The following is a 70,963-nucleotide window of genomic DNA, read 5'->3' as shown; positions in this document are numbered from 1 at the left end:
GCGACTTTCTGAGGTGCCAGAAGCAACGCTGTTTTTATAACACAGTCACCTCCTTCCCTCAGTTCAGGGATGCACACTTTTGTTTTTTCTTCACGTTTTCAAGCTGCTGAAGTAGGACACGTGTGCTTGTGGTGAGTGTTGCTCACGAGGACAGACCTGGTCTTTCTTGTTCCCTGTGGTGTCTCCAGCACCTAGGACAGTGCCTGACTCGCAGGAGATGCTGGGGAAATATCTTGGGGATGAGGGATCTGACGTTTGCAGTGCCGTGTGTGTGCATGTGCATGAGTGTGCACGTGTGTGCGTGTGCATGAGTGTGCAATGTATGTTGTGTGAGTGACTGTTGAGGCATCTCAAGAAAGGCTTGACAGTTTCTTGTCAAAAAATGTTCTCCTTGAGGAATGTCTGAAGATCTTGCGCTTTGGCCAAACGGCCTTCCGCATTGGGTTTGGCCCAGTCCCGCCCTGGGGCTGTGAACGCGAATGAAGAAGCTGAAGGTCTCGAAGGCCGAATCATCAGATGTGAGGGGTTCTTCTTGTGGGAAAAGGGGGCAAGACCGGGGCACTGCCCAAATGCCACAGGCGTTGCCCTTGGAGATGCCACCTCGTCTTCCAGCAGTCCCACGCGCCGGGGCAGAGCGGGGCAGCTGGAGTCACTGTGCCAAGCCCTGCCAGGTGTCTTACCACGTCCACGAGAGGCAGGTCCTGCAGCAACCAAGGACCGGCGGTGTTCCCTGCCCCCACTCGGAGGAGCGTGCTGGCTTCGTGGAGTGCGGGAACCACAGGGAGTGGAGTGCCGGCTGTCCCTGAGTGAGTGGGGACGGCCCCTAGGGCAGCTGTCAGAGGGAACAGCCTGGCTGAACTGCAGGGCCCTCCACAAGTTCCCATATGGGGGCTGAGTTTAGGGTGGGACTTTGTCTTCCCGTTCCCTGATCCCCCTCCTCACCCTGTGAATGAAGTAAGAAGTTCTGACTTTCTCTAAGCATCTCGATGTCTTCTTTCTACTCATCCCCCAGTGTGAATCAGTTATGGTTTTGTCTAAATGAAGATGATAGGAAACCCACCTTAAACTGACCTGAGCGAAAGAATGGGTGACTCAGGTCTGCATTCAGCCATGGCTGGGTCCAGGAGCTCAAACAACGTTGCTGGGATCCACTCTCCATCTCTCAGCTCTGTTTTCCTCTGAGTTGGCCTCATTTTCAGACAAGCATTCCCCCGTAAGTCTTTGATAGCTCCACACTTCCCTGGAATCACTCTAGCAGATGGAAGAAAAAGCCTCTATCTCCTTAGTTTCAGCAAACGTCCTAGGATGAAGTCTCATTGGCTTGCCCTGGGTCCTGTGTCTGCTGCTGAACCAATCAGTAGGGCCAGAGTGATGCAATACTCTGATTGGCCACACTGAGGACGCGTGTTCCCTTTGAAGCTGAAGGTTTTAATTATTTAAAAAAAAAGCCATTGCCGAGTTCGGAGCAGAGGAGTGACATGATCACATTTGAGGTTTTAACGGGCGGTCTCTAGCTGCTGGGTGGGAGTCAGGGTACTGCAGTTGTCCAGGCGAGAGAGTATAATCTACAATAGAAAAACCTACTAGAAAAAAAAGAGTTTCACGTCACTGGAAGTGTTCAAAGAGTGGCTGGACGACCTGGCAGGGAGACTACAGACCAGATTCAGGCACTGGCTAGGCAGCTGGACCAAGGGGAAGCCCCAGCCTTCTGCAAGGATCCCCTGCCAGGCAGGTGAGAGATTTTGCAGCAAGTTAGGCAGACGCCACTCTACGCATGTTCTTTCCACGTTGCTGACACCCCCAGAGAACTGTCTCCACGCCTGGTCTAGACCCAGGGTCACAACCTCAGTACCGTTGTGTGATTTTTCATACCTTGCCAGCCTCCTCAACTAGAACGTCATCTCCGTGGAGGCAGGAATTCCCCTGCTGAATTCCAGAACCAAACACAGTGCCTGACATACAGGGACCCAGTAAGTAACAAGTCACTGAATTCTGAACGAGCTCCTGGAGCCATAGCAACAACAAAGGAGATATGACCACAAGTTGGTGTTGCAAAAACATGCCGCCAGATGGCGGTGTTTCTCAAAGCCCATCCCATGTTTTTCTGAGTAAAGGAGAAATTCTAGCTTATCAGTGCAGCTGAAAAAGGAGGTTTTAAGGTTGCTCTTCCAGCCCTAGAGACCCAGATAACATCATGTCAGCTGAGCCTGCTGGAGCCAGACTGAATTTCCCACAGTCCCTTGGATCTCTCTGCCCCATCTCCAACAGACCCAGGCTCATCAGGAAATGTTTTTCTGGACAATTTAAACCCCAGCTTCTTCTCTGAACCTCAATGCCCTGCCTTCTGACCATCCATCCTCCTCACTGTCTACCAAAAAGCTTTTTCTGGAATGCAGTTCTAGCCTGTCACCTGAAATCCTTTAGTGGTTCTCATCTCCTTTTCCCTCGATGCTGCTGCTGCTAAGTCGCTTCAGTCGTCTCTGACTCTGTGTGACCCCATAGACGGCAGCCCGCCAGGCTCCGCCGTCCCTGGGATTCTCCAGGCAAGAACACTGGAGTGGGTTGCCATTTGCTTCTCCCATGCATGAAAGTGAAAGGTGAAAGTGAAGTCGCTCAGTCATATCTGACTCTTAGCAACCCCATGGACTGCAATAGGTTTCACAAAAGGTCTTTTGTGATAGTGAATCACAGAGCCCCCAAGACTAGTGGTTGAAAATCTAAGGGTTCTTGCAATACATCTACAGTCAAGCCCCTGCTTCCTCCTTCTGTTTGATGTCTCAGCACACTTTACTTTGGGGCTTCCCCGGTGGCTCAGATGGTAAAGAATCTACCTGCAATGTGGGAGAGCCAGGTTCCATCACTGGGTTAGGAAGATCCCCTGGAGAAGGGAATGGCAACCCACTTGAATATTCTTGCCTGGAAAATCCCATGACAGAGGAGCCTGGTGGGCTACAGTCCACAGAGTCCCAAAAGTAAAAGTGAGGTTCCTCAGTCGTGTCCGACTCTTTGCGACCCCATGGACTGTAGCCTACCAGGCTCCTCAGTCCATGGAATTTTCCAGGCAAGAGTACTGGAGTGGGTTGTCATTTCCTTCTCCAGGGGATCTTCCCAACCCAGGGATCAAACCCGGGTCTCCTGCATTGCAGGCAGACGCTTTACTGTCTGAGCCACCAGGGAAGCCCCACAGAGTCCCAAAGAGTCAGATACAAGTGAACAATTAACACTTTCACTTTCCCTGAAATGCAGGGGCCCCCACAGCTCAGATGTGCGCAGCTGGCATTGCCCTCCCGGCCCTCCCATCCCCATCTTCTTTTAACGTGACTTTGGCTTCCTTTTTAAGAACCACCCTCCCCACACTCAGTCCACATACTTTGGATAAGGCTGACCTCATATTCCCATTGCTGGGACTGAGTATGTGACCCAGACATGACTGATTGACATCTTCCTTCACCCCAGGCTGTGATTTATTGGATCATGAATCAGCATGCAACCCAAACTGGGCCTATGAGAACCATCCCTGGGGGGGTTGACTGGAATAACTAGGAAAGGGACCTCCCACTCCACTAGGGACGCCAGTTTGGAGTTGCAGAGGACTTTCTTTGTCAACACTTGGGGGACAGTGTGCCTGAGATTCAAGCTAACACAGCAGAGCTAGAAGGGGGAGAGTCCTGCTGACCTTGGAGTCACCTTGGAGTCCCTGGGTCCAGTCTTGCCTGAAGCCAGAACGCACAGGTCGGTTTTCACCAATACTTTCCCTTCTTAGCTGAAGTATATGAGCTGTGTCACAACCCTCAGAGCCCTCAAACTAGTACAATGAAAACATACTGCTAAGTCGCTTCAGTCGTGTCCGACTCTGTGAGACCCCATAGACGGCAGCCCACCAGGCTCCCCCGTCCCTGGGATTCTCCAGGCAAGAACACTGGAGTGGGTTGCCATTTTCTTCTCCAACTCATGAAAGTGAAAAGTGAAAGTGAAGTCGCTCAGTCGAGTCCGACTCTTAGCGACCCCATGGACTGCAGCCTACCATGCTCCGTCCATGGGATTTTCCAGGCACTTATGTTTTCATTCGGAGAAGGCGATGGCACCCCACTCCAGTACTCTTGCCTGGAAAATCCCATGGATGGAGGAGCCTGGTAGGCTGCAGTCCATGGAGTCACTAAGAGTCGGACATGACTGAGTGACTTCACTTTCACTTTTCCCTTGCATGAGTTGGAGAAGGAAATGGCAACCCACTCAGGTGTTCTTGCCTGGAGAATCCCAGGGACAGGGGAGCCTGGTGGCCTGCCATCTATGGGGTCGCATAGAGTCGGACACAACTGAAGCGACTTAGCAGCAAGTGTATAAATGGGGACTTTGAGCCTTCCAGGATTGAAATGAGAATGAAAGAGCCTAAAGTATGTGAAATATTCAGTAGGGAACTTGAAACCCCGCGAGGTCATGGTCTGTCCTCTAAGGCTTCATTAGCCGCTCCAACCCACCCTCTCCCTGCCTCCACCCCATTCTCACCAATCATTTCCAAGCCTCATTTTGCTCTGACTGAAATTGTTTATTTCTTCCACAGCCACCCTGTCTCCCCAGAGGCAGACTATAAGCTTGAGGGGGACCAGAGTCCCATCTTTCCGACCCCCACTGCTCCCAGCTGAGCTGGGCACACAGCAGGTGGCCCGCAATGTAACTGAAGTGAAGGTGGGCGACGCCAAGGGTTCCTGCTTCACCTGCGGGCTCAATTTCCCTCCTGCAGCAGGCTGAAGTCCCTCCCATCCTCACGCTACCATATGGTAGTGTGATCTGGAGTCAGACCGAAAAGGTGAAAAGGAAAGTGTTAGCTACTCAGTCGTGTCCGACTCTTTGCAACCCCGTGAACTGTAGCCTGCCAGGCTCCTCTGCCCATGTTTCCAGGCAAGAATACTGGAGTGGGTAGCCACTCCCTTCTCCAGGGAATCTTTCTGACCCAAGGATCAAACCTGGGTCTCCTGCATTACAGGCAGATTCTTTATCGTCCGAGCCACAAAGACTGCTGGGGTTCAAATCCTAGATCTACTGCTTAATAGCTGAGCAAGTCACAAGTAGGTCACCACCTCTCCACGTCTGTGTGCCTTATCTATAAAATGAGTGTGATAACACTATTCCATCGGGATGTTATGAGGCTTAAAGGAGATAATTTATTTAAAGCATTTAAAATAAAATTTTAAAACAATATTTTTTAAGTACATAAAACAGTATCTTCTGACACGTGATAAGTACTCAGTAAATGTTAGTGGGTTGTTTTTTTTTAGGCCATCCTCAACACCTCTCCTTGCCACAAACAATTCTTGAAGTCAGTCAACTCTACTGCCTAAATCACTCATGAAAAATACAAATCTTACCTCTTAACTGGTCCCCACGTCTCCTTTCTGCCCTTCTCCCCTCCCTCCTCCCAGAGGTGGAAAACTGACTTTTTCTATTCAAAAGACCTCAGCTCCGCCCAGCCTAGACAAAGGGGCAGCTCCTAGACCTATTGCCTTTTTGATGCCTTCCCAGAGGAGCAAAACAAAGAAGTGTGCAAAGCTTTGAGGCTGCTGGGTCCACCAGCCTGAGCTGTTTATACAGCAGCAGCCGCTGGGGAGCTGATAACACAATGTGATTCTGTGAGCTCAGTTCAGACTGTGGGAAAGTGTCACAGATTACCCTGCCTGGTCCCCTTCCTGGGCCCCCACTCCTGCCCTGTGACGGGGGCCCTGTGGGTGCAGCTACACCAAGAACCTCAGCCCCACACTCTGCATGACCCTATGGCTACCAGCACCCTCTGCACCAAAATCAGATGAATACAAAAGCATTCCTAAGACAGTCCTTCTGCAAGTTTAATCTGGGGGAGTCTAATTTGCTCCAAAGTCTCATTGCACAGAATTGATGCCTTCAAACTGTGGTGCTGGAGAAGACTTCTTTTTAAAAAAAAAAAAATTTATTTATTTATTTTAATTGGAGGCTAATTACAATATTGTAGTGGTGTTTGCCATACATGGACATGAATCAGCCATGGGTGTACTGTGTTCCCCATCCTGAACCCCCCACCCATCTCCCTCCCCATCCCATCCCTCAGGGTCAACCCAGTGCACCAGCCCTGAGCACCCTATCTCATGCATAGAACCTAAACTGGCAATCTGTTTCACGTATGGTAATATGCATGTTTCAATGCTATTCTCTCAAATCATCCCACCCTAGCCTTCTCCCACAGAATCCAAAAGACTGTTCTATACATCTGTGTCTCTTTTGCTGTCTCGCATATAGGGTCATCGTTACCATCTTTCTAAATTACATATATATGCATTAGTATATTGTATTGGTGTTTTTCTTTCTGACTTACTTCACTCTGTATAATAGGCTCCAGTTTCATCCATCTCATTAGAACTGTTTCAAATGCATTCTTTTTGATGGCTGAGTAATATTCCATTGTGTATATGTACCACAGCTTTCTCATCCATTTGTCTGCCGATGGACATCTAGGTTGCTTCCATGTCCTGGCTATTGTAAACAGTGCTGCAATGAACATTGGGGTACACATGTCTCTTTCAATTCTGGTTTCCTCGGTGTGTATGCCCAGCAGTGGGATTGCTGGGTGGTATGGCAGTTCTATTTCCAGTTTTTTAAGAGTGGGACAGCCAGGAGATCAAACCAATCCATCTGAAGGGAAATTAACCCTGAATACTCCTTGGAAGGACTGATACTGAAGCTAAAACTCCAGTATTTTGGGCATCTGATGAGAACAGCTGACTCACTGGAAAAGTCCCTGTTGCTGGGAAAGATTGAGGGCAGGAGGAGAAGAGGGTGACAGAGATGAGATGGTTGGATGGCATCACCGATGCAATGGACATGAACTTGGGCAAACTTTGGGAGATGCTGAGGGAGAGAGAGGCCTGGTGTGCTGCAGTCTTGGGGTCTCAAAGGGTTGGACACGACTGGGAGACTGAACAACAACTACTCATTTGCTATGATTTGGGAAGACACCACATCCAAAAATACTTTCTACTCTCTACTACCTGAATTTCCATCATTTACCACTGCACGTTGTGGGGAGCAGCAAGGAGCTAGAAGCAAGCGGATAGCCCAGCTCCAAATCCTGCTGGGTCGCCTTGGCTAGCCAAAGCCCGCACCTGTCTGAGCCATGCTCTTCCCAGAGGCTGAGCAGGGACCTTATTATAGGCCAGAGCTCCAGAATGCCATGAGACAGAAACCAGGTTGGATGAGATACCCAGCTTACAGAGTACGCTGGTGGGCAGTAAATGTTACTGTTTGATGACTCAGTCGTGTTGGTGACCCCATGGACTATAGCCCCCCAGGCTCCTCTGTCCATGGATTTCCCAGGCAAGAATACTGAAGTGGGTTGCCATTTCCTTCTCCAGGGTATCTTCCTGACCCTGGAGGGGATTAAACTCTCATCTCCTACCCTGCAGGCAGATTCTTGACTACCAAGCCAGCAGGGAAATCCCAGTAAATGTCAGGTCCCTTCCACTTTGGATTTTTTAAAGCTGCTCTCTTTGAAACATAAGCTTCTGAAGGAAGCTCCCCTGAGGCTCCAGGTAGAGGGGTCCAATCAGTCACCCTTCTCAGGACTTCGCAGCTGGTCCAGAGGTAAAGAGTCTGCCCTACAAGCAGGAGATGTGGGTTCAATCCCTGGTTGGGGAGCTAACGATCCCGTATGTCCAGCAACAACTAACCACCACACCACAACTAGAGATCCTGGCTCCACCCCACAAGGATCTGCCCACACTGAAATGTCCCACAAGAGACAGGAAGACTCCACCTCCAGCACCTGAGATCTGTATGTGTTCTCAGTCTCTCAGCCATGTCTGACTCTTTGGGACCCCATGGACTGTAACCCACCAGGCTCCTCTGTCCATGGATTTCCCAGGCAAGACTACTGGAGTGGGGTTGCCGTTGCCTTCTCCAGGGAATCTTCCTGCCCCAGGGATTGAACCCACGTCCCTTGCACTGGCTGGCAGATTCTTTACCACTGTGCCACCTGAGACCTGTGGCAGCCCAATAAATTTTTTTAAAAATCACTCTTCTCCCCGACAAAGGAGATTTAGATCATATCCACTTGACAAGGTGACAAAATTTAGATTTTTTTTGTCTCCAGTGGGGGACAACCCTGAATATTAATAATCAACCTTGATATTCATTGGAAGGACTGATGCTGAAGCTGAAGTTCCAATACTTTGGCTGCCTGATGCGAAGAGCCAACACACTGGAAAAGACCCTGATGCTGGGAAAGACTGAGGACGGGAGGAGAAGGGGGCAACAGAGCATGAGATGGTCAGCTGGCATCATTGATTCAATGGACGTGAATTTCAGCGAACTCCGGGAGATAGTGAAGGACAGTGAAGCCTGGCAGGTTACAGTCCAAAAGGTAGTAAAGGGTTAGACACAACTTAGGGACTGAACAATAATTTAAATTGTTAGAATTTAAAAAGGATGGGGAGGGGGGTGTTCCCTGGTGGTCCAGTGGTTAAGAATCCACCTGCCAAGGCAGGGGGCATGGGTTCCATCCCTGCTCAGGGCACCTGAGCCCTTGCACCGCGGCCGCTGAGCCTCCGCTCTCGCGTGCCTGGATGGGCGGCAACGACTGAAGACCCAGCGTCCTGGAGCTTGTGCTCCGCAGCAAGGGAAGCCCTGGCAGTGAGAAGCCTGCAGGCCGCAATGACGACCCAGCGAAGCCAAAAATAAACAAGTAAATCTTTTTAAAATAAAAATGGAGTCCTCCCCACTAAGCTAAGTTGCTTCCGTTGTGTCCGACTCTTTGCGACGCCATGGACTGTCGCTGGGTTCCTCTGTCCATGGAATTCTCTGAGCGAGAATACTGGAGTGGGTTGCCATTCCCTTCTCCAGGGGTTCTTCCCGACCCTCGTATCCAACCTACTTCTCTGATGTCTCACGCACTGGCAGGTGGGTTCTTGATACCATGCTGGCGGGGCAGGGGCGGTGGGGATGGGGGATGGGGGTGTCTCGCTATGAGGTATGCCCTAGACCCTGGTACCCACGGCCACGCCTCCCACTGAGCCCACAGTGGCACTGCCTGCCTACCGTCAGGAACTCCCACCCTCGCAGTCCCCCCTTCGCCCAAGTTTTAGCCTGCCCCCGCCACCCCTCACACCCAGTTCCTCCGCCCCTCCGGGACCACCCTGCCGGTTCCCTCTCTCTGCTCCGTGTCCGTCCACTCCAAGCCCTCTCCAGGCTTCAGCCCTTCCTTCTGCTTCTCAACACCGCCTCCATCTGCCTTCTGAACCGCCCTGCCAGCGACGGTCGCCCGCCCTCCCGCTCCCACCTCGAACCCCTCCAAGCCCCACGCCCTTCCCCCAGCTAGAGCTGCCAGATAAAATTACAGGATGCCCAGTTAGATTTTAATTTCAGAAGAAGAATCGTTTTGGGCCTAGTTTTTAATTTCAGACGAATAATCAATCATTTCTAATATAAGTATTCCAGTTCCAGTTCAGTCGCTCAGTCGTGTCCGACTCTTTGCGAGTATGGCCCGTGCAATATTCAGGACACACGTATACTCAATAAGTACGGGTTATTTATCTGAAATGCGAGTGTAACGGGGCGTCTTGCGTTTTTATCCACTAAACCTGGGGCCCACCCCTCGCCGCCCGCGCCTCCCTCGCGCGCCTCCACACTGCGGGAGCCGCCGACGGCGGCAGCTCGGCTCTCACCTGGTGTGGCCGCGTGCGCCCCTCCTCTCTCGCGCTGTTCCTGCTGGGTGCCCTGCGTCTCGCCCCGGAGTGCCTGGCTCGCGCGCCTCTTCCCCGAGCGCTCCATCCTCGGACCGCCCTCCCAGGCCCCGTGCAAGGTGAGGACTCTTGCGCTTTCTCTTCCCAAACGCTCATCGACTCTCCTCCCATCCGTGTCCATTCGGCTCCCCAACCCACAGACTCGCGCAGCGGGGTCGGGGGCCAGCGCGCCTCTTTCTCCGCGCGCCCCTCCCAGCCCCACTCTTGCCCTGGCGTCCCGCGCGTCCCTCCCCCTTGCTCGTGCGCCCCTCCAAGTCCAGAACCGCACCCCTCCCCACCCTCCACCAGGCTGGCTGTCTTTCTTCCTTGCGATGGCACGCTGGTACCCGGCTCCCCTAGGCCCTGAGAGCTCCGCCCCCGCCCCGTGCTCCGCGGGGAGCACCTCTGCGGACTCGCGTGTAGTTGGGGCCGCAGTCTCCCACATTGCCGCACTCCTCATCGCAGAAGCAGCGCGGGGGCCCGCGGGCGGCGCAGGGCAGGTCACGACCCGAGCAACAGCGGCCCAGCACTGCGCCGCCCTGCCGGGCCCGGAGCGCGCTCGACCTGCCCTGTGCTCAGGGCACCGCGGCCACCGCGGTCAGAGCGAGCGCCAGGGGCAGGATCGGCGCCCCGCCATGTGGGGCGGGAGCCGGGGTCCTGCTGGGAGCCGGAGGCGGGCAGGCACCGACCCTAAGCAGCCGTCCTGGCGCGGCGGAGGCTGCTGGCCTGACCGCTCCCCTACATGTCACGGAGCTATTTTTATTATTCACCCCTATTCATCCAATCCGGGCTTCCCTGGTGGCTCAGTGGTAAAGGATCGGCCTGCAATACAGGAGACGCGGGTTCCATCCCTGGGTCGGGAAAATCCCCTGGAGAAGGCAATGGCAACCCACTCAAGTATTCTTGGAGTGGGAAGAATACTTGGGAAATCCCACGGACAGAGGAGCCTGGAGGGCTGCAGTCCATGGAGTCCTAAAGAGCTGGAAACGACTTAGCAATTAAACAACATTCTAGCCAAATTTTGCACAGCTTATCGGCAGTGAAATATTAAGATAATAATGGTAACAATCACAGGGTTCAACTAGTAACAACAAAGTAACAACAACTATTTCAACAAAATTGTTCAAATAGTACCAACTTTGCAGGGTTCCCTTTGCCCCCAGGTTCCAGGGAGGTACAAGAGATACTGAGGTTCAGCAAAAATATGCATTGTCATAAACAACAGTAGTGTATCGTTACAGCAGTAATAACAGTAATAGCCACTATGCCATACGAATAGTAGCAAGAAGATTAAAAATAGCTGCCATATTATTTAAACAATAATAATAGGCTTAATAATTGCCAGGTAAAGGAGCTTTGGAGCCAGACTGTGTACCAGGCTCTTTGTGTATCATCAGTAATGCCCAAATCTGAGTCCCTTGAATACAGCTTCATTTTTTGCTATACTCCTACCATTTTGACTATCATTTCCTGAACATGTCTCTTTAAATTGACTCATTTTTTAAAATTTTCAGTGATTTCTTTGTTACAAAGCTGTATCACTCAAGAAGATGAGAAGACAAGCCACAGACTGGGAGAAAATATTTGCAAAAGACACATCTGATAATGAACTATTATCCAAAACATACAAAGAACTCTTATAACTCAACAAGAAAACAAACAACTGGATTTAAAAATGAGCCAAAGGCCTAAACAGACACCGCACCAAAGAAGAACTACAGATGGCAAATAGCATATGAAGAGGTACTCCACATTGTGTCATTAAGGAAATGCAAATTAAAACAATGAGCTACCACTACACCTCTGAATATTCATCAGAAGGACTGATACTGAAGCTGAAGCATCAATGCTTTGGCCACCTGATACGAAGAACTGACTCACAGGAAAAGACCCTGATGCTGAGAAAGACTGAGGGCAGGAGAAGGGGGCAACAGAGAATGAAATGGTTGGATGGCATCATCGACTCAATGGACGTAAGTTTGAGCAAACTCCAGGAGATAGTGAAGAACGGGAAACCCCCGCGTGCTGCAGTCCATGGGGTTGCAGAGTCAGACACGACGAGCAATGGAACACCAATAAGACTGTGACCTGCCAGGCTCCTCTGTCCATGGGACCACCCAGGCAAGAATACTGGAGTGGGTTGCTATTTCCTTCTCCAGTGGATCTTCCTGACTCAGGGATAGTACCCTCATCTCCTGCATTGGCAGGCAGATTCTTTACCACTGAGCCACCAGAGAAGCCCGTATGATACTCTACTGATTTCAGGCAAGAATACTTGTGAAAGTGAAAGTCAGTCCGTCGTGTCTGACTCTGCGACTCCATGGACTATACAGTCCGTGGAATTCTCCAGGCCAGATTACTGGAGTAGGTAGACATTCCCTACTCCAGGGGATCTTCCCAACCCAGGGGTCGAACCCAGGTGTCCCACATTGCAGCCAGATTCTTTACCAGCTGAGCCGCCAGGGAAGCCCAAGAATACTGGAGTGGGTCGCATCTCCTCCTCCAGGCAATCTTCAGGACCCAGGGATCAAACCATGTCTCCTGCATTGCAGGTGGATTCTTTACCTCTGAGCCACTGGGGAAGCCCAGGCAGGAGAAGGGAACGACAGAGGATGAGATGGTTGGATGGCATCACTGACTCAACAGACACGAGTTTGGGTAAACTCCAGGAATTGGTGATGGACAGGGAAGCCTGGCGTGCTGCAGTCCATGGGATTGCAAAGAGTCAGACACGACTGAGCGACTGAACTGAACTGATGTGTCATTATACATCCGTCCAAACCCGTAGAACTTAAATACCGAAAGTGAACAGTCATGTAAATCACGGACTTTGGGCGATAACAGTGAGTTGATGTATGTTCCATTACTGTAACTAATGGGCCACTATGGTGGGGAATGTTGCCAGCGGACGGGCTGAGTAGGGGTAGGGGTCAAGGAGTTTATGAGAACTCTCTGTACTTTCTGCTGAATTTTACTGTGAGTCTAAAACTGCTCTAAAAAAACAAAGTCTATTTTAAAAGAGAACATATCACTACCATAAGTGGAAAGCCAGGAATACTCTTTTCATAAATGAAACAAGAAGGAAAGAAGGTTGGAAAGAGAGAAGACATATAAGACAGAGGATACTGTGAGTTCAATCCTCACATATTGGAGCAAAACTCAGTAGATAATGTTTCCAAAGCTGATAAGTCAACAAACGTCCACCTGAATACATGATTTAATGCTATGGAAATAACAATTAGAAGAAATAGCTACAAAGACATAGTTGCCATGCAAAGTGAGGATAGTCAAACCTCCTGATAAGACTGTTCAAATGTAAAAAGTACAAAGATACCATTTCTTACCAATTAGTGAAAATCAGAAAGGTTGATTTTTTTTTTTGAATGGAATTGAGGAGGGTCTGGAGAAAGGCAGGACTTCCCCAGTGGCTCAGCCGTTAAAAGAAAAAAAAAAAACATCTGCCTGCAATGCAGGAGCCTCGGGAGATGTGAGTTCAATCCCTGGGTCAGGAAGATCCCCTGGAGGAGGAAATGGCAACCTGCTCCAGTATTCTTGCCTGGAGAATTCCATGGACAGAACATGGGGTCGCAAAGAGTCAGACACAACTGAGCAGCCAGCACTTTTCACTTTCATATATATGTAACAATATTATATGCATATAAACTTGTTGTTGTTTAGTCCCTCGGTTATGTCTGACTCTTTTTGACCCCATGGACTGTAGCCTGCGAGGCTGCACTGTCCATGGGATTTTTCAGGCAAGAAAACTGGAGTGGGTTGTTATTTCCTTCTCCAGGGAATCTTTCCAACCCAGGGATCAAACCCACATCTCCTGCATTGGCAGGCAGATTTTTTAATGCTGAGCCACCAGGTTACTTATATACATATATACAATATTGACTTGCAAATGTTTTAACTACCAGAAGAAAGAAAGAAGAAAGGAAACAAGGAGCTAGAAACAGAGAGAAGTGGTCCCTATTGATGTAAAGGTCAGGTGGGAGCAGGCACCCACTTGTCCCCAAGGCAAGAACCAGCAGCTTCCTGTAGCTTCTAGCCTCCAAAGAGAAGCTTATTCTCCTCTTCGCAGGGAGGGGCCCGTCAGAATGCCGGAGAACCTTCCAGCTGAGGTGGAGCACCCCTCTCTCCATGGTTCTGGGCTTCAGGGTACTGGGCTTTCGTTGAGGCAGGGAGGCTGATCCTTCGCCCTTCACTGCTCACATCTGTCTCAGTTATTTGCTGCTGCGTAACAAACTACCCCAGAGCTTAGAGGCTTAAAACAACCATTTATTATTATCCATCAGAGTCCTGTGGGTGGGTTGGGTGGTTCGCTTAGGGTCTCTCATGCAGTTGCAGTTAGAAAGCAGCTGCTGCTGGGACTTCCCTGGCGGTCCAGTGGTTAGGACTCTGTGTTTCTACTGCAGAGGGCCCAGGCTCAGTCCCTGGTCAGGGAACTAAGATCCTGCAAGCTGGGAGGGCATGGGGGAACACAGCTGCTCCTGAAGTCATGTCCAGGCTTGATGGGGCCAGACATCCAAAACAGCTTCTCCACTCACCTGTCTGCCACCTCAGTTGAGATGACCAGAAGAATCAGGGACCAGCTGACCATTGTTTCCTCTTCATATTGTCTTGCCACGTGGCTAGCTTGGGCTTCCCCCTATTGTGGCAGTCTCAGAGTCAGATATCTTAAATGGCAACTAATTTATCCCAGAGCATTGTCCCAAAAGGGCTTCCCAGGTGATGCAATGGTAAAGAATCCACGTGCCAATGCAGGAGATGCAAGAGATGCAGGTTCAATCCCTAGGTTAGGAATGTCCCCTGGAGGAGCAGATGGCAACCCACTCCAGTATTCTTGCCTGGCAAATCCCACGGACAGAGGAGCCTGGTGGGCTGCAGGCCAGGGGGTCACAAAGGGTCGGACACGACTGAGCACATGTGCACACAATGTCCCAAATCAAAGGTGGAAGCTACAGGGCTTCTTACAGCTCCCCACAGCATGGCCTCAGAGCTCCATTCTGTTGCTCTCACAGGGCCAGCCCAGAATGAAGGTGGGAGACAAGGGTGTGCAGAACAGAGTGCGCTTCTTGACGGGCCACCTTTGGAGCCCGGCCACTGCTGTGGGCTGCCGTCTATGGGGTCTCACCGAGTCGGACACGACCGAAGCGACTTAGCAGCAGCAGCAGCAGCAGCACTGCTGTGTTGCTGCCATAAGCACTCTCTTCTCTTCCTCTGCCTCTAAACTCACCAGAGCTCCTTAGAGTCTTCAGTGGTTTTTCCTCATCTTCTGGCTTCAGATTACTCTAGTGCCTGCAGACCCAGACCTGGCCTCTCCTCTACATGCCCTCCCTTAGTGATCTCATCCGGCCTCAGGCCTCTAAACAATGATCAGCTGACAACTCCTGAATTTACATTGCCAGCCTGGACCTTTCCTCTGAAGTTTTGCCTCTGGTCTCCAACTGCCCACTTGACATCTGCACGTGGGTATCACACGGGGGCCTCAACGCTAGCCCCTCTAAAAACACTTGCCACCCCCTGCTCCCAGACACATCATAAAAGAGTGTGTGTCAATAGCCAGTAGTCGCACATAAAAAGATGTTCAGTGCCATTAGTCATTAGGGAAATGAAAATAAAATCACAATGAGACACCACTATACATCCATTAGATCGGTCCAGAAGACCGATCATAAGAAGTGTTGGTGAGGACGGGAAGCATATGGAGCTCTCATACGCTGCTGGGGAAATGAAAAATGTGCTAAACCATTTTAGAAAACAGTTGGGTAGTTTCTTGAAAAGTTAAACATGTCCCCACCATAAGATCCCATCCAGCCATTCCACTCCTAGGCGTTTCTCCAAGAGAAACGAAAACATTCGTCTCCACGAAGACTTCTGCTTTAATGTTCAGAGCAACTTAATTTGTAATCACCAAAAGCTGGAAACAATTGAAGAAGTTTGTTAACAGATGAATGAATAAACAAATCATGGAACACCCAAAACAATGGGATACTTCTCAATAGTTAAAAAAAAAAAGAAAGGAATTAATTATTGGTACCTATGACATCTCAAACGGAGGAGGCAATGGCAGCCCACTCCAGTACCCTTGCCTGGAAAATCCCATGGACGGAGGAGCCTGGTGGGCTGCCGTCTATGGGGTCTCTAGGAGTCGGACACAACTGAGCGACTTCACGTTCACTTTTCACTTTCACACACTGGAGAAGGAAATGGCAATCCACTCCAGTGTTCTTGCCTGGAGAATCCCGGGGACGGGGGAGCCTGGTGGGCTGCCATCTATGGGGTCGAACAGAGTCGGACACGACTGAAGCGATTTAGCAGCAGCAGCAGCATGACGTCTCAAAATCATCATACTGAATGAAAGAAGCCGACCTCCACCACATAACAATGAGTACATACTTCATTATTTCACTTATATAAATTCTGGAAAATGCAAACTAATTTACAGTGACAGAAGTCAGTAAGTGGTGGTCGGGGGAGGAAGGGAGGAGGATTGCAAGAGGCCACAAGAATGGATGACAGATTTGGGAGGCGATGGATATGTTCGTTATCTTAACTGTGGTGAAGTTTTCATGGATTTGACCTATAGCAACGCCAATCCAAGTATACACTTTAAATATGTGCCGTGTAGTGTATTTCGATTATACCTCAATAAAGTCGAATCAAAGAAAAAGAAAGACATGGGTTTGGATGAGCATGTGTGCTAAGTTGCTTTAGCCGTGTCTGAATCTTTGAAACCCTACGGACCACAGCCCGCCAGGCTCCTCTGTCCATGGGATTCTCCAGGCAAGAATATTGGAGTGGGTTGCCATGCTGTCCATCCTACAGGGGATCTTTCCGACCGAGGGATCAAACCTGAGTCTCTTATGTCTCTTGCATTGGCAGGAGGGTTCTTTACCACTAGCATCACTTGAGAAGCCCGAGTTTGGATGAATGCACACCAAAAGTTAATCATCGTTACCTCGTGGAAAGGGTGTGGGGCAAGAACTATCACCTGTTACCTTACACGCATGCAGCTTCCTAGTTTAAATTTCCTACGACAAGCACGTATGACATGCATTTAAGAAAAGGAGCAATACGTTTTTTTATCCCAAGTCTCAGCCCAGCGCTCAGGAGGCCTGTGTCACATGCCCCCAGTGGGCCAGGTTGTTCCACTAAACAAAGACACCTCCTGGAGTTCAGCCGAGGGTTTCTGGGCCAAATTCCCAACTAGAGATGACGAAAACTGTGCTCCCTCAGAACAGGGACTTTATTTACACCTTATATCTACATTCTGGACGGAGGCCCATGTGGGATGATTGCCCAGGAAGATAATGGAGTCATTAATCTTTGCCCCAGACCGACTCCCCCAGCCAACTTCCCACTGGGGTAATTAACCCACCTGGCAGCCTGGTGTCCGTCTCCACGGGGTCTGCGGGGCAGAGGGACCAGACCTCTCTGGATGCCACACTTGGCTTCTCCAGAGGGCCAGGTTGCTGGGTGACTTTAGGACAAGCAAGCTGAACCCAGGCTGGGGTCCATGGTCGTGACCTGGCTAAACCCAAGACTCAGGCAGACACAGACTTCTCGGCATGGGAGGGGGTTGGGAACAGCTGTACAAGCGTCTGCTTTTGTGAGGTTGCCCACGTGTGCACTTGCACTCTTCCTAACCTCACACTGGTTCCCTTGATGGGCCCAGGAGTGGGCTAGTCCACCTCTCCCCTGACTTTCTCCCTTCCTCAATAATAGCATCAAGACCTTTCAAAGGAGGACCGCCTCCCCCTGCCCTCAGACCCAGAAGCTACATCCTGATTTGGCGTGGCCCTCACTCTTCAGAACTGGGTCCAGCACCCGCAATCGCCTGGGAGCTTATTGGAAATGCAGAATCTCGGTCTCCACCCCAGACCTACTGACCTCGAATCTTCCTTTGTGAAATATGTACTTATTTGGCGGTGCCAGGTCTTGGTTGCAGCATGTAGGGTCTTTGTTGCAGCGTGTGGCTTCTTTTTAGCTGCAACCTGCAGGATCTTTGGGCTTCCCAGGGGGCGCTAGTGGTAAAGAACTCACTTGCCAATGCAGGGCACAGAAGAGACACGGGTTCGATCCCTGGGTCGGGAAGATCCCTTGGAGAAGGAAATGGCAACCCACTCCTGTATTCTTGCCTGGAGAATCCCATGGACAGAGGGGCCTGGTGGGCTACAGTCAGGGGGTCGCAAAGAGTTGGACACGACTGAAGCGACTTAGCACAAGGGAGATGTTTAGCTGTGGCGTGAAACTCTTGAACCCTGATGCCCTGATGTCCAATATGGTGATCTAGCCACTTCCTCAAGGGGCCTTCCTCTTGCCCTCTGTGTGTGTTTATATCTTAGATAACATATTTTTTTAAGGATAGAGCTAATTCAGTGGACAATGTGTAACTATGTGATTTCCTGTATGGCTAGTCACACCCAGAAAGAAAAGATGGATACCTGATAAAACTAGAGTTTTCCTGTCTGATTTTGGACACCACCCAAGTTAAAATGCATATGGCACCCTCAGCCACCAGGAAAGCATTATCCTCACTATTTCCTGCCAAATGCCTAGCTGGCTCCACTGGTAAATGATGAGGTTCAGGGTGTAGCCAAGTGCATGACCCTCTCTGGATGGATAACTTTCCAGCTCAATTTCCCACTCTGACAGAGAGAGTCTGGGAAACTGGAGGCCCGTGAGTTAGAGATGAAGAGAATTTCTCCAAAGCAAATGAAACATGTCAAGTGTTTTTAAAGAAATGTCTGGCGACCTCCCTGGTGGCCCAGTGGTTAAGAATCTGCCTTTCAAGGCAGGGGACACAGGTTCAATCCCTGGTCCAGAAAGATACCACATGCTGCAGAGCAGCTAAGTCCATGGGCCGCAACAAAAAAAAGCCAACTCAATGAGAGGCCTACCCACTGCAGCTAGAGTAGCCCCCGCTCACTGTGACTAGAGAGAGCTCACAGGCAGCAATGAAGACCCAGTGTCGCCATAGATAAATAATGAATAAATAAAAGAAATATCTGGAGTTTTCCATTTTTACCCCACATTCACATGAGCCCAGGTCTGATAAGGGTTTAACTGGTGTTAGCTCTCTGTGTCTAAGACCCAAGTTCCATCTGCGGACAGGTTTTCAGAAGCTGACGCAGAATGTTCAGCACAATTCTGCTCATTCTCATTGGACAGAATTTGCACTCCCTGTTTCTTTTCCCAGGATGCTTCCTCTTTCAGATTTTCTCCTGCCCAGCTCCTGTTCACCCTTTGGGTCTGTCACCTCCTCAGAGAGACCCTCTCTGAATATCGTAACCAAAGCAACCCTCTATTCATCTTCTCTCCTATCCCCCTATTTTATTTCCTTTATAGCATTTCCCGCTGTCCGACACTATCTTCTCTCTGTGTTTGTTTACCTGCTTATTGACTGTGTCCCCAACTAGAGTGAAAACTTTATGGGATCAGAAACCACATCTTTCTCACTTCCTTGGCAGTCCAGTGGTTAAGTCTCTGCACTTCCACTGCAGGGGGCCCAGGTTCGATCCCTGGTCAGGGAACTAAGATCACACATATCGCACTGTGAGGCAAAAAAAAACAAGTGAGGCAAAAAAAAAACAAGATAAATAAATAAATACCTTAAAACACACACACACATCTTTCCTGGCTCCACCTGCTAAGGGGCCTAGCGGCAAGGAGCATACCTGGTGCCTAAATCAGAGTTCCTTGGCTAAATGACTGTTTCCAGAGCTCAGCAGGTAAAGAATCCGCCTGCAACACAGGAGACACGGGTTTGACCCCTGGGTTGGGAAGATCCCCCGGAGGAGGAAAATGGCAACTGACTCCAGTTTTCTTGTCTGAAAAGTCCCACGGAAAGAGGAACCTGGCAGGCTACAGTTGGTGGGGTCACAAAGAGTCAGACCTGACTGAGCGACTAATGCCGCACAAAATAAGAGCCAGAATAAGGAGCTGCAAATTATCTAGTTAACACCAGCATTTACGGGACAAATTGACATCATGTGCCTCCTGATAGGACTTCCCTGGTGGCTTAGACGGTAAAGCGTCTGCCTACAATGCAGAAGACCTGGGTTCAATCCCTGGGTTGGAAAGATCTCCTGGAGAAGGAAATGGCAACCCACTCCAATATTCTGTATGGAGAAGGGCACAATAATATTTCTGTGTATTCTTGCTCAAAGGTGTAAAACCTGAATTCTTTCATAAGGAAACTCCAAACTACATGGAGGAACATTTTACAAAATAATTGGTCAGTACTCTTTACAAGTGTCAGGATCAGGAAAGACAGAGTGAGGAACTGTTCCAGATGAAAAAGAGTCGAAGAAGAAGAAGAAAAAAAGTCTAAGGAGACAGGACAACTAAAGGCACCATGGGATCCTAGATTAACTCTTGGACCAGAAAAAAAGATATTAGAAACTGGAATAATTTGAATAATAATCAGAATAGACTGGTAGCTCTTAAAATGTTGCTGCTTAGGACACTTTCAGAAGGTCTGCAACGTCTCCTAATGGCAGTGAGATGTTACTCACCTTTTTCAACCTTTCAACCTTAGTGTTGACGGTCACACTAACACTATGAACGCAATGATGGGAAAACCTGCAGTCTCCTCCGCAAGAATCAACGCAGTGGCACCAAACTCTGCTGGAAATCACTGTGCTCTTCACTCCTACACACTCACCATTAAAAAAAAGAAGAAAAAAGAGAAAGCCATTTTCACCTAGGAAGATCCATAACAAGGCAGTAAAAATCACTGATTTCATTAGATTTCAACCTTTGAGTAAATCTTTTTGATTATGTAGAAAAAGCTTAGAAATAAAAATGATAGATTATTTTGTGATCACTTGCTATGTACTAACCATCTTTTTAGTGAGTCACATCCATCAACTGACTTTACACTCACAGTAACTCTGGTCTGTCTAGATCATCAGGCACTGCTACTTAGAGATTCAGGGTGAAAAATCATGTAAATAACCCAGTGCCCCTGTAGGGATGTCTTTTTTCTTTTCCTTCTTTTTTATTATCGATTCTTCTATTTATTTCTTTATTTTTGGTTGCTCTGGGTCTTTGTTGCTGCACCCGGGCTTTTTCTAGTTGCGGTGACCGGGGGCTTCTCTCTCTTGTGGTGTGAGGAATTCTTACCATGGTAGCTTTTCTCACGGCGGAGCACAGGCTGTAGGCACACCGACTTCAGTAGCTGCAACACGCGGCTCAGTAGTTGTGGTGCGAAGGCTCTAGAACTTGGGCTCAGCAGTTATGGTGCACAAGCTTAGTTGCTCCAACGGCATGTAGAGCATTCCCAGGCCAGGGGCTGAACACCCGTCCCCTGCAGGCGGATTCTCACCTGCTGTACCACCAGGGAAGTCCCAGGGATGGATATGACCAGAATCTTATTCGGGGTAAGCGCATCTCACCCAGAATCTGATTGTTCTGCTTCAGGAGCGCTTTTAAGAGCTTAGCATCATGCAGGATTTTGGCATCAAATAAAATTTATTGCTCGGAAAAATAATCTCAAGCTGAGTACTTTTCTCTAACCACCAACCGACCAGCCTCTCCAGTGGTCATCAGCAATTTAGGAGAGTTTTCACTAGAGGGAACACGTCAACCTAGGACTGTATTTGCTTATTTAGGGAGTCAGCATATTGAAAGAGACAATTAAGGGGGAAGGGAGAAAGGAAAAGAAAACCCATGATTGATTTAAGTGGATCTAAAAAAGAGAGAGAGGGAGAGAACTCAATTTTTTTTTACTTTTTCCAGAATAATGCCCTCAAGGGCAACACCCCAAGGTTAAATTCAATAGCACGCCATTAAGTTGCCCGTGCCATTCACTCTCTTATTTTGCTAATATCTTTGGGGTGGGCGTTAAGAGTTTTTCCAGGACTTCCCTGGCAGTGCAATGGATAAGAATCCGCCTGCCAATGCAGAGGACATATGTTGGATCCCTAGTCCAAGAAGATTTCACATTTCCTGCAGCAACAAAGCCCCAGAGACATAACTACTGAGCCCGCATGCTGCAGCTACTGAAGCCCTCATGCCCTAGAGCCTGGGCTGTCAGCAAGAGAAGCCACCGCGAGGAAAAGTCTGAGCACCGCAACCGGAGAAAGCAACACAGCAACAAAGACCCAGTGCAGACAAAATAAATTCAATTCATTGATTTTTAAAAAAGAGTTTGTCCCTTTCACAGATCTTTACTGAGCTCCTTTACTGATTGCACACCAGACATTTTCTATACTTCATTATTGCCCCAACCCAGGGAAGCATCATTATGAGGCCCATTTTACAGGTAAGAAAACTGAGGCAAAGAAAGAGTATGTGATTTTCTAAAGTCTCACAGCTGGGAAGTGATGTATCCCAGGACGACAATCTCTGTGGGATTTGCATACAGAATGGGGGTAGGAGAGGCAAGGATTCAAACACACACAAATATACTTTCCCTTCATAACAAAAGTCTGTCTCCCGTGGGAGCCATGGCATATCCTGTGACTTTTTCTAGCTGGAAAATCTGAATAGAGATGTGCTTTGTATTTTAATATTGTTTTCTTTTCTAAATTTTTAATATTTTTCATAAGAGCCATATATTTTTATATTCAGAAACATTTAATAGTTTTATGTCCTTCGGAGGAGCCTGGTGGGCTACAGTCCATGGGGTCGCTAAGAGTCGGACACGACTGAGTGACTTCACTTTCACTTTTCACTTTCATGCATTGGAGAAGGAAATGGCAACCCACTCCAGTGTTCTTGCCTGGAGAATCCCAGGGATGGGAGCCTGGTGGGTCGCACAGAGTCGGACACGACTGATGTGACTTAGCAGCAGCAGCAGCAGGAGACTGGCTGCAAAAGCATCTTTCTTTTTTTTCTTAAGATGATACAGAAATTTTTATTTACCTCTGACATTTTTCTTTAAAGTCATTTTATCTTAAAATAGAAGCTTCCTTTTTTTTAAATTCACGATGCTCTTTTATTTTTATATTTTAATGAAATTTGTATTGAAGTATAGTTGATTTACAACATTGGGTTAGTTTTTGCTGCACAGCAAAGTGACTCAGCCATACATATGCATACGTTTTTAATATTCTTTCCCATTATGGTTTATCACAGAATATTGAATATAGTTCCCTGTGCTATACAGTAGAATGCTGTTTATCCATTCTATACATAATTTTTTGCATCTTATAACCCTCACCACCCCAGCCCCCTTAGCAACCACAAGTCTGTTCTCCATGCTAGTCAGTTTCTGCTTGGTTGGATAGGTTCGTTTGTGTTACTTTTAGATCCCCATGTAAGTGATACATGGTACCTGCCATTCTCTTTCTGAGTCACTTAGTGACAGTCTCTAAGTCCATCCACGTCACTGCAAGTGGCACTCATTCCTGTTTGTGGCTGCCTAGCACCCCACTGCGTGTGCGCACCCATCTTCTTTGTGCGTCCATCTGTTGAAGGACGTCTAGGTGCGTCCACGTCTGGGCTATTGTGAATCGTTCTGCTGTGAACACAGTCGTGCATGTATCTTTTCGTACCATAGTTTTGTCCAGATATATGGCCAAGAGTGGGAGTGCTGGATCATATGGCAACTCCATTTTTAGTTTTTTGAGGACCCTCCATACTGTTTCCCATAGTGGCTGCATCAACCTACATTCCCACCAACAGTGTGGGAGGGTTCCCCTTTCTTCACACTCTCTCCAGCATTTGTTATTTGTAAACTTTTTAACGATGGCCATTCTGACTGGTGTGAGGTGGTACCTCACTGTAGTTTTGATTTGCATTTTCCTAGAGGATGAGATGGCTGGATGGCATCACTGACTCGATGGACATGAGTCTGAGTGGACTCCGGGAGTTGGTGATGGACAGAAGGCCTGGCGTGCTGTAATTCATGGGGTCGCAAAGAGTCAGACATGACTGAGCGACTGAACTGAACTGAATGATTAGTAATGTTGGACATCTCTTTGTGTACTTTTGGCCACTCGTATATGCGAACCGTGAACTTCCTGATGTTCAAGCTGGTTTTAGAAAAGGAAGAGGAACCAGAGATCAAATTGCCAACATCCGCTGGATCATGGAAAAAGTAAGAGAGTTCGAGAAAAACATCTATTTCTGCTTTATTGACTATGCCAAAGCCTTTGACTATGTGGATCACAATAAACTGTGGAAAATTCTGAAAGAGATGGGAATACCAGACCACCTGATCTGCCTCTTGAGAAATTTGTATGCAGGTCAGGAAGCAACAGTTAGAACTGGACATGGAACAACAGACTGGTTCCAAATAGGAAAAGGAGTACTTTTTTTAAACAGGCTGTATATTGTCACCCTGTTTATTTAACTTATATGCAGAGTACATCATGAGAACCGCTGGACTGGAAGAAACACAAGCTGGAATCAAGATTGCCAGGAGAAATATCAATAACCTCAGATATGTAGATGACACCACCCTTATGGCAGAAAGTGAAGAGGAACTAAAAAGTCTCTTGATGAAAGTGAAAGTGGAGAGTGAAAAAGTTGGCTTAAAGCTCAACATTCAGAAAACGAAGATCATGGCATCCGGTCCCATCACTTCATGGCAAATAGATGGGGAAACAGTGGAAACAGTGTCAGACTTTATTTTTCTGGGCTCCAAAATCACTGCAGATGGTGACTGCAGCCATGAAATTAAAAGACGCTTACTCCTTGGAAGGAAAGTTATGACCAACCTAGATAGCATATTCAAAAGCAGAGACACTACTTTGCCAACAAAGGTTCGTCTAGTCAAGGCTATGGTTTTTCCTGTGGTCATGTATGGATGTGAGAGTTGGACTGTGAAGAAGACTGAGTGCTGAAGAATTGATGCTTTTGAACTGTGGTGTTGGAGAAGACTCTTGAGAGTCCCTTGGACTGCAAGGAGATCCAACCAGTCCATTCTGAAGGAGATCAGCCCTGGGATTTCTTTGGAAGGAATGATGCTAAAGCTGAAACTCCAGTACTTTGGCCACCTCATGCAAAGAGCTGACTCATTGGAAAAGACTCTGATGCTGAGAGGGATTGGGGGCAGGAGGAGAAGGGGACGACAGAGGATGAGATGGCTGGATGGCATCATTGACTCGATGGACATGAGTCTGAGTGAACTCCGGGAGTTGGTGATGGACAGGGAGGCCTGGCGTGCTGCGATTCATGGAGTTGCAAAGAGTCGGATACGACTGAGCGACTGATGTGATTTGATCTGATCTGATATCTTCTTTGAAGAAATGTCTATTCAAGTCCTTTACCTATTTTCAATCAGATTATTTTGTTGTTGTTGAGTTATACGAGTTCTTTATATATTCTGGCTGTTAACCTCTTATCAGATATGTGATTTGCAAATATTTTCTCCTATTCTATAGCTTACCTTTTCTCTCTGTAGGTTGTGTACTTTGAACAGAGTTTTTAACTTTGATGTAGTCCAATTTATCTATTTTTACTTCTGTTGCCTAAGAATCATCTTTTATGCCATCTTTTTAATTATGTAACACAACATTGAAGAAAGAACATACAGAGACATACAGTTGACAAATGGGTTTATTAAGAGATCTTCTACATCACAGGTCATCAGGATATGGAAATTAAAGTAACAATGAGACAGCACTTCATGCCTATTAGAATGGTCAAAATCTGAAATGCTGACATCACCAAATCCCAGCAAGGTGCCGCATACATTGTTGGTGGGCGTGCAGAATGGTAAGGCACTTCGCAAGTTTCTTACAAAACTAAACATACTCTGACCATATGATTATTCTCCCAAAGAGTTGAAGCTTATGTTCACACAAAAAACTGCACAAAGATAGCAATAGAAGTTTTATTCATAATTGCCAAAACTAGGAAGCAACCAAGATGTCTTTCATTAGAAAAATGGATAAATAAAATATGGTACATTCCAACAAGGGAGTACTGTACAGAGCTATAAAGAAATGAACTATCAGGTCATAAAAAGACATGGAGGAGCTTTAAATGTATATTACTATTACCAAGTAGTGAAGGAAGCCAATCTTCTACTACTAGAAAAAGCTACTGTATAATACTAACTGTATGTATGCCACATACTGTGTGATTCTGGCTAGATGATATTCTGGAACAGGTAAAAACATGGAGATAACAAAAAGATCAGTGGTTGCCAGGGGTAGGGAGGGAGATAAACAGGCAAAGCACAGAAGATTTTTAGTGAAAATAATCTTTATTATGTTATATATAATGATTGATATATGTCATTAGGGGCTTTCCTGGTAGCTCAGCTGGTAAAGAATCTGCCTGCAATGCAGGAGATCCCAGTTCGATTCCTGGGTTGGGAAGATCCCCTGGTGAAGGGATAGGCTATCCACTTCAGTATTCTTGGGCTTCCCTGGTGACTCAGATGGTAAAGAATCTGCCTGCAATGTGGGAGACCCTGGTTCAATCCCTGGGTTGGGAAAATCCCCTGGAGAAGGAAATGGCAACCCACTCCAGTATTCTTGCCTGGAGAATCCCGTGAACAGAGCAGCCTGGCAGGCCACAGTCCATGGGGTGGAAAAGAGTTGAACACGACTGAGTGACTGAGCACATTTGCATGCCTGTTGACAATGAGGGAAACTTTACACGTGTAGGGGCAAGGAGATATGTCGGAAAATCTCTGTGCTTTGCTTTCAATTTTGTTGTGGAGCTAAAACTACTTTTAAATAATTGCATTTTAAAAAACAGATTCCTCAAAAATACATATACTATATATAAACACATAGAAAAAGATCTAGAAAGAAATACAATAAGGCTTAACAGTGTAGTCTGATTTATGTGAATATAGTGTTTATTTTTGTTCTATATTTGACTTTTTACAATGTGCTTATTCTGTTCTGGTAACAATGAAATGTTTTAATTTTTTATATTGAAATTTAGACTCATAGGAAGCAGAAACATAATGCACAAACTATCATGTATCCTTCACCCAGCTTCCCTCAAGAATGACATCCTATATAATGTAATACAACATAAAATCCAGGGAATTGACTTTAATGCAATATTATTAACTAGACTGGGGCTTCCCAGATGGCTCAGTGGTAAAGAATCCACCTGCCAGTGCAGAAGATGCCGGCTCCATCCCTGGGTCAGGAAGATCCCCTGGAGAAGGAAATGGCAACCCACTGCAGTATTCTTGCCTGGGAAATCCCATGGACAGAGGAGCCTGGTGGGCTACAGTCCATGGGGTTGAAAAGAGTTGGACACAACTTAGTGACTAAACAACAATTAACTAGATTACCTCTTTCTGTTGTCACCATTTTTTTACACATTTATTTGTGTCTGTATACACAGGCACATATAATTCTATGTCATTTTATCCCATGTATAGATTCATATATTTGTGTAAACACCATCACAATCAAGATACCGAACACAGACATTTTTCTGGCTGTCCAGTGGTTAAGACTCCACCTTACAATGCAGGGGCTGCAGGTTCGATCCCTAGTTGGGGAACCAAGATCCCACATGCCACATGGCTAAATTTAAAAAAGAGAGAAAGATATATACATACAACACAAAGGAATTACCTGACACTGTCCATTTATGTTTGCACGCTTCTCCCCAATCCTTCTACATAGGCAACCACTAATCTATTCTCCTATTCTATAATTTGGTCATTTCAAGAATATCATATCCACGATCGCACATGTGTAATCTTTTGAAATCGACTTTTGTCAGTAAATATAACGCCCTTAAGATGAATCTAGGTTGTTGTATGTTATCAATAGCTCATTCTGCATAGTAAACGTTTTATTTTTAATCAGAATATATTTGAGTGTGTATCCCACCTGAATTTAAAATTTAAATTTAAAAAACATCTGTGTGTCCCTGTTTCCAAATGTGAGGCTAGAGTCTGGAAACCACAGGTAGAGGAGCTTGTTCTCAACCCCCATAAAATTCTAGCCTGAAAAATTAATCAGGTAGTTGGTGGCATGGCTGTGAATTGTTTTAGGGCAGAGACTGAGGGACAGTTATCCTTCTTGTCACTCCTTTAGCCCCACTCAATGCTTTTCCACTCAGGGAATGTTCAGGAAGCACTTCTTAACATGATTCTCATTCAGCACTTAGGGGTAGGCTGAGGGTGAAGGTGCACGTCTTCGCTAAGAACAAGTCACGTCAAGCCAGCGTTGTTTTTGATTTATTTTTAATAGATCCCATACCCTAGCATGTGGTTTCCCAGGCGGTGCTAGTGGTAAAGAACCTGCCTGCCAATACAGAAGACATAAGAGACGTGGGTTTATCCCTGGGTTGGGAAGATCCCCTGGAGGAGGGCATGGCAAGCCTCTCCAGTATTTTTGATTGGAGAATCCCCATGGACAGAGGAGCCTCATGGGCTACAGTCCATAGGGTCGCAAAGAGTCAGACACAACTGAAGTGACTTAGCATGCACTGCCATACACTAACAGGCTTCCCACGTAGCTCAGTGGTAAAGAACCCACCTGCCAATGCAGGAGATGCAACAAAAATCCCTGGGTCGGGAAGGTCTCTTGGAGTAGGAAATGGAAACCCAGTCCAAGACTCTAGCCTGGAAAACCCAAGGACCGAAGAGCCTGGTGGGCTACAGTCCATAGCGCTGCAAAGAGTTGGATGTGACGGAGCACGCATGCGTACAGTAGCAGGCACAGAAAACGCACTTTACAACATCTCCTATAATTGTTGGAGAAAAGGAATAGGAATGAGACTAGGCTGTGATCCAAGCCTGAATGAAAACCCCATGCCTGGTAGGAGCAAGGAGCAAGCAGTTCTAGGAGGCCATGAGCAAAGAGGCTATTTTGGAGTCCTTGGGTTCGGGTTCCAGCTCTGCTGCTCTCCTGGTTCTGGCCCTCTGGAAAGAGAATAACTCTCAGCAGAGTGTAATTCAAGCACACAGTGATGTTCATAGGATATAAGGCAACCACAGAAGCTAGTGCAAAACCTTGGGGCTGGAATAGAGGGGTTCCCGCTACATCTGAGAGGGCCAGGGAAGGTGCATTGGAGCCCAGAGGAAGAGTCAGGTAGAACATCTGGAGAGGTGCCCCGACAGCAGGGAGCCAGGGGAATGCACAACTCAGGTTCACTCTTCAGCCCCATCCCGTCTCCTGCGGAGGACCACAGGGCTCAGAGCTGATGCTGATGAGTCCCTGCTCCAGGTACACTGAGGAAGGTAGACTAGGGTGAGGAGGGGACCTGGATGAGCAAGGTAAGGCACTGGCAGAACCATTTACTAACTGTGTGACTTAGGGAGGTCACTTGCCCTCTCTGAAGCTCGGTTTCCTAATCTGTAGAGTCAGGATAGTAATATTATTGCCTCTATAGAGTTGATGTGAAGAATATATTGGTTTTTTTTTTTTTTTTAAGGAATAAGTTATTTAAAACATGTAAAGGACCTAGCAAGGAGGCTGGTAAGAAATTTCAACAAATGGCATTGCAATTATTGTGCTATTACTATTATGATTCAAGTAGGGAAACATGGGAGACTTCCCTGGTGGCTCAGACAGTAAAGAATCTGCCCGCTATGCAGAGAGAAATGGAGCTTAGAGAGGAAGGTTTGGATTTGACCAAACAGTGGGACAGTGAAATATTTGAGGCAGCCTAGCATGTATGATGATAAATACCACCACACTCAGTAGGTAGCTCCTCTAGTGTAAAAATGGGCAGCGACCAAAGTGATGACAAAATCCCAGGCTGCACATGCCACCATTTTAACACTGGAGAAAGAGAAAAATGCTCTTACCCACCAGGACCACCCCATCCCCAATCCTTCCACCTGCAAACTGTGGCTCCATGGTGCCAGTCTGTTTTAGCAAAAGGACCATTTGTTTAAATGAGCCTGCCAAGTGAGAGGATCCAGATGTCTCCTTTTCTCTCTTTTTGAAAAAGCCACAGATAAAAATAAGCCCAAGATGGCCTGTTTCTGCCATGACTTACAGATAAAAGAAAAGACAGTTGCCTTCTAAACAGACCTGCAATTAATCAACATTGGGACCTTAGGAGAAATGGATCAGGGAATCAGCTCAGGGGATTGTAGGACCTGCCAATTCTACCCATCCAGGCATTGAAGGTAAATTATAAACTATCGGGAGATTCCATAAGCCACCATTTCCCTGCAAATAACTCAGGAGGAAAGTTCAAGTCAGCAGAGATACAAGTTACTCAGAAGGTACAAAGTCCATCCAGGGTTCCTTAAAGAACAGATACATCATCCCAGGCCAGATGCTCTCTACAACAAGGTTGCCAGATTTAGCAAATAAAAATACAGAACACCCAAGTACACTGGAAGTTCAGATAAGTAACAATTTTTTAGTGTGTGTCCCAGGCAATATTTGGGACACTGTTAAAATAATTTGTTACCTGAAATTCAAATGTAACTGGGCATTGTATGTTTTTCTGGCCCAGGAATGACAGGGGTGGTGCTGAAAGGGTCGGTGCTGAAAGCGTCACAGCTCAAATTCCAGAGGTCTCACACTGGTGGCCTCCAGGCTCTATGAGGCTCACGAATGTGAGTTGTTCAGTCTTCACTGTTGATAAAATTGGAATCAGTAGCCAACATTTTAAGGATTTCTGGCTTTCTTTAAAAACTGGAAGCTCCGGCCATGCTGGTAGCAGCTGCCCCATTATAGTAACATAAAGACAACAGAAGGGAATGTGGAAGAGTGAAAATTAATTACCGATAATGTTAGATTGAAAGGATCATGGGCAAATTTGGTTTTGGTTGGTTTGTTACACAATGTGTGGTGGTCACAAGATCAGTAACCCGAGCTTTAGGCCTGGGGAGCTCGATCTTTCTCAGGTTCCCCACAGTGCTGGCTGCAGAATCTGAAAAGCTGGCCCAACCACCATGCTCCTCTGAGCCATCTTCCCTCCTCCTAACCGAGGCTTCACGTTCATGTTGGAGAAATGCGTGCGCACAGCGCCCCCTGCAGACACAGCCTGGAGATGCAAGTTCTAGAAGGAACAAAATCAGTTCAGTTCAGTTCAGTCACTCAGTCGTGTCCGACTCTTGGCGACCCCGTGGACTGCAGGACGCCAGGCCTCCCTGTCCATCACCAACTCCTGGAGCTTGCTCAAACTCATGTCCATCGAGTCGATGATGCCATTCAACCATCTCATCCTCTGTCGTCCCCTTCTCCTCCTGCCTTCAATCGTCCCCAGCATCGGGGTCTTTTCCAGTGAGTTGGTTCTTCACATCAGGTGGCCAAAGTATTGGAGTTTCAGCTTCAGCATTAGTCCGTCCAATGAATATTCAGGGCTGATTTCCTTTAGGATGGACTGGTTGGATCTCCTTGCAGTCCAAGGGACTCTCAAGAGTCTTCTCCAACACCCCAGCTCAAAAGCATCAATTCTTCTGCACTCAGCTTTCTTTATAGTCCCACTCTTACATCCATACATGACTACTGGAAAAACAATAGCTTTGACTAGACGGACCTTTGTTGGCAAAGTGATGTCTCTGCTTTTTTAATATGCTGTTTAGGTTGGTCATAGCTTTTCGTCGAAGGAGCAAGCGTCTTTTAATTTCATGGCTGCAGTCACCATCTGCAGTGATCTTGGAGCCCCCCAAAATAAAGTCAGTCACTGTTTCCATTGTTTCCCCATCTATCTGGCATGAAGTGATGGGACCGGATGCCATGATCTTCATTTTCTGAATGTTGAGCTTTAAGCCAACTTTTTCACTCTCCTCTTTCACTTTCATTAAGAGGTTCTTCAGTTCTTCTTCACTTTCTGCCATAAGGGTGGTGTCATCTGTGTATCTGAGGTTATTGATCTTTCTCCTGGCAATCTTGATTCCAGCTTGTGCTTCATCCAGCCTGGCATTTCACATGATGTACTCTGCATATAAGTTAAATAAGCAGGGTTGGCAATATACAGCCTTAGTGAACTCCTTTCCTGATATGGAACCAGTCTATTGTTCCATGTCCAGTTCTAACTGTTGCTTCTTGACCTGCATACAGATTTCTCAGGAGGCAAGTAAGGTGGTCTGGTATTCCCATCTTAAAGTTCTTAAAGAACTTTCCACAGTTTGTTGTGATCCACATAGCCAAAGACTTTGACATAGTCAATAAAGCAGAAGTAGATGTTTTTCTGGAACTCTCTTGCTTTTCCAATGATCCAACAGATGTTGGCAATTTGATCTCTGGTTCCTCTGCCTTTTCTAAATCCAGCTTGAACATCTGGAAGCTCACAGTTTATGTACTATTGAACCCTGGCTTGGAGAATTTGGGGCATTACTTTGCTAGTGTGTGAGATGAGTGCAGTTGTGCAGTAGCTTGGACATTCTTTGGCATTAATTTTCTTTGGGATTGGAATGAAAACTGACCTTTTCCAGTCCTGTGGCCACTGCTGAGTTTTCCAAATTTGCTGGCATATTGAGTGTAGCACTTTCACAGCATCATCTTTTAGGATTTGAAATAGCTCCACTGGAATTCTATCACCTCCACTAGCTTTGTTTGTAGTGATACTTCCTAAGACCCACTGGACTTCACATTCCAGAATGTCTGACCCTAAGTGTGTGATCACACCATCGTGATTATCTGGGTCATGAAGATCTTTTCTGTACAGTTCTGTGTATTCTTGCCACCTCTTCTTAATATCTTCTGCTTCTGTTAGGTCCATACCACTTCTGTCCTTTATTGTACCCAACTTTGCAAGAAATTTTCCCTTAGTATCTCTGATTTTCTTGAAGAGATCTCTAGTCTTTCCCATTCTATTGTTTTCCTCTATTTCTTTGCATTGATCACTGAGGAAGGCTTTCTTATCTCTCCTTGCTATTCTTTGGAACTCTGCATTCAAATGGGTATACCTCTCCTTTTCTCCTTTGCCTTTAGCTTGTCTTTTCTCAGCTATTCGTAAGGCCTCCTCAGACAACCATTTTGCCTTTTTGCATTTCTTTTTCTTGGGAATGGTCTTGATGCCTGCCTCCTGTACCATGTCGTGAACCTCCGTCTATAGTTCTTCAGGCATTCTGTCTATGAAATCTAATCCCTTGAATCTATTTGTCACTTCCACTGTATAATCATAAGGGATTTGATTTAGGTCATACCTGAATGGTCTAGTGGTTTTCTCTACTTTCTTCAAATTCTAAGTCTGAATTTGGCAACAAGGAGTTCATGATCTGAGCCACAGTCAGCTCCCGGTCTTGTTTTTGCTGACTGTATAGAGCTTCTCCATCTTTGACTGCAAAGAACATAATCAATCTGATTTCGGTGTTGACCATCTGGTGATGTCCATGTGTAGAGTCTTCTCTTGTGTTGTTGGAAGAGGGTATTTGCTATGACCAGTGCGTTCTCTTGGTAAAACACTGTTAGCCTTTGCCCTGCTTCATTCTGTACTCCAAGGCCAAATTTGCCTGTAACTCCAGGTATCTCTTGACTTCCTACTTTTGCATTCCAGTCCCCTATAATGAAAAGGACATCTTTTTTGGGTATTAGTTCTAGAAGGTCTTGTAGGTCTTCATAGAACCTTTCAATTTCAGCTTCTTCAGCATTACTGGTCGGGGCATAGACTTGGATTACTGTGATATTGAATGGTTTGCCTTGGAAATGAACAGAGATCATTCTATTGTTTTTGAGATTGCATCCAAGTACTGCATTTCGGACTCTTTTGTTGACTATGAGGGCTACTTCATTTCTTCTAAGGGATTCTTGCCCACAGTAGTAGAAATAATGGTCATCTGAGTTAAATTCACCCATTCCAGTCCATTTTAGTTCACTGATTCCTAAAATATCGATGTTCACTCTTGCCATCTCCTGTTTGACTACTTCCAATTTGCCATGAACTTTCTGATGTTCAAGCTGGTTTTAGAAAAGGCAGAGGAACCAGAGATCAAATTTCTAACATCCGCTGGATCATGGAAAAAGCAAGAGAGTTCCAGAAAAACATCTATTTCTGCTTTATTGACTATGCCAAAGCCTTTGACTGTATGGATCACAATAAACTGTGGAAAATTCTGAAAGAGATGGGAATACCAGACCACCTGACCTGCCTCTTCAGAAGTCTGTAGGCAGGTCAGGAAGCAATAGTTAAAACTGGACATGGAACAACAGACTGGTTCCAAATAGGAAAAGGAATACGTCAAGGCTGTATATTGTCACCCTGTTTATTTAACTTATATGCAGAGTACATCATGAGAAACACTGGACTGGAAGAAACACAAGCTGGAATCAAGATTGCCGGGAGAAATATCAATAACCTCAGATATGCAGATGACACCACCCTTGTGGCAGAAAGTGAAGAGGAACTAAAAAGCCTCTTGATGAAAGTGAAAGTGGAGAGTGAAAAAGTTGGCTTAAAACTCAACATTCAGAAAACAAAGATCATGGCATCCGGTCCCATCACTTCATGGGAAATAGATGGGGAAACAGTGGAAACAGTGTCAGACTTTATTTTTCTGGGCTCCAAAATCACTGCAGATGGTGACTGCAGCCATGAAATTAAAAGACGCTTACTCCTTGGAAGAAAAGTTATGTCCAACCTAGATAGCATATTCAAAAGCAGAGACATTACTTTGCCAACAAAGTTCCGTCTAGTCAAGGCTATGGTTTTTCCTGTGGTCATGTATGGATGTGAGAGTTGGACTGTGAAGAAGGCTGAGCACCGAAGAATTGATGCCTTTGAACTGTGTTGTTGGAGAAGACTCTTGAGAGTCCCTTGGACTGCAAGGAGATCCAACCAGTCCATTCTGAAGGAGATCAGCCCTGGGATTTCTTTGGAAGGAATGATGCTAAAGCTGAAACTCCAGTACTTTGGCCACCTCATGTGAAGAGTTGACTCATTGGAAAAGACTCTGATGCTGGGAGGGATTGGGGGCAGTAGGAGAAGGGGACGACAGAGGATGAGATGGCTGGATGCCATCACTGACTCGATGGACATGAGTCTGAGTGAACTCCAGGAGTTGGTGATGGACAGGGAGGCCTGGCGTGCTGTGATTCATAGGGTCGCAAAAAGTCGGACACGACTGAGCGACTGAACTGAACTGAATTTGCCTTGATTCATGGACCTAGCATCCAGGTTCCTATGCAGTATTGTTCTTTACAGAGTCGGACTTTACTTCCATCACCAGTCACATCCACAACTGGGCATTGTTTTTGCTTTGGCTCCATCTCTTCATTCTTTCTGGAGTTATTTCTCCACTGATCTCCAGCAGCATATTGGGCACCTACCGACCTGGGGAGTTCATCTTTCATTGTCCTATCTTTCTGCCTTTTCATACTGTTCGTGGGGTTCTCAAGGCAAGAATACTGAAATGGTTTGCCATTCCCTTCTCCAGGGGATCACGTTTTTCCAGAACTCTCTACCATGACCCATCCATCTTGGGTGGCCCTACACGGCATGGCTCATAAGTTCTTTGTTAGACAAGGGTGTGGTCCATGTGATGAGTTTGATTAGTTTTCTGTGATTGTGGTTTGCCTTTTGTCTGCCCTCTGACGGGTAAGAAGAGGCTTATGGAAGTTTCCTGATGGGAGAGACTGACTGTGGGGGAAACTGGGTCTTGTTCTGATGGGTGGGGCCATGCTCAGTATATCTTTAATTTTTTGTTGATGGGCAGGGCTATGTTCCCTCCCTGTTGTCTGACCTGAGGCCAAACTATGGTGGAGGTAATGAAGGTAATGGCGACCTCCTTCAAAAGGTCCCATGCATGTACTGCGGCACTCAGCGCCCCTGACCCTGCAGCAGGCCACCGCAACCCACACCTTCACTGGAGACTCCTGGACATTCCCGGGCAAGTCCGGGTCAGTCTCTTGTGGGGTCACTGCTCCTTTCTCCTGGGTCATGGTGCACACAAGGTGTTGTTTGTGCCCTGCAAGGCTGTTTCCCCAGTCCAGTGTAAGTTCTGGCGGCTCCATGGTGGGTTACTGGCGACCCTCCAAGAAGGCTTATGCCATACCCAGGTCTGCTGCACCCAGGGCCCCTGCCCCTGCGGCAGGCCACTGCTGGCCCACACCTCTGCAGGAGACGCTCAGCACTCAAAGGCGGGTCTGGCTCAGTCTCTGAGGGGTCTCCTGGTGTGCACAAGGTTTTGTTTGAGCCCTCTGAGCATCTCTGGTGGATATGGGGTTTGATTCTAAATGCAATCTCGTCCCCCTGCCATCTTACTGGGGCTTCTCCTTTGTCCTTGGACGTGGGGTATCTTTTTTTGGTGGGATCCAACTTTCTCCTGTGCATGGTTTTCAGCAGCAAGTTGTAATTTTGGAGTTTTTGCAGGAGAAGATGAGTGCACATCCTTCTACTCCGCCACCTTGTAGATGTTTTAGGGATAAAACAGGATGGTAGTAAACAAAGGTGGGGTATGGATTAAAGAGAAAATAATTAACAGTGTGGCACATGGTAAGCGCTCAATGAGCTCACTTCTTCCATCACTCCAACACAGATCTTCTTCCATGTCAATGTGGCAGGAAGATTTTATTCACTAGATATGAATTATGTTTTGGGGCTTCCCTGACAGCTCAGTGGTTAAGGCTTTGCCTTTCCCTGAAGAGAGTATGGGTTTGATCCCTTGTCAGGGAACTACGATCCCAGGTATTTCCAGCCAAAAGGCCAAAACATCAAACAGAAACAATATTGCAACAAATTCAATAAAGATTTTTAAAGTGGTCCACATTGAAAAAAAAAAAAAAAAAGAACAGAGGGGATGTGGGCAACAGCATTAAAAAAAAAAATTGTGTGTCTCTTGTGTGCCAGGCCTGGGCTAAGTGCTTTACAGACCTGATTTTACTGACGCTTACAACTCTCTGAAGCAGGTGTTGTTATGAATCCCATTTCACAGATGAGGAAACTGAGGCTTATAGAAGTAAAGAAGGTGCCTAAGGTCCCTCAGCTAAGAGGACAAAGAAGTAGGATGAGTCTGGAGCATCAAATGTTTAGTGAGACTGAAGCTGGGGAGACAAGATGCGAAAAGTTTGAGCAGCTAAGGCCTAACATTGCCTGCGGAGTTCAAAGAAGCAGTAATATCAAAGGTGAGAGATTCAAGCTGGGTGGAAGCTCTCTAGCGAATGTCCCCAACCCTGGCTGGTAGGCATTCGGGGCCACTTCTGACCTCAGAGGTGTTTCACCAAGGAAGTCAGAAGAATTTGAACTTGTAAGAACTGGAAATTGGCTCCTTCCTATAAGACTGCATTTCCATAAGAGGCTGCCATTAAGTCAAGGGTTATAGACTCAAGAGCCAGACTGACTGGGTTTGAATCCTGGCTCTATTACTTACAGGCTGTGTAACTTTAGACAAGATGTTTTCTCTCTCTGAGACTGATCCTTCAACTGACATATTTAATAATACAATCTACCTCACACAGTTGTTGGAAGAATAATGTTTTATTACATGTGAAGAACTGTAATTAACACACAGTAAGAGCACAATAAATGTTAGCCATTTGCTGTTTAGTTGCTAAATGGTGTCCGACTCTTTTCAATTCCATGGACTGTAGCCTGCCTGACACCCCTGTCTGTGGGATTCCCACATCCCCTTTTACTACAAGGGCAAGTATATTAAAGAGGGAAAAACACCAATGTGGGGAAATAGAAAGCACATGACCTGCCTAAAAACATACACACAAGGACTTCCCTACTTGTTATGACTCCACGCTTCCAATGCAGGGGGCACAGGCTCAATCCCTGCTCCGCGAGATCCCACACGCCCACACGCCATGGGACAATGAAGCCCAGGCACCACAACCACCTGTGCCTGGAACCCGTGCTCCCCAACAAAGAAACCACTGCGGTGAGAATCCTGTGCAGCCCTAGAGAGCAGCCCTGTTCACCTGCACTAGAGAAAAGCCCACTCGCAGCAGCGAACACCCAGCGCAAACCAAAAATAAATAAATGAGCTAAAATAAAAACATACATACACACGTTACTCAGCCACAGCCAATTATAAGGTAAGAAAATGGGCCCACTCTGACCAGATCTTCCAAATTTTCCTTGAGAAGCCACACTGGCCTCCTTTCTAACAAGCAGGTTTTCACCTCAAAGCCTTTGCACTGGTCTCTTCTATCCCACCGATAAACCACTCACTCCCTGATCTTGTTCAGCTCTGTACTCAGATGTGCAACTTTACATTTCTATTCCTTTTCCTCACTTTAGTTTTCTCTATTGCACTTTATTAAATATCATAACTCAGTGCATTATTTTTTACTGTTCCTCCCTCTACTAGCAATGTCATGTCCCACGCAGGCAAGTTATTTTTTCCCAGTACTGTATCTGTAGCACCTAGGAACAGAGCCTGACACATGGTAGATACCTGATAAAGTTACAGAATGGATCACGAGTGCATTTTCTTAAGAAACATTCTGTGGACTCAATATGTCTTCAGGTTTCCCATTTGAGTGATGGTTCAAGGATTCATTTAATCAGTTTTGCCTCACTGAGCACCTAGTATGTGCAAGAAACAGCTTTAGAAACTGTAGGGGATGCAAAGAGCAGAAAATATTTGTTATGGTAAAAGGCAGTAAGTTGTAGACAGAAATGGCGTCAAATTTTAAGTCAGGGTGTGTGACCTGATTCTGTCTCATACAGATTTGGGGAAGCTCTCTGAGCCTCAGTTTCCTCATCTATGCAATTAGACTGGGGACCATGGTAGTTCTCTCCTCACAAGGCTGTTGTAGAGTAACAAGCGTGCAGGTCAAGGGCCTTAGCAGTCCCACAAGGCACTCAGTAACATTTAGAGTGACCTACTTTGGGCCAGGCACTGTCACGTGCCATGGAGGGGCCACAAAGGAGTGAAAGCTGCTTTCTACATGGAGTAATGCAGGTCTCTAATGCAGGGAGATAGATGATACATGTGCTACATAAACATATAATGTATGTATACTGTATATGCATTGGCACCACTTGTTACACAGTGAAAGACAAAGGGGATAGAAAGTGGGGGGGATGATTGTTTACTATAGGTCCCCAGAGAAGGTGGCGTTTACGAACCATGCAGGGGCTAGGGCTGGTCATTCCAGATTGGAGTGAACCTGAAGGACAGTTAAGAGATCTCATATGGCTGAAAGAAGGAAAAGAGATGAGGTCAGAGGTTACAGTGAGGAAGATGGTCCAGGCCATTGACTCCACCTGTTACCAACCATGTAAGGTGGAGAGAGGACAGGTGGGAGAGTATATTCACAGCATACAGAGAATAGATGGTGGATCCAACAGTAAAGAATCTGCCTGCAATGTGGGGAGACCTAGATTATCCCCGGGACAGGAAGTCACCCAGAAGGGAATGACTACCCATGACAGTAACAGTCTAGTCAAAGGTATGGTTTTTTCAGTAGTCATGTATGGATTGAGTTGGACTATGAAGCTGAGCACTGAATTGATGCTTTTGAAATATGGTGTTGGAGAAGACTCTTGAGAGTCCCTTGGACTGCAAGATCAAACCAGTCAATCCTAAAGGAAATCAACCCTGAATATTCATTGGGAACTGATGCTGAAGCAGAAACTCCCAATACTTTAGCTACCTGATGATGCTCATTGGAAAAGACCCTGATGCTGGGAGATTGAAGGCAGAATGGAACAGAGCATGAGATGGTTGGTTGGATGGCATTACCGACTCGATGGACTTGAGTTTGAGCAAGCTCTGGGAGCTGGTGATGGACAGGGAACCTTGGTGTGCTATAGTCTATGGGGTCACAGAGTCCAGACATGACTGAGCAACTGAACTGACAGTATTTCTGCCTGAAGAATTTCATGGACAGAGCCTGGTGGGGGCCGTGGCCAACACTTTCTGTGTGGGATCCACCTTTTAACTCAGTATCATTTGGTTCAAAGTCTTTCTAATGACTCAAGAGAACAGCATTTTCATTTAAAGGATTTTATTTTATTTCTCTAGACAGGAAGGCTACAAAGTAAAATAACCAAAACAGCCACAAGCTTTTTACCTCTACACACTTAGGTTACACAACAACCCAAACCTTCATGCTTCATGCTTCAGAAGTAAATGTACATTTTTCTCAAGAGGCCTTGCATTCTGACTCCACAGTTGAAACTCCTTAAAAAGAAAGACACATCACAATCAGTACTTCATTAGGATGCAAATGGCTACTTGTTTGGGATGTCGGAGTATCTAAACTTCAGGAACTAGGAAGATGTACAGGTAAGTACCAGACCAAGGAGGGAGGCTTCCAACCTGGGGTCTGCCCATCAAAGTCAATATTGTTCCTGATATGCCAAATATTGATTCTACTCAACATTCTGCATGAAATAAATGCAAAAGATACTTTAGGGACAAATGGAGGCATCTGAATGTAAAGTGGATAAGCAGGCATACAAAGCGTTATGTTTAAGAAGGGAGGCAGAAGGTAAAAAACTGTCTCCTTGATCTGCTCACTGTGATGATGCAAGGCAGTAGTTTTAAAATATTTACTTCTATTGATTTGGCTGCACCAGGCCTTAGCTGATGCACATAGGATCTAGTTCTCTGACCAGGGATCAAACCCAGACTTCTTTGCCACTGGACAGAGGAGTCTGTCCGCCATGTTTAAGAGGCCCATGGAGTAATGTACTGAGGTTGGCATCCAACTAACAGTGTTAAGAATTCAATCTTTCATAATGAATTACAAGCCATTTGGAACTCAACTCAAAAGGTAACTTGGAACCCTACTTGCAACTGGTCCCCAAGTCACTCCCAACTGGGCAAACCCAACACTTCTCTACCCGCAACACAATCAGTTATCATTTTACCAAGGGGTTAACACCTAAAGGGACAAAAATTTACAAAAATCTTACCTGTTACAGAACTGAACCAAACTGCAATCAGGCTGCCATCAACCTATGTAGGCCCTGATGTACACAGGGCTCTGGTCCTGTAGGAAAGTAAGAGGAAGCAAAGATAAATGACTTGAATGATGCCGGGGAGGAAATCATAGGGCAGGCCCTATTCCCAGTTTAAAAAAAAAACCACCCACAGAGAAAGTCAGTGGTAAGCAGAAATCAAATAGGAGTTATCTTTGAGGCCAATGCATCAGACAAAACTGGCTAATAGTTCAGTTGGATCAACAGGGTCGATCTGATGGGGAAAAAAGTTAAGTCATCAGCTGCAATGGCCATACAGAAAAGTAGAACATAGGGGGATAACCCCTTCAAAAAAAAAAGCGGTTAAATAGATATGACTTACAAATTCTCTCCCAATCCTGGATCCATCATGGTCCATTCAATGCCTGTTTGCTGCCAACAGTGAGCCTGAGATGCAAACATTGAAACATGACCTGTAAGTCAGCTAGATGCAAAAGCAGTGGGGGGCAGAAGAGCTGCCCAAGTTGGCATATCAGACAGAAACTGGCTTAGAGAAGTTAGATCAACATGGTCGATCTGTCGGGGAAAAAAGTTCAGTCATCATTAATGCCAGCAGGAACCTCTTGGACTCTACAAGGCAAACACCCCAGCTTTCTGTACTTAACATGTGATAGAGACCAGCATGGCTGGCCAAGAGCTGTGGGAAAATGGTTGGCTTTTACTTAAGTGACTGCAGCGTTTTGATCATCACACTTGAATGCAACATGTCATCACTTCTAACACAGCAAGGTCTAAGGAAAACTGTCTCAGAGATCCCAACATTAGGGTGGCATTTTTGACTCAGTTTTAAAAGTTAAACCTTTGAGAATTAAGAGTAACATGGTCAAAAGAAACATTTGGCCTTCCTTAAAAAAGCAATATCATCACTGTATTCACCCACTTGGAAATTTAAGTACAAAAAAGCTGTTTATTACTAAAAAAGGGAAGGAATGGGCATCTGAGTATGTGCCATAAGGAGCATTTTAAAAATTAACACCGATTCACTGATCCTGGCTCGAAATGTGGCTAATACATACGTTTTTGTGAATTATAATAAAATGAATCCAGATTACCTCAAGAAAATCGAGTAACTAAAATATGCTTATTAGTAATCCTTACTCTCTTTTGTTCCCCTGCAAGGCGGCCTAGCAAACCAAGAGGTTCCTCAGAGCACAAATTCCTGCAACAGGTCAAAAACATAAGAAAAACGTGCTTACTCCAGAGGTCAGGAAGCTGAAGGTTGTGCCTGTCGACACGTGGTTCCCTTTGAGCCCCAGCAGGGACCCCTCCGCCAAGATTCATTCTGTAGCGTCTGATCACGCAAATCTGCGAACCAACAAAGAAGGTCGTCAGTCGCCATCTTTCCACAGTCAGAAGAGAACAGGGCACCGCCTTTTGAGGCCGGTGTTATCAGAATTAACTGGCAAGTATTCAAAGACATCAACATGGTCGATCTGATGGGGAAAAAAGTGAGTTCATCATTTACACCGGCCGAGGAATCCTAGGTTTCTTCAGCTCTCATTCATCTCCCCAACGACGCTTATTCAGTCAGAGGAGAGGGGAGCACCGGGAGAGGCGACGGCACAAAGAGGGAAAAGGAAGCGCAGAGATGTAGAAGCGAGGTTTCTACTCACCACATACAGTAGTAAATTCTGATTCCAGGGTTGAGACGACATCGGATGAAGAAAAGACAGCAGACCACAAAGAAGACAAAGCGCCGCAGACGCGAAAGGAAGAACAGCGAGCCAGCCTCCCTTAAGTAGCCACCGGGGACTCTCACGCCTGCGCACTGGCTCCGAGGCGCTTCCTTTTCCCCGCCCCCGCCAAGCCCGCGCCGCGCGAGGCCCTCTGGGAAATGCAGTCTCCGCGCCGCCCAGACGTAAGAGGTCTAATGGTCGTCCAGGCAGCTTTAGCCCCGCCCTTTCTCTGTACCTACTAGGCCTCCGGGTGCCGTCGGCCTTGTCGCCATGTCGCGCTTCACAGGCACCGAGCCTTCCGCCGGGTCCCCGCTCCTTTGGGGGCCGCTGAGGCCTACAACGGCCTTGGGTGCTGTTAACCCGCCCCCCGCAGTCCCCTCCCTTCAGCGGCGCCTGCCCGAGCCCTCTTGCCCAGGCGCCTGGGGTAGCTGAGGCGACGCCCGCGCATCCGCCCGCCCCTGACGGGCCTTAGGGCAGGGGGTGCCGGCTGTGCCAGGGCCTGGCCCCCTCGCTCGGCGTCCTGGGCCACCTCCTCCTCCTCCTCCTCCCCCCGTCTTCCTGCCGGCCGGCCCCTCGCCCCGCCCCGTGTCTGAGGGGCCGGGAAACCGAAAGTGCGCGGTGCCGGGCGGGGCCGCGGACCTGCCTGGGCCCGAGTCCGAGCGCCAGTCGGCGGCGGCGGCGGCGGAGAGAGGACGCGCCGGAGCCTGGTGAGCGACCCCGTGCCCCGCGCCCCTGTCCCACACTTGGTCCCGCCCGCTGCCACTCGGGATCCGTGCCGCCCTTGTCCTGCCTCTGCCGCCGCCCCGCCGCCCCCTCAGCCCCCGCGTCCCCATCACCCGCCTCAGAGCCCCTATCACTCTCTGAGGACCTCCATCACCCATCTCCGCACTCATCACCCCCTCAGCGCCCCCCTCATCCACCTGAGTCCCTGTCCCCTCTTCCCAGCGTCGCTCTTACCCTCCTCAGCGTCTCCATCACCTCCTCCGCCTACATCCTCATCATCTAGTTCTCCTCCGTCCCCCACATCTCGGTCCTCACTTTCTGCCACAGCCCCTCCTTCATCCTCACCTTCCATCACCTCACTCATCCCCTTTCTTCTAGAAGCACCCTCCGCACCTAGACTCCCCATCCTTATTTCTAGGCGCCCCGCTCCCCGCCCTCGGCGCTTCAGCAGGCAGCCCCCAGCTGAGTTCAGTTCCTCCCTCCTGAGAACCCCAAACCTCTTGCTGTCTCCCCAACCTCCCCAGCCGCTCCAGGCTTCAGCCTTGCAGGGCACCTTCTTCGTGGCCCCACCCAGCCCTGGCTGTCCCTTGACCCTATAATAGTTCCATCATGACCTGCTGAGGCCCTGGGTGTCAGGCACTTCTCCGTCCTTTCTTCTACTCTCTCAGGAGCCTGGAAACTTCCTCTAACATCTTTCATTCCACCCTGGTAAATTACATTCTTCTCTGATTTAACTCTTCCTTTGGCTTGAACATCACTGATTTTCTTCTTCCTGTCCTTTGAGGCTTTGATTCCCAAATAAACCCACTCTAGTTTGCTTTTTTGGTAGCATTTCCTGTTCCTCCCTGCTTCTCCCTTTCCTTGCCTTTCTGCTTTCTTTTCTTCTGTTTCTTTTATCCCAGAAATGTGTGAGTTTCTATTTGAGTATTTTTTTTTTCAACAAGAGAAGGAATTGTTCCCTGAGAAGTTTTTATAATTAAACAGAAAAACTCTAAATATTGAACTTGTGCCTTGAGAACTCTTGCCTGGAAAATCCCATGGACCGAGGAGCCTGGTGGGCTGCAGTCCATGGGGTCCGAAGAGTCAGACCCAACTCAGCGCCTTCACTTTCACTTTTTACTTTCATGCATTGGAGAAGGAAATGGCAGCCCACTCCAGTGTTCTTGCCTGGAGAATCCCAGGGACGGGGGAGCCTGGTGGGCTGCCGTCTATGGGATTGCACAAAGTCGGACACGACTGAAGCAACGCAGCAGCAGCAGCAGCCTTGAGAACTGGGTTTGATAAAATGAGAGATGAGATTCAAAAAATATTCCCAGAAAGAAGGAAGGGGACTCCCTACTCCTCATAATGCCAGATCTGTTCACAGTTTCCAAGTATGAATGTGTTAAAACTCAATGAGAGGGACAGTTGGGAAAGGTCCCTTTGCTGTGAACTCTCAATTACCCACTCTTTCCCCAGCCCCAGCCCACATGATGTGTATGAGTAGGATGGAGAAGTTTCCTTTAAAGGGGCTTCCTCTTACTCCTGTAGGACTACCTTTGCAGATCAAGATAGAAGAAAGAAGGAAGGAACCGCACATTTCTATCTATAGTTGGTCCTGAGAAAACAGTATCCAGTAGATGTTAAGGCTCCTGGTTTTTGAAACGTTCTTTCTTTCTCTTGCTGGGGTGGAGGGGAGGGCTTTATCAGTTTGGCTCTGTTCCAAAGAGTAGTATAGTATCTGCTCACTAATTATTTACAAACTATAGAGTACTGCAAGCTATAGAGTATTATAGAAGTGTTGGGCGGAGTGGCCAATACATGATTTTGGGGTTAATAAAAATGTAATTTTTTTCTGTCCTGGCAACAATATTTGTTTGCTTTATAGGAGAGGAAAATGAAACCTAGCAACTGATTAAGTAACTTGGCTAAAGGTATAAACCAAACAGGAGTTTTGAATGGGAAATGATGACACTTCCTTAACCCCAAGAAAATACAAGGATGCAGGGAAGGGGGAATTTGATCCTAAATTGTGAATTTCCTGTTTTGTATCATAATTGGGCATTCACAGAGTTGAACACTTGTGCACATGATTAAAATCTGTGTTTGATTCTTAGTTAATAAAGCATTAAGATATAGAGGCAGAAGGATTAGCTTGATACTATTTGGGTATTTGTTGTTTTTCTTTTTCTGCTAGATGCTGTGTTTCAAAGGCTCTGAAAACTATTAAACCGTGCAGACTTCCAGACAACTGAAATAAAGTGACCGTGGAGGAGATCAGGTGACTCAGACATGGAGGACCGAAGACCTTGTCCAGAGGTGGGACCTAGGAATCCTCATATTAACCACAGAGGTGAGCAAGATTTTCTACTCTCAGATGATCCCAGATTGATGTTGGTTCCACTTATGATTTTTTACTTTACAAGATAGTCTAAAAGCAATAACCATTCAGTAGAAGCTGTGCTTCAGACCTGAATTTTGAACTTTTCCTGGGCTAGCGGTATGTGTGTGGTAAGATGCTCTCTTGTGATGCTGGGCAGTGGCAGTGAGCTTCCGCTCCCAGTCAGCCTTGCTGTCCCAAGAGCAGGCAATTAATACACTTAAAACCACTTGTATCCAGACAACCATCTTATTCTTTCAGTACATTATTCAGTAAATTACATGAAATATTCAACACTTCGTTGTAAAATAGGCATTGTGTTAGATGAGTTTGCCCAACTGTAGGCTATTGTTAATGTTCTGAGCACATTAAAGGTAGGCTTGGCTAAGCTATGATGTTTGATAGATTAGGTGTATTTAGTGCCTTTTTAACTTAATGTTTTGAATTTATGTGGGCTTATCAGAAAATAACCTAAGTCAAAGAAAATCTCTAATGGGAAGGAAATCAAGTTCCTTATGGATGAGCAGGCCCACCAAAATTGACTGCATCTCTCAAGTAAAGAATGGTTTATTCTTGAGAATTCCCTGGAGGTCCAGTGGTTAGGACTTGGTGAAGTGAAGTGAAGTGGCTCAGTCATGTCCAACTCTTTGCAACCCCATGGACTGTAGCCCACCAGGCTCCTCCGTCCATGGGATTCTCCAGGCAAGAATACTGGAGTGGGTTGCCATTTCCTTCTCCAGGACTTGGTACTTTCCTGCAATGGCCCGGGTTAGTCCCTGGTTGGGGAACTAAGATCCTGCAAGCCGAGCAGCAAAGTCAGAAAAACCGAGAATGATTTATTCCTTAGCTACAGCATGAGTGACTTTGAGACTAAACAGCCCTCCCCTTTCCTTAAGAGAGCTTCTGCTGCTGCTGCTGCTGCTAAGTCGCTTCAGTCGTGTCTGACTCTGTGGGACCCCATAGACAGCAGCCCATTCGGCTCTGTCCCTGGGATTCTCCAGGCAAGAATACTGGAGTGGGTTGCCATTTCCTTCTCCAATGCATGAAAGTAAAAAGTGAAAGTGAAGTCGCTCAGTCGTGTCCGACTCTTAGTGACCCCATGGACTGCAGCCTACCAGGCTCCTGCGTCCGTGGATTTTCCAGGCAAGAGTACTGGAGTGGGGTGCCATTGCCTTCTCCGAAGAGAGCTGCTAAATTGGTACAATTCACTTTAGCAAAGGTAGAGATGAGGTATCAGAAATGGCAATAACTGGTTTAGAGCAGCATTATCCAGTAGAAACATAGCAAGCCAAAAACATAATTTTTGATGTTCTAGTAGCATCATTAAAAAAACAGGTGACATGAAATTTAAAAACTTAATACTAAATAATCATTTAATAGAATTTGGTATTTGTCTTATTTAAGCCAATGTATCCAAATAATATCATTTTATTATAATTGAGTATATTTTATTATTATAGTTCTTTTCTTGGAGTTTTTTCCTTCTAGTTTTATTGAAATATAATTGACATACAGCACTGTGTAAGTTTAAGGTATATAGCATAATAATTTGACTTAAATATATATCATGAAATGATTACCAGAATAAGTTTAATGAACATCCATCATCTCGTATACAAACAAAACTAAAGAAATAGAAAAAAAGTTTTTTCCTTGTGATGAAGGAAAAAATTAGGATTTTTAGGGTAAATCTTAAGATTTACTCTCTTAAAAACTTTAATATTTAATATATAGCAGTGTTAACTACATTTATCGTGTTATACATTATTTCTCTACTATTTATTAATCTTATAACTGGGAGTTTGTACCTCTTAATCTGCCTTACCTACTTCTCTTCTTCCCCTACTTCCCTCCCCGCTGGTAATCAACTATTTATTCTTTGTATCTATAATTTTGTTTCTATTTTTTTGTGTTTGTTCACTTCTTTTGTTTTTTTTAAGTTCCACATTTAAGTAAAGTCGTAGAGTATTTGTCTTTCTCTGCCTCATTTCATTTACCATAATACCCTCTAGGTCCACCCATGTTGTTAAAAATTGTAAGATTTAATTCTTTTTATAGCTGAGTTATAGTCCATTGTGTGTGTGTGTGTGTGTGTGTGTGTGTGTACACCCCACATCTTCTTTATTCATTCACTTAGGCTGCTTCCATATCTTGGCTATTGTAAATAATGCTGTGATGAACATGAGAGTACACCTGCCTTTCAGTGTTCATAGTACTTCAGCAATTTCAATTTGTGTTTATTCCCCGCAAGTGTTCAATATTATCATTTTCATATGTTACCAATATAAAAAATTTTAATGAGGTATTTAACTTTTTTTCTGCGAAGGCTTCAAAATTCCATGTGTCATTCTACACATCTTAATTCAGACTAGTCACATTTAAGACGCTTAATAGCTACACATAGCTAGTAGCTATGTGTTCGATGGTATGTGTATAGAGTTCTAGTCACCAAAGCAAAGTTAGTTCCAAAAGCATCACTCTACTGCAATGATTATTCTGTTTGCTCAGAACTGTCTAAAACAAAACTGAATGGAGTCTTGCCTTTTCCTAAGTTTGCAATATATTCTCCGAATTTCGGTTGTGAAACAGATGAGGAAGAACTGTAGAATATTATTTTATGAGCTATGTGAATGTTGAAAGGTTGAGAAATAATACAGTTTTCCATTCTTCCAAAACATTGTCTTCTAATCAGACCAGCATTAAAAGTAGGACTTTTTACCAGTATTAAAAGGACTAAATTTAATGATATCTTGGGAGTTTGAAAAGTAAATGTAAAAACAACAGTTACAAGAAAATACGTACATTAGTAGATTTTTTTGGATCTGACGGCATGAAATGGCCCAGTCATCTTGAATATGGTATTCATTTGAAACTTTTATAACATTTGTTATCATCAAATCATTGCATACAATCTTATTTTATTTGTTTTTAAAATCTCCAAGTCATTTTGCTAAGTTGGGTCAGCTCCAGACTCAGTTTTAGAGGAAAGGAAAGTGAAAGAAAATGGGCTTGGGTAAATTGGCCAAAGTCACTTATGAAATGTGTGGCAGATCAAGAAGAACATGTTCAGCTTCATCCACAGGATGATGTTAGCTTGTGTTTGCTGGGTACATCTGCTCTTCTGCAGACCTCCTTGTCTGAGGATTGGTAATAGAGAAGTACTATGTAGATGAACTCGTGCTGCAGAAAGGAGGAAGAGTTAAGTTTCATTTTTCAGGTTTCTGAATCACAGTTTGAGTTTCACTTTTCAGTTTCCTGAATCAAAGTTTGAGTTTCATTTTTCAGACCTGAAACAGAACTTGAGTTTCATTTTTTGGTTTCCTTCACAATCTATTATTTTGGCTCAAAAACATCTTGGGAAAGGAAGTCCTACCTTCCCTTTTGCCATCTGATGCTGAGCAAAGTTCAAATATATATTTCCCTGTATACTTTTACCCCACTTGATGCCTCTGTTGCCTGTGACCTAATTGTTTAGAGCAGAAAGTCAGATAGTATACTAAGCATCTTATAAACATTTAATCTTTACAGCAACCCAGATAGTGAGGCTTAGAGAAATTATAAAACTTAGCCAAAGTTGTACAGTAGGGAAGTCCCTAGACCAAGATTTGAATCAGGTCTGTTTGGCTATGAAACTCATGCTTTCACTATTGTTTGGTATTGGCAAGAGACTGAGAAAATGAGATGATCTTTTTGAGCCCCTGAAATAATCCCAGCTTATGAAGATTAAATGAGTAATTATTTTCTGTCATGTATGAGGCACTCAACAAATGTTTATTCCCTTTGTTCTTTTTGTACCCTCTGAAAAAACAGTATTTTCCTAATGTATACAGCAACCATAGTAATGTATTTTATATTTATTAACATGAGTTGGTAGGAAACCTTTTATCTCTCGAATAAAACCTAAGCTCCTTAGTTGTTTTGGAAAATACGAGTATGTTCATATTGTTGTACTATTGGATTTTCTTGCATCTTGATTTTTATGTTTGCCCCAAACTCCCGTTGTGTTTAGGACCTATGGATGGAGAATTACCACCAAGAGCTAGAAATCAGGCCAATAACCCACCAGCCAATGCTCTCAGAGGAGGAGCCAGCCAGCCCAGAAGGCATCCCAGGGCCAACAGCCATCCTTTTCCTCATCGGCAAAGAGAAGAGAGGTTTGGGGCCATGGGCGGGAACCCACATCAGGGAAGGAGGAACCAGGAAGGTCACGCCAATGACGAGCCTAGAGGCCAAAGACACGGTCAGGAAAATGACACCAGGAGGAGAAATGGCAACCAGGAGGGAAGGAACCGCAGACCCCCACCACGATCTGATGAAAACTTCCAGCAGTGGCGGACCCCCCACCAAAAGCCTGCAGAACAGCCACAGCAGGTAAAGAAACTGGGCTACAAGTTCCTGGAAAGTCTTCTGCAGAAAGACTCCTCTGAGGTGGTCATCACCCTTGCCACATGTTCAGGACTGCAGGAACTCTTGTCTCATTCTTTTATGAAGTCGGACTTCCTTGAGCTCATCTGCCAGGTTCTTCGGAAGGCTTGCAGTTCCAAAATGGACCGCCACAGTGTTCTCCATATCCTGGGCATATTGAAGAATTCCAAATTCCTCAAAGTCTGCTTGCCAGCTTATGTGGTAGGGATGATCACTGAACCCCTCCCTGAAGTTCGAAACCAGTATCCAAAACACATTAGCAATATCATCTCCCTCCTCCAGGACCTTGTAAGTGTCTTCCCTGCCAGCTCTGTGCAGGAAACTTCCATGCTCATTTCTCTCTTGCCAGCTTCTCTTAATGCTTTGAGGGCCTCTGGTGTTAACATAGAAGAGGAGACAGAGAAGAACCTGGAAAAGGTCCAGACCATCATTGAACATCTGCAGGAAAAGAGACGAGAGGGCACTTTAAAAGTGGATACCTACACTCTTGTGCAGCCCAAGGCAGAAGACCATGTTGAGAGCTACCGGACCATGCCCATTTATCCCACTTACAATGAAGTGCACTTGGATGAAAAGCCATTCCTTCGCCCCAACATTATTTCTGGAAAATATGAGAGCACTGCTGTCTATCTAGATACCCACTTCAGACTCCTACGAGAGGATTTTGTCAGACCCCTACGAGAGGGCATTTTGGAACTTCTCCAAAGCTTTGAAGACCAAGGCCTGAGGAAGAGAAAGTTTGATGACATCCGAATCTACTTTGATACCAGGATTATCACCCCTGTGTGTTCATCGACAGGTATTGTCTACAAGGTGCAATTTGACACAAAACCACTGAAGTTTGTCCGCTGGCAGAACTCCAAGCGATTGCTCTATGGATCCTTAGTGTGCATGTCCAAGGACAACTTTGAGACGTTTCTTTTTGCTACTGTGTCTAACCGGGAGCAGGAAGATCTCTGCCGAGGAATTGTCCAGCTCTCTTTCAATGAGCAGAGCCAACAGCTGCTCGCAGACGTCCAGCCCTCTGACTCTTTCCTCATGGTGGAGACGACCGCCTACTTTGAGGCCTATAGGCACGTCCTGGAAGGACTCCAGGAAGTCCAAGAGGAAGATGTCCCCTTCCAGAGGAACATCGTGGAGTGTGACTCTGATGTGAGGGAGCCAAGGTACTTGCTCATGGGGGGCAGATATGATTTCACTCCGTTAATAAAGAATCCCTCAGCCACTGGGGAACCTCTGAGGAATGACGAGGGCTTGAGACATCCCAGAGTTAATGTCTTAGACCCCTGCCAGTGGCCCTCTAAAGAAGCCCTGAGGCTGGATGACTCCCAGATGGAAGCCTTGCGGTTTGCTCTCACAAGAGAACTGGCTATTATTCAAGGACCTCCTGGAACAGGTAAGATAAAATTTTTCACAGTACACATCTGCCCTAAGAGATAGGCAAGGGTGGCTTGGACTCTTAAGTTTCTAGAATGTCTTAATTTAAGACATTCCCCTGAAATGGGCATCAAACTTGTTTAAAAAGTAGCTGCTCAAAAAATGAATAGGTAGAAATTTTTTTAAAAAGGAACTGCTCATAGTGATTTTCCAGTGAGGACTCATTGGTATACATGGTAATAGATCAAAATCACAAGGTTAGAAAAGACTTCTAAGGGGTCAGACTTAGGGAGATGCCTGACTTCTGTCTGCTTCATCAAAGGCTGTATTGATTTGCTTGATTTTATATAAATTTAAATAGTATCAACTATAAATACCCTGTGTGCCAAATACTACTGTCTATTTTTTGCATATGTTAACTCATTGCAAGGCTGTGAGGTAGAAGCCATTCCATGTTAGTAGATGAAAAAACTAAGGCAAAAAGGATTTGAATGATATGTTGATGCTCACACAGATGGCAATTGACAGACCTGAGACTCAGGCAGTTTAGAAGCTCCTGGCTCTGTCATCTACCTCATGGTAGTTGTTTCTCTTGGAAATACACCTGCCTACCTCCTCCCTGACCTGTGTACCACTCTAATCCTTCTCTGGAAGGATAGCTGCTATTAGCAGTTTGACGTACATCATTCCAGATGTTTTCCAAAGTTAAAACTGATACATCTTCGTGTCTCTGAATGTATTTATGTGTTTACATACATACATGTATGTATGCATAGTTTTCCTATTTTTTAAATAACAAAAATGAGATTATGCTATATTTATATATCTATATGGGTCTACAATTTATATATGTATATAACTACATGTTAGGGATATTTTTACATTCTTTACACTACAGTCACATTTAGAAATATACCTCACTCTTTTTACAGCATGCCTGTATTCATGGCGTGAATGTACCATATTGTGTTTTTTTGTTGTTTTTTAGGTTCACAGACAGTGCTTATTAAGTATTCATATATCTATTTCTGTGTGTGTTTATATTTGAGTACTCTGCTTATTACTTCTGTAATGTTTTTCCTTAAGGTGGGAATTCACATTAATAGTAGGTACTGCTATATTAACCCTCTCAAAAGAATATTAAAAAAACAATGGGAAGAGGTCCTTAAAAAATACCGATAAAACAATGGCAGCTCATGATAAGAAACTAATGTAACAAAATGCAAAGTAGTTACTGATGAGACACCCATATGATGGAAAAATATGCATAATTAAAGTAGTGCTTTCAGGGCTTTAGAAGAAGAAAAGGATATACCAGTTTGTACTGCCACCAAGAATGAATTAGTGTTCAACTCTCTGTGCTAGAAAACAGTTTGCATATTGCTTTGCTAACTTATATCTTGGTGATCCTTTCAGATTGGTGCACAAGTAGTATCCTGTTGATGAGTATGTAATATTCCATTGTATAGTTAGTTTATAATCTCTTTAACCAGTTCTCTATGGAAAGATTTACTAAAACAAACAATGTCAGTAAATAACCTTGTTTGTGAGTCATTTCACACAGAAGCAGAATATGTCCAGGGGAGAAATCCCTAACTGAATCAAACAATATGTGAATTTGTAATTTTAATAGGTAGTGCCAAATTGCCCTCTAGAAATGTATATCACAGTGGTTAATTTGTATTTCTTTAATCAACAGTGAGATTAAATATCCTTTCTTGTCTTTATTAGCTACTTATATTACTGCTTCTATGGATTGCCTTTTTGTATTTGACATATTTCTATTGGATGGTTTCCCTTTCTTACTGATTTGTAGGAGCTGTTAGTATATTTTAAAAATGTTGTGTTCCAAATAACTTCCCCTAATATTATCATTTGAATTGGGATTCTTTAGCTCCAAGTAGTAATTTAGTAATTTCACACTAGCTTTACACACATACATACACACACGCAGCTACTAAAAAAGAGCCTACCTGTGAATTTGAGGGGAGGTGACAGAGGGGTCATCTTGGAGGTAGAAATCCCCAAAAGTATCCATTCTAAGGGGAAGGAAGCAGTGGGAGAGAATGGGGTAAATATTGAATTAAAAAGATTTTCTTTCCTCTGGAGGTCTCCTTATCCATCCAGGACTCCAAATTAAAAACATGGGAGTTACTCTTTTCTATTCCCCGCCCCAGCCAAACCATTATCCTGTGGCAATCAAGTTTACCTCTGGAACGGCTCCCCAGTCTGCCTCCTTATCTCAGCTGCTGGAGCCAGGCCTTATCCTCCGTCACTCCCTGGAAGATGGCAGGAACCTCCCAGCCAGTCCATTTCTATTCTCTCTTGCCCAGCCTTACTCAGTTACCACTTTCCCAGAAGTGATAGATAGAAGCCTCTTCTAGTCCCATTGAGTAGATCAGAATCCCAGTTGTTTTCTTGGTACCTTGTATTTCTCATTTCCCACATTTATGATTTTTACATTTGTTTGTGTGATTATCTTTCTCTTCTGCAAGTCTGTAAGTTCCAGAAGATAAGAACCATGGCTGTTTTGCTCACCATTGTATTTCTTGTACTTAACCCCATATCTAACACCTATTTGGCACTCGATACATACAATATGAAGAAAAAGAAGCAAGAAATTGTCATTTATCTATACTGAAAAGTATTCCGCTATACTGAAAATTTTTATTTTCTTGTATTACTCAGTATTGAGTACTTTTGAGGACAGTGGCTACCCTCTCAGCCTGACCCAATATAATAATTTAGCATTTACTAATTAGCCCATAAGTCTAACTCCAATGTTGATTTCTGTGACTTTTTCCCTCCTATCACAAAGGCAAGTCTACTATGGTATATTAAAAGCATTTCTAAATAATTCACCATGTGAGATTGGAAACAATGTATTAATATATGTCTGTCAGTAGAAAACTAGCTGAAAACAATGCCTTCCAGCTGTGAAAAACAAAGGATTCTTTTTCTATACTGACAGAGAACTGCCTCCAATTTTAGTAAGTGAAAAAAACAAGATATAGAACAGTGAAAATAGTCTGCTACTATTTGTATTTTAGAAAGGAAGGGGGAAGCTAGAAAAAGACTGTATATTCATTTTTGTTTGTGTATGCATAGAATGACTGTCTCTGAAAAGTTATGCAATAAACTAGTAATGTTGGTTGTTTCCAAGAGAGGAACTAGGTAGCTGGAGACATAAGAATGAGGAGAACATAATACAAAACCATTTGTGCTTCTAGGATTTTAAACCATCTCAATGTATTGCCTTAAAATTTTAAATAATAATAACTTGCTATAAGTAATTAATTACTCCTTTTAGAAAGTCTCTTTAAGTTTTTTAACTCTCCTTTTTCCTTGTTTTTTTAGGCAAAACTTATGTGGGTCTAAAAATTGTTCAGGCCCTTCTAACCAACGAGCCTGTTTGGCAAATTAGCGTCCAGAAGTTCCCCATCTTGGTTGTGTGTTACACTAATCATGCTTTGGACCAGTTTCTGGAAGGTAATATCTGTAGGCAAAATTGTTCTCTGTTGAGAGTGCTCTGGTGGTCTATGGTTAGGATTATGGGCTTCACTGCCGTGGCGCAGGTTCATTCCCTGGTCAGGGAACTGAAATTCCACAAACCACACAGCACAGCTGAAAAAATAAACTTCTCTTTTAAGACATATATAGTTGAACCATGAGCGACTTCAGTTGCTCTCTGTTGCACTTTGAATAAAGTCCACAGTCCTTGCTCACCATGACAGGAAAGGCTGTGTGTTGTCCTTGTGCTTGTGCTTAGTCGCTCACTTGTGTCTGACTCTTTGTGACCCCATGGGCTGTAGCCCACCAGGCTCCTCTGTCCATGGCGATTCTTCAGGCAAGAAGACTGGAATGGGTTGCATGCCCTCCTCTGTGTGTTGTCTGCTCCAGCCTAAGTCTGATGCTCTTGTCCTACCTCTTCCCTTGTTCTAATTCCAGCCACACTGATTGTCTACAATTTCTTGTCTTCTTCCAGCTTCTTCTTGGCCCATGCTGTCTCCTCTGCCTAGCATGTACTTTTTCTTTTCTTCTCTCTCTCAGTCTTGATGCATCTAGCCCAGATGGTTCCAGCTCATTCCTCAGGTCTCACTTCATATGGACTTTCCTTCTTGCCCCAGGTCCTGTTGTATTTTTTCTTCTAAGACTTAATTGGCACATATGTAACTATTTATTTGTATGGATCTCTACCCTGGACTATAAATGCTAAGAGCTTTTGTCCTATTTCTTTCTATATTCACAGATCCTGACACATTCTAGACACTCAAAAAATATTAATCACATTAATGAATGAATAAGTATTTATTTTTTCTTTGGAAAATAATGCTTAGACTATTATTTTCCACTCTTTTATATCCTTCTTTCATCTACATTAAATCTTCAATATTCCTGGAGTCTCAGTTTAAATTAGATCCTCAAAAATTAGATCCATACCCCACCCAACTAATTAAGGTCCCCTGTTACACACTTTTAGCATGTATTTGTAGTATTAAATTTTATTAAGTTAAAATGTTTACATGTCTTCTCTGGTAGACTGTGAGTCATGAGAACAAATGAGGAACTGAGCCTGCGTTTTGACTACTTTAGCTTCCAAACCTAGCCTGGTACATAATAAGCAATCAGCAAATATCTATAGAGTGAGTAATAGAGAGCATTTACTAATGCTTACTTTGGGCCAGGCCCCCCCTAGAAGCTAGAAAGATACTCTCTCGTTTATCCAGGCTATAGCCCTATAGGGAAAGTATTACTGTCGTCAAGTCACAGACAAAGAAACTGAGGCTCAAGTTAAGTGACCTGCCCCAGGTAAGATAGCAGTAAGTGGTAAAGATAAGACTTGGGTCCCCAGGTGTCTGAGTCTAAAGCCTTTGCACTGAAGCATCACACTTTACTGCTCTGCAGGTCACGTCATCTCTGGGGCCTTCTTGTTCACTGGTAGGGTAGATTTCCTGTAAATACCAGTTTGTACCCTTAGGGACCAGCTGCACCAACACCCCAGACACATGCAGCTCTTACCCAAGAGAATCCAGCGTAGCTCCTCTTAACTCTGCCCGTGCTCCACTTTGCTCCTTAGGCATCTACAAGTGTCAAAAGACCAGCATTGTGCGGGTAGGTGGAAGGAGCAACAGTGAAATCCTGAAGCAGTTCACCCTGAGGGAGCTGCGGAACAAGCGGGAATTCCGCCGCAACCTCCCTTTGCACCTCCGAAGGGCCTACATGAGTGTAAGTCCCAGCTTCGGAGATCTGAGGTTGCTCAAGGGAGAACCAACCAAGACAGCAGTGGCTTTGTGGGTGGGCAGGCCAGGGGAAATAGGGAAGCTCCACAAACCTGGGAACGACCCAGGTTCCTTCCAGCATTCCATTAATCCTATGGTGGGATCTTTGCCCTCATAGTCCAAGATGGAGAAAGGACAAAAAAGGGCACACCACCCCTCCCAGCCCCTGCCAGGACCTTAAAGCTACTTCGCCCAAACCACCCATAACCTTTCTTCCAGCCTGTTGGCCAGATAAATATCATCTTCTAGGTGGGCAGTGTTGTGCCCAACCAAAACTCTGAATTCTTACTACTAAGGGAAAGAGAAGTCTCCACCATGGTATACTTGGTCTATTTTCCTGTTGTATTATTTGTTTCCTTTTCTTCCTAGTGGTAGGAGGCTTTTAGACATTTTAGATACTAATCCTCTGGTTTTAAGACTAGCTGTTCCTGTGTTACCTTTGTTTTCCCTCAAGGCAGAGACTGAGTTCTGCTGAGCATGATGACATACTTCCTCATCCACTTATTTCCCTCTGCTCTTGGTAGATCATGACACAAATGAAGGAGTCAGAGCAAGAACTGCATGAAGGGGCCCAGACTCTGGAGTGTACCATGCGTGGGGTACTACAGGAACAGCATCTGGAGAAGTTTATCTCTCCCCAGCACTGGAAAAGCCTGATGAATGGACCAAACCAGGTAGAGGGGTCATCCCATGGAGTACAAGCATCTCTCGTCCAGTATTGGGAGGGAGCCACCAGCAGAAGTAGCAGTCAAAGTATTAGCTATAATCTGCTATGATTCTGCTGTGATGTGAAAAGTTCCTTCTCGGGAGAAAAGTCACCTGAATATACTAGTCAAAAGTAAGACTCTAGAGCCAGTCTGCTGGATATGAATCTTGATTTTGCTCTAGGCGACTTAATTTTTTTTGTTGCTGTTACCTCTTTTATAAAGGGGGATAGGGACGTCCCGTGGTGGTCCAGTGGTTCAGACTCTGAGCTTCCACTTCAGGGGGCATGGGTTTGATCCCTGTTCGGGGAACTAAGATCCCACATGCCATGAAGTGCAGCAAAAAACAAAAAACACACACACATGGGGACCATATTTAGTTGAACTATGTGAAATTGCCAGTATTTGTAAATTTAACTTGCAAAAAGGCAGTCTTTTACAGATCAACTTAATTCTTACCGGATTGTTATTGGACAAGCAAGTTAATATCTGTAAACCTCTTAACTTAATAAGTGTGCTCGAAATATTTGTTAAATGAAACCAAATCATAGCAAGGCGACCTAGCACGTATAGAAGGCCTGGGACTTGACAGACCTGTCACACAGACTGACTGTGTGACTTGAGCTAGTGTGATCCTCAGGGCCCTCAGCAGTCAACAAGAATAATAATAATGCCTGCATTCAAAGGATATTATAAGAAGTATCTAATGTACTCTGTGGATTTTTTTTTCTCTTTTGGCTGTGCCACGCAGCATGCAGGGATCTTAGTTCCCCAACCAAGGATTTATCTTGTCCCTCCTGAAGTTGAAGCGTGGAGTATTAACCACCAGACCACCAGGGCAGTCCATGATGCAATCTCTATAAAGTGGGTGGCTAGGAATCCAGTGAAATGGTAGTTCTACTATCAGTGGGTTGGCATTTCCAGGGTTACAAACCCAAAAACTTTAAAAAGGGTCAGTCAGGTCGTGTGAATGACTGAAGCAGGCTAGTTAACTGTTGTTAAGTAGTGAGGACTGAGGCAAACCGGAAAAGGCGTGGCAACAGCGCTCTTCAGCCATTTGTTGCCTTTTAGGAACACAGGTTCATTGCCCCCATAGCTCCTGATTTTGTCAAAAGAAGCAGAAAAATTTTGTTTTTAAAATTCTGTACAAGTTCTATTAACAGACCCAGTTAAACAAGGCCCAAACATTGCATTTTTAAGAGAGTTCTAGGGGAATTACCTTTTGACCTCTTGAGAAGACCTTTCCTTCATACTGAGTTGTCATAGAATTCTCCTTAACTAATAATTCTTCTTTCCTCAGGATAGTGAATGGGTTTGCTTCCGGGGTCGGAAACATTCCGTGATGTTGGAGTTTCTCGGTCTGGGTGTTGGTTCTTTCACCCAAAGTGTTGCTCCAGCAGTACCTGAAAATACAGGTAAGAAGTGCATGTATACCTAGAATCACATCTTATGGTGGAATGTGGTTAAGACTAGAAGAGCAAGACTTTATAGTAATGCCCAGAATTTATAAAGAACTATAATCAATCAAAAAAGACCAATGAAAGCTTAATAGGAAAACAAATAAAAGACTTTTAAAGAAGCATATCACAAAATCTTCACGGTCAATAAACATGAAAAGTGCTCACTAGAAACGAGGAATTAAAACTACAAGAATATACTATTACACACCTACTAGACTGGCAAAAATTAAAATGTTTGATATAATCCAACACTGAGAAGAATGTGAGCAGCAGGAACTCTGATATGATACTAGTGGAAATATTGATTGGCAGATCCACATAAGGAACTCAAAATGTCCATCCACATTTGTACAACAGATGGATCAATTACCGTCTATTCAGATAATCCATACCACTGTGAAAAGGAATGAATTACAGCATATACAGCAATATGATATGACTCTCAGAAACATACTGAATGAAAAAAAACAAGTTACAGGAAAATATATTCAATGTGATTTAATTTCTTTAGGGCTCAGAAAAGTCAAAGCTAGATAATGCATTATTTGAAGATGTATATTCATTATATCCTAGAGAAGGGAATGGCAACCCACTCCAGTATTCCTGCCTGGAGAATTCCATGGACGGAAGAGCTGTGGAGTTGAAAAGAGTCGGACACAACTGAGCGACTAACACACGTACACACATACATTATATATGTAGTATCATCGACTCAATGGACATGAGTTTGAGAAAACTCTGGGACATAGTGAAGGACAGGGGTACCTGGTGTGCTGCAGTCCATGGGGTCACAGAGTGTTGGACACGTTTGAGTGACTGAACAACAACATATATATGGTAAAGTTAAAAGGGAGGAATAAGTAATAAAAAATTCAAGTTAGTACAGCCCACAAATGTCTTCAAAGAAATTGGTAACTTTCTGCTTCTTAAGTTGGGTGGAAGATACCTGGATGTTCATTTTATATATTTTTATTATCATTTAAATTGCACGTTTATGTTGTATACTTTCCTTTGTATATGTATTGACATAAGTAAGATCTCCCTTAAAAAGGCATACATTCATGTGATTTTCTAAATGTAACAAAAATGTGGGGAAGGAAATGTGTCTTTCTCCCCTTCATTCCTCCTGTGTTTCTCTCAGCGGAGGTGACCATTTAAACCTTGGGAATGTCTCCATGCATCTTAGCTCTTGTAGGTACCCTTCTTTACCCTTTGACGTTAAGACTCTCCATCCATGTCCTGCCTGCTGTCCTCTCTTAGCCCAAGCAGAAAGGGAGGAGGAGGAGGAGGAAGGGGAAGAAGATGGTTCGCTGATTGAGATCGCAGAGGAGGCTGACCTGATCCAGGCAGACCGGATGATTGAGGAGGAAGAGCTGGCGCGGCCCCGGCGGCGGAGGAAGGAAGAGAACGGGGCAATCCAGGAGCTGGCGGAAGTACTCCTGGCCATGAGGCTAGACAACCATGGCCCCGGGACGGCAGCCGGGCAGGAGCAGGCTACAGGAGAGTGGGAGGTAACTCACTTCCTCACAGCCCCCGAAAGCCCTAACAGAGTGGGAAAGGGGAGTTCAATTATTACCGCCAGGGGATTGTGGGTTAAACTCCCGAAACAGACCTGAGAGCATCTGTCCTGACCTGATTTTCACCTTCTTCTGTTGCACTATATTCATTTCATCCTCATAATTAGCTTAATTTGCCGTTCTACAGGGCTTCCCTTATGACTCAGCTGATAAAGAATCTGCCTGCAGTGCAGGAGACCTGGGTTTGATCCCTGGGTTGAGAAGATGCCCTGGAGAAGGGAAAGACTGCCCACTCTAGTATTCTGGCCTGGAGAATTCCAGGGACTGTATAGTCCAGTGGGTCACAAAGAGTCAGATACAAATGAGCGACTTTCACTTTCATTTCCCCCTCTTACAACCTAATCCCTGTATAAAATAGGTCCAGTTTTCAAGGGTATAGAAATTACGGCCTTTTAGAGGGGTCCTGCTGATAAATGCTAACTTAGAAAAACAGGAAGCAGGTAGCCAAGGACTTCTCTTGAACTTCTAGAGAACTTCTAGAGAAATGATCAGACACTGATGGTCTTAGTGCTTGGTGCTTTTATAGATATTCTCAACAGCAAACCAGCCCGAGCATTAGGATTTTAGAGGATTCAAGTAAAACAGAATGAAGTAAGCTGTATAGACTGAATGGAATGTTTCTCCTTCATTCACTTTGAAATTTGTTATTTCTCTTAGAGCCACAATAGTATAAATGCCCAGACTTTCTGTCTTCTCCTTCCTTTGATAGAACCCTGGGGTCCTCAGAATTTACCGTGTGTTACTATGACAATAGAGCACTGAACCCTACTGATGATCTAAGGGACTTTGAGGGCAGGTTTTTACTGAATGCAGTGTTCTCCAGTCTGCTGGCTTTGAGCCTGATTTCCTAGTTCAGTTCAGCGTCTCTATATGTGAGACACAGAATCATGATCACAGTACTTAGAAGCATGGATTGGGCATCTCTCTGCTGTGTGGCCTTAGGAGGAGTTGACTTTTTTGGTTTTGAAATAGAGGGGAGTCCATAGTATTATGACATCCATCTGGCATGCTAGTCCTTCTAAAGGCTCATGACCTCAGATTCTGACAGAGCCAAGGAAGAATACTTTCTCCTAAATGGTGCTTTTCACCCACATGTTTAAGATACTATCTTGATATAATGGCATTAAGACCATCTTAGCAGGATTTGTATAGCATTTAATGAGAGAGATGTACCTCCACTATTGTCGTGTTTTAGGAATAAGAAGCAGACTGTGGTCAAAAGACGCTCAGTAGTAACCAGTTTACCAGCACTCTTCTAAAGTGCTTTCCATGTATTTTACTGCTTCAGTCAATCCAGCAACTCTGTGAAGAGGCACTGTTATTATTCCCATTTTATAGAAGGGAAGGCTGAGGCACATAGAGGTTCAGTATGTTACTGTAGGTCCCACAACTAATAAGTAGTAGATGGGACTTAGAACCCAGACAAACTGGCTCCAGAACACTCATTTAGCAATGAAATATCTGTGGGGAGAGTGTGGAACATTTAAGAGATGTTCATCAGAGATGACAGTTCCATTTTTCAGTGTGCTCTGGCTCCCATCTTAGAACCAGGCCCATCTCTGCTCCATGACTCTGACTGGTATTGATATCTGCAGACCCAGCGCAGCCAGAAAAAGAGAATGAAGAAGAAAGTGAAGGTTGAGCTTCGCAAGCTGAACACCATGACTGAGGCCGAGGCCAATAAAATCCAGGATGTTTGGCAACTGGACCTCAATTCTCGCTGGCAGCTTTATAGGTATGGTGCCTGTCCCCATCCTCACCACCACCCCCACCCCCAGCCAGCCCATGTAATTTCCCCAGGGTGTCCCTTTCCTATTTCTAGAATATAAGCCCTTCAAATCCTCAACATTAGTGCTAACTGGTGATGGATGGAGCACTCCCGATTATCTGAGTGCTGGATGCAGCCATAGGATAGAATAGACACACACGGCTCTACCCTGTGGGGTTTAGAGTCTAACCAGGAAAACAAATTAGTTTGTTCCACAAATAAAAAGTTACAAATAGGCATCACAACTGAGAAAGAAAGAACCAAGGAGCTAAGAATATTAACATGGGAGCTGAGCTGGTCTGAGCTATCCAGGAAAGTGACACTGGAGGCAAGATCTGAAAGATGAGTAGGCCTTATTAAGGCCAGTTGGGAAGGGGAGCAGATGAGCTTGTGAGGACCACATGCATAAAGGCCTCCAGATGGGAGGGAGCATGTTTGTTTGAGAAACTGAAAGAAGGCAACCACCATGGCTGTGGCTCAGACAAATGGAAAGTGAGGCCAGAGAGGGAGGCAGGGGCCAAGTTGTGCAGGGCCTCTTAGGGCTGACGAGGACTGTTGGAAGGTTTTATAGCAAGAGTGCTGACATAATCTGTTTTACTTATGGAGAATTGGGGGAGGAGGGGGGAGGGGGCTTGGCAGGAATGGAGTAGGGACAATTTGTGAGAAATTCTTCTTGAAGCTTTTGAAGTTCCCGACTCTTGTCCAGTAATTAGCATCTGTTCTTTATCCCCCGCCTTCCTTAGTTCCTGACCACTTACATACATCTCTCTGCACATCTCTTTTTTTGGGCATTTTTTGTTGTGCAGGACTCTCAGGTCCCTGCACATCTGGGTCTTGTCTTCTTTCTCTGTGGCATGTAACCTCCTCTAGGGTGTAGGTTTCACTTATGCACAGGGCACACTGAGGGGGTTCCACCACTTCTCAAAGAGCATGTGGCTTCCTCTTCCTCATTCTTCACATTCTTCAGGCTGTGGCTCCAGATGTACCAGGCTGACACCCGCCGAAAGATCCTCAACTATGAACGCCAGTACCGCACATCAGCAGAGAGAATGGCTGAGCTGAGACTCCAGGAAGACCTGCACATCCTGAAAGATGCCCAGATTGTAGGAATGACAACCACAGGTAAGAAAGCACGGAGTTCACGGTTGGTGCCAAATGCCTATCAGATTATCTGGGACGGGTAAAGAGAAACTTCTTTAGTAGGTTAGAGGAAAATACCATGAAGAGCTCTTGAGAGCAAGCTCTGTTTTGGATTCTCTTGGTGATATTCACCCTCTTGCTTCCATTGCATTTGGAACTTCAGCAGCTGATGATTCCAGTGCCAAGGTTCCAAACACAGTGAAAGCAAGTGCTCAGCAGTGATGGCATGGGGACACTGCTGCTCTGGAGACTGTCCAGCAGCACTCATTCTCGTCCAGTGGTCCCCAGAGCCCTAGGTGGACAGGAGGACTCAGCTGAAGCAGACCCAGGTTCAGGGTGCACCGGTCCAGAAGCCAGTGACACAGGGAGTCCAGTACATCCACTCAGAGGAGTCTCTTCTCTTGACTCAAGGTGCTGCCAAATATCGCCAGATCCTGCAGAAGGTGGAGCCCCGGATCGTCATTGTGGAAGAGGCTGCAGAGGTCCTTGAGGCCCACACCATTGCCACACTGAGCAAAGCTTGCCAGCACCTCATTCTGATTGGGGACCACCAGCAGGTAGGCCTGGGCCCTCTAGAAGATGAACTGACACTCTGCAGGGGTGGAATCAGACAGGAAGACCCTGGCCTCTGCTTCCTTCCTCCATCCTCAGGCTTGTTGGTGGCTTTCTGTGATTCCTCTTTTCCTCACCTCCCATGTCCAGTGTAAGAGCAGGTCCTCTTAGATTTGGGGCATATTTTAGAGGTAGCGTCATCTATTCCATCTGGCCTCTTTGCCGTTTTTAATTTACCTTGGCATTTTAAGTGGACTGTTAAAACAGCATGCTCCCCATCCCACTGGTTCCGTTTTTTGCCATGCTGTAATCCATTCCTCATAAAGGAACCAAAGTGAATTTTTAAAAAAAACTCAAATCAGGTCATGTTACTCCCCAGCTTAAAACCCCTCAGTGGTTACCCATTGAACTTAATATAAAAATCAAGCATCTTAAAGTGGCCTACAAAGACCTATATTCTCAGGGTACAGCCTGTTTCTCTGACCTCACCTCACACCACCATCTGTCTCATTTGCTCACTGTGTTCCCAACTCCTATCCTTTCTGTTTCCTCTTATGGCTTCCTTTTTGAATGACTAACAACTTCCTCCATGCTGGTGTCAACTCAGATGTCACTCTTCAGGGAGATCTATGTAAAGAACCTCCACCCCCAGGCATTCTGTCACATCACCCTTATTTCTTGGCTTCATGGTCTTTGTCATTCTTTGCCCCTAGCCTGTTAACATCTAAAGCCGAGCCAGGAACCCAGAAGTCACTTGAAAAACATTTGATAGGTGGGTGGATGGGTGGATGGTTAACATATATTTTCAGTGGACAATCCTCAGCCGTGTTTCTCTTTTCAGCTACGCCCCAGCGCCAATGTGTATGACCTGGCCAAGAATTTCAACCTGGAGGTGTCCCTCTTTGAACGGCTGGTGAAAGTAAACATTCCTTTTGTCCGTCTGAATTACCAGGTGAGAAGCTAGATCTTCATTATTACCGAATGTCCAGGTGAAGGCTCCTGGCAGCCTGCCAACTGCCAATAAGAAAGGGTTCATAAAATAAAGCTAGTTTAGTAATGAAATGACTCTGATTTTGTTTTCTGTTTTAAAATAACACAAGACCAGCCGTGGTGAATTTGTGTCAGATGAAGAAGCTGTTTCTCTTCTGCTCTTTTCTCCCTGTTCTTTTCAAATGTCATCTCCCCAGATTTTCCACTGGCAACTTAGTCTTTAAAACTGTCCATTTATTCTCTGCCCATGTGTTTAATGACATACGTGTCTTGTTTCAGCACCGCATGCGTCCTGAAATTGCCCGGCTTTTGACCCCTCACATTTACCAGGATCTGGAAAACCATCCTTCTGTTCTCAAATATGAGAAGATTAAGGTGAATCTGCTTTACCTGATCTTTCTCTGATGCTGTCAGCAACCTAGGAGGTTATCTTTTTCTCAGGACGAAAAGGGGCTTTCAGAAGGGTATACAGCCAGCTTTCTAAAAAGCTAGCTATTGGGAATTACCTGGCAGTCCAGTGGTTAGGACTTGGTGCTTTCACTGCCAGGGCCCAGATTCTATCCCTGATCAGGGTACTAAGATCCCACAAGCCAAGTGGTGGCAAAAACAAAGCAAAACAAACAAACCAAAAACCCCAAACAATAAAAAGCTAGTTATTAAGAAGAGGAGTGGTACAGAGGTTGAGAACACAGACCTGAGTTTTTGAATCCCAGCTCTGCCATTTAGTGGCTGTGTAGCCTTTAGCAAATTGTATACCAGTTCTAAGGGTAAGGGTCTTCTGTACAGTAGAATGATGGTTGCTGCCTGATCGCATTACCGTATTGCAGGAGATAATGTATATAAAGCACTCAGCACAGCAGATGCTCATAAATTAAAGATTGTGGTATGGAGTGTACAGAAGCCTTCTAAGGTTCCTCTCTGGAACAGGGCCAGTGGCCAGCACACATGAAGCTAGAAAAAGCTGTCATGAGTAAACCTAATGTGTCTTCTTTTTCTTTCCAGGGGGTCTCTTCCAACCTTTTCTTTGTAGAACACACCTTTCCTGAACAGGAAATCCAAGAAGGCAGAAGCCATCAGAACCAGCACGAGGCTCGCTTTGTGGTAGAGCTGTGCAAGTACTTCCTGTGCCAAGAGTACCTGCCCTCCCAGATCACCATCCTCACCACCTACACCGGGCAGCTCTTCTGCCTTCGCAAACTCATGCCTGCCAAGACCTTCGCGGGTGTCAAGGTCCACGTGGTGGACAAATACCAAGGGGAGGAGAATGACATCATCCTCCTCTCACTAGTACGCAGCAACCAGGAAGGCAAGGTGGGTTTTCTTCAGATATCCAACCGCATCTGTGTGGCCTTGTCCCGCGCCAAGAAGGGCATGTACTGCATTGGGAACATGCAGATGTTGGCCAAGGTGCCCCTGTGGAGCAAGATCATCCACACCCTTCGAGAGAATGATCAAATCGGCTGCGCCCTCCGGCTCTGCTGCCAGAACCACCCTGATACCCACACTTTAGTATCCAAAGCTTCTGACTTCCAAAAAGTGCCCGAAGGAGGCTGCAGCCTACCCTGTGAGTTCCGGCTGGGCTGCGGGCATGTCTGCACTCGTGCCTGCCACCCCTATGACTCCTCACACAAGGAGTTCCAGTGCATGAAGCCATGCCAGAAGGTGATCTGCCAAGATGGGCATCGGTGCCCTCTTGTCTGCTTCCAGGAGTGTCAGCCTTGTCAGGTGAAGGTACCCAAAACCATTCTCCGGTGCGGCCATAAACAAATGGTCCCGTGTTCTGTGCCTGAGTCAGATTTCTGCTGCCAAGAGCCTTGCCCCAAGGTCCTAAAATGTGGGCACACTTGCAGCCACCCATGTGGTGAAGACTGTGTGTGGCTGTGTTCAGAAATGGTCACCGTGAAGCTCAAGTGTGGGCACAGACAACAGATGAAGTGTGGCAACGTGGAGGACCTCAAGCATGGCCTGCCAGTGCAGTGCACCACCAAGTGTGGTAGCATCTTGGACTGTGGGCATCCGTGTCCTGGCTCCTGCCACAGCTGCTTCGAAGGGCGCTTCCATGAGCGCTGTCAGCAGCCCTGCAAGCGCCTGCTCATCTGTTCACACAAGTGCCAGGAGCCCTGCACTGGCGAGTGTCCACCCTGCCAGCGGATCTGTCAGAACCGCTGCGTCCACAGCCAGTGCAAGAAGAAGTGTGGGGAACTGTGTACTCCCTGCATGGAACCCTGCATCTGGCGCTGCCGGCACTACCAGTGCACCAGACTCTGCTCTGAGCCCTGTGACCGACCACCATGCTACGTGCCTTGTACCAAGCTGCTGGCCTGTGGCCACCCGTGCATTGGTTTGTGTGGGGAACCATGTCCCAAGAAGTGCCGTGTCTGCCACCAGGAAGAAGTCACCCAGATCTTCTTTGGTTCTGAGGATGAGCCAGATGCTCGCTTTGTACAGCTGGAAGACTGCAGCCACATCTTTGAAGTGCAAGCCCTAGACCGCTACATGAACGAGCAGGGTGACGAAGTTGCCATCAGGTTGAAGGTCTGCCCTATCTGCCAGGTGCCCATCCGCAAAAATCTGAGATACGGAACCAGCCTCAAACAGCGCCTGGAAGAGATTGAAGTCGTTAAGGAAAAGATCTTGGGCTCAGCAGGGGAGATCGCAGTCAGCCAGGAGCGACTTACGGCCCTACTGGAGGGGAAGAACCTCCTCTGCCAGGAGCTCCCGGAAGATTTCCTGAAGTTGGAAGAGAAGCTGGCCCAGAAAAATCTGTCAGTGAAGGACCTGGGCCTTGTTGAGAATTATATCAGCTTCTATGACCACCTGGCTGGCCTATATGATTCCCTGAAAAAAGTGCATGTCTTAGAGCAAGAGAAAGTGAGGACTCGATTAGACCAGGTTCACGAATGGCTTGCCAAGAAGCGTTTGAGCTTCAGCAGCCAGGAGTTAGATGACCTCCAAAGTGAAATCCAGAGGCTCAGATACCTGGTGAACCTCCTGACCCGCTGCAAGATGGCCGAGGGGAAGGTGAGAGGCAGCGTCGCTGAAGAGATCAGCACTGTCCGGAACATCCTTGAGAGAACATGTAAGTTCACCCAGAAGGATGCAGAGCTTGTGCAGAGAAAGATGGAAGCTCTGAAAGCTGCTCTCCCCTGCTCTGGCCTGGGCATCTCAGAGGAAGAGCGAGTGCAGATCGTCAAAGCCATGGGTTACCGTCGTGGCCACTGGTTCAAGTGCCCCAATGGCCACATCTATGTGATTGGCGACTGTGGGGGAGCCATGCAGAGGGCCAAGTGCCCTGAGTGTCAGGAGGTGATCGGGGGGGAAAACCACACGCTGGAAAGAAGCAATCGGCTTGCTTCCGAGATGGATGGAGCCCAGCACCCTGCCTGGTCTGATACAGCCAACAACATGATGAACTATGAGGAGCTCCAGAGGATGATGTAGGAAGGTGGCAGCCCACTGCCTTTTGCCCTGGCCACCACAGGGCTGGGCCAGCTCCCTGCCGAAGGAACTGAAGGTTGTTTTTTATTATTGTCCTTTAGTCTTAGCACCTGTTTAAGGAGCCACTTTTAGGGCTTGCCCACATTTGTTTCTAGATTTACTCCTGCGCTAGAGTAAGCACTTTACCTCCAGAACTGAGAGCAAAGTTAACAGATTTCTCTTCTTTTTCTCTCCTACAAGTTAGTGGACAGACTGCCTGGAGCATGTTTGGGCTTCCACCCAGGGCTGTCTATGGTGTCTCTGGGTCCTGACTCAGTCAGATGTTCTTTCTCTGCAGTGCTCCAGAGGCAGATACGAGCTCAGTGAAGCAGACTCATTCTAAATTGCCAGGCCCTAACTTGCAGGCTGACTTCTGCTCTAATAAACAGAGGCCCCGAGTTGTTTGTGAATTATCATTCCAAGGAGCTCAAGAACCCCTCCTCTTCTCCTTGGGCACCTTTGTTTCAGGAAAGGGAGGCATGTGATGAGACAGAGACTTTGCGGACCAATCATGACCCAGTTACATATTCACTGAGAGTGGGGGAAGGTGTGACCCCACAGCTGGGGGCTTGTGCAGCAGGCCTAGGCTAAGGAGTCACCCCCGTACCCTTCCTGTGACTTGCACTTTGGGATGGTGGAGGTTACTTTACCTGTAGTAGGGGAGGTTCAGTAGCTGTGCTGGTTCCCCAGGGCCTTGAGTGGAACTGGACTCTGATTTGGTACCAGAAGCACCTATCCAAAGTGTGACCCTTTGTCCCGACACCCTCTATTGCAGCTTTTACCTGGGCAGGGTTAGCATGCCAGTGGCTTCTGCAGATCCCAGGTCCACACCAGAAGCTAGCCCCCAGGCCTGCTGCCTGAATACATACTCCCTCAGTCCAGTGTTCCCTATAACTGACACTTAGGCATCTCAGGTCTTTCTAATGTTGGCAAGAAAACATCCCTTTGCTATGTATACATTTCCTTTTTTGTCTTTACTATGCACTTTAGCCTATAAAGCCAATTAATAAAAACAATGATTGAGAAAACCAGTGGTCTGTGTTTGTCCTCCTCAACTGTTAGCAGCTCAGGCAACTTGAGATGGTAAGGATGGGGATGGATGCACTGCCTACAAGGAGGCCCTTCATCTTTATGCGAAATGGTCTTTGTGTTTTTTGTTGTTGCTGTTGCTGTTTTTGGCTTGTAAGTCATTTTTACTCTTGGTAAAAAGAAAAATTTTCAACTTGTACAAAAAGTCATACTTGAAGTTTCCTTCCCCAGCGGCAATCCTAACAGCTTCATGAGTCTTCCCAGAGATAATACCATACATTTGTAATATCTAAGCCTTTAAATAGATATTATCCTGGAATGTGAAGTCAAGTGGGCCTTAGAAAGCATCACTGCGAACAAAGCTAGTGGAGGTGATGGAATTCCAGTGGAGCTATTTCAAATCCTGAAAGATGATGCTGTGAAAGTGCTGCACTCAATATGCCAGCAAATTTGGAAAACTCAGCAGTGGCCACAGGACTGGAGAAGGTCAGTTTTCATTCCAATCCCAAAGAAAGGCAATGCCAAAGAATGCTCAAATTACCGCACAATTGCACTCATCTCACACACTAGTAAAGTAATGCTCAAAATTCTCCAAGCCAGGCTTTAGCAATACGTGAACCATGAACTTCCAAATGTTCAAGCTGGTTTTAGAAAAGGCAGAGGAACCAGAGATCAAATTGCCAACATCCGCTGGATCATGGAAAAATCAAGAGAGTTCCAGAAAAACATCTATTTCTGCTTTATTGACTATGCCAAAGCCTTTGACTGTGTGGATCACAATAAACTGGAAAATTCTTAAAGAGATGGGAATATCAGACCACCTGACCTGCCTCTTGAGAAACCTGTATGCAGGTCAGGAAGCAACAGTTAGAACTGGACATGGAACAGACTGGTTCCAAATAATAAAAGGAGTACATCAAGGCTGTATATCGTCACCCTGCTTATTTCACTTATATGCAGAGTACATCATGAGAAACGCTGGACTGGAAGAAGCACAAGCTGGGATCAAGATTGCCAGGAGAAATGTCAATAACCTCAGATATGCAGATGATACCACCCTTATGGCAGAAAGTGAAGAGGAACTAAAAAGCCTCTTGATGAAAGAGGAGAGTGAAAAAGTTGGCTTAAAGCTCAACATTCAGAAAACGAAGATCATGGCATCCGGTCCCATCACTTCATGGCAAATAGATGGGGAAACAGTGGCAGACTTTATTTTTAGGGGCTCCAAAATCACTACAGATGGTGATTGCAGCCATGAAATTAAAAGACGCTTACTCCTTGGAAGGAAGGTTATGACCAACCTGGATAGCATATTGAAAAGCAGAGATATTACTTTGCCAACTAAAGTCTGTCTAGTCAAGGCTATGGTTTTTCCAGTGGTCATGTATGGATGTGAGAGTTGGACTGTGAAGAAAGCTGAGTGCCGAAGAATTGATGCTTTTGAACTGTGGTGTTGGAGAAGACTCTTGAGAGTCCCTTGGACTGCAAGGAGATCCAACCAGTCCATTCTAAAGGAGATCAGCCCTGGGTGTTCTTTGGAAGGACTGATGCTAAAGCTGAAACTCCAATACTTTGGCCACCTCATCCGAAGAGTTGACTCATTGGAAAAGACTCTGATGCTGGGAGGGATTGGGGGCAGGAGGAGAAGGGGACGACAGAGGATGAGATGGCTGGATGGCATCACCAACTCGATGGATGGGAGTTTGAGTGAACTCCGGGAGTTGGTGATGGACAGGGAGGCCTGACGTGCTGCGATTCATGGGGTCGCAGAGAGTCAGACACAACTGAGTGACAGAACTGAACTGAAGCCTTTAAAACGTGCACTTTCCTAACAATCTAACTTGGGGTTCTTTCTGTAATCACGTGAAAATGTTGAGTCCGGGATTTTCCTGGTGGTCCAGTGTTTAAGACTGCGCTTCCACTCCATGGGGTCCAGGTTCAATGCCTGGTCTCCATCT

At 45.7% G+C, this 70,963-nt stretch overlaps 1 protein-coding gene, 1 long non-coding RNA gene and 4 other non-coding genes across 7 annotated transcripts; 2 read left to right on the top strand and 4 right to left on the bottom strand.

Moving 5' to 3' along the window:
• The first annotated feature begins 19,209 nt into the window (after positions 1-19,209).
• Positions 19,210-19,282, top strand: TRNAG-UCC (transfer RNA glycine (anticodon UCC)). Its single transcript has one exon. It is a non-coding gene; the product is annotated as a tRNA-Gly (tRNA).
• A 20,191-nt stretch (positions 19,283-39,473) lies between these two features.
• LOC100847759 (uncharacterized) lies at positions 39,474-42,239 on the bottom strand. The gene is made up of 5 exons (NR_131901.1): positions 42,083-42,239; positions 41,666-41,774; positions 40,792-40,856; positions 40,404-40,480; positions 39,474-39,666 (listed from the first exon to the last, which is right to left on the bottom strand). It is a non-coding gene; the product is annotated as an uncharacterized lncRNA (long non-coding RNA).
• On the bottom strand, positions 40,630-40,721 carry LOC112449403 (small nucleolar SNORD12/SNORD106). Its single transcript, XR_003037976.1, has one exon. It is a non-coding gene; the product is annotated as a small nucleolar SNORD12/SNORD106 (small nucleolar RNA).
• LOC112449405 (small nucleolar SNORD12/SNORD106) lies at positions 40,933-41,023 on the bottom strand. Its single transcript, XR_003037978.1, has one exon. It is a non-coding gene; the product is annotated as a small nucleolar SNORD12/SNORD106 (small nucleolar RNA).
• LOC112449404 (small nucleolar SNORD12/SNORD106) lies at positions 41,849-41,940 on the bottom strand. The gene has a single exon (XR_003037977.1). It is a non-coding gene; the product is annotated as a small nucleolar SNORD12/SNORD106 (small nucleolar RNA).
• A 170-nt stretch (positions 42,240-42,409) lies between the features above and the next one.
• On the top strand, positions 42,410-69,007 carry ZNFX1 (zinc finger NFX1-type containing 1). 2 transcript variants are annotated; one of them, XM_025000769.2, is made up of 14 exons: positions 42,410-42,852; positions 45,045-45,200; positions 49,237-51,048; positions 54,387-54,518; positions 56,107-56,255; positions 56,833-56,982; positions 58,313-58,427; positions 59,733-59,983; positions 61,645-61,784; positions 62,785-62,939; positions 63,369-63,514; positions 64,351-64,461; positions 64,779-64,874; positions 65,502-69,004. In XM_025000769.2, the coding sequence occupies exons 2-14, from the start codon at positions 45,140-45,142 to the stop codon at positions 67,938-67,940; spliced, it is 5,757 nt and encodes a 1,918-aa protein (XP_024856537.1). In that variant the 5' UTR covers positions 42,410-42,852; positions 45,045-45,139; the 3' UTR covers positions 67,941-69,004. The 2 variants fall into 2 exon arrangements, with proteins under 2 accessions (XP_024856537.1, NP_001192645.2); NM_001205716.2 differs by lacking the exon at positions 42,410-42,852 and having other exon boundaries at positions 45,140-45,200; positions 65,502-69,007.
• Positions 69,008-70,963: the final 1,956 nt, after the last annotated feature.

Source organism: Bos taurus, chromosome 13 (assembly GCF_002263795.3).
Source record: "Bos taurus isolate L1 Dominette 01449 registration number 42190680 breed Hereford chromosome 13, ARS-UCD2.0, whole genome shotgun sequence".
Classification (NCBI taxonomy): Eukaryota; Metazoa; Chordata; class Mammalia; order Artiodactyla; family Bovidae; genus Bos; species Bos taurus.
Note: the sequence above shows the minus strand (reverse complement) of the source record. Positions and strands in the feature narration are given on the sequence as shown.

What these genes read in the sequence shown, in the direction of transcription:
- ZNFX1 (NM_001205716.2), top strand. Translation starts at nt 45,140, where the DNA reads ATGGAGGACCGAAGACCTTGTCCAGAGGTGGGACCTAGGAATCCTCAT. An exon ending in TCAAGGACCTCCTGGAACAG is followed by an intron (nt 51,049 to 54,386) that starts GTAAGATAAAAT and finishes TTGTTTTTTTAG; the next exon opens with GCAAAACTTATGTGGGTCTA. An exon ending in TCAAATATGAGAAGATTAAG is followed by an intron (nt 64,875 to 65,501) that starts GTGAATCTGCTT and finishes TTTTCTTTCCAG; the next exon opens with GGGGTCTCTTCCAACCTTTT.